Source organism: Brachyhypopomus gauderio, chromosome 19 (genome assembly GCF_052324685.1).
Source record: "Brachyhypopomus gauderio isolate BG-103 chromosome 19, BGAUD_0.2, whole genome shotgun sequence".
In the NCBI taxonomy this organism is placed as follows: Eukaryota; Metazoa; Chordata; class Actinopteri; order Gymnotiformes; family Hypopomidae; genus Brachyhypopomus; species Brachyhypopomus gauderio.
The window spans coordinates 12,093,744-12,146,243 of NC_135229.1; the positions used below are offsets into that span (position 1 = coordinate 12,093,744).

Sequence of the window (52,500 nt, forward strand, 5' to 3'; positions counted from 1 at the left end):
TTAAAGTTGAATTTTAAAATCTCAAAAAAAGGACTAAATTTTGTCAATCTCAAAATCTCAAAAAAAAGGACTAAATTTTGTCAAATACAAATACAAATACAAATAAGCTTAATTTCAGTATAAATTTTTAACAAGTTAATTGCAAAAGAGACTGTGTGGTCTCAGTACTACCACTATTAAATTAATAAGCCATGTTCATTTTATTCATTTGTTATAGTCTAAACGCCTCCGATAAACTCGATTCAGTTAATTTAGAAGCGGCTATTTAGAATGTATCTTTTTTATATTCAATTTATATTTATATAGTTTGTTTATTTATTTATTCATACATGGCTACGCACCAGTGATTTGTTCTTTATGCTCATGTAACGATTAAATTGTCTTATATAAATGTATAATTTTGATTAAAAATGCAATTATCACTTTGCGCCCTTATCAGTTAATACATGAGACGCGTCCAGGCAGCAGGATGTAATTCTGACCTGCGAACACTGATGAGTTCTTTCCCTTTGCATTTAGAAACGTTGTGTTTAATTAAAAAAAAAAGAGGAATCGCCCTCCTATCGTTGTTATCGATAAGACACACTGGAGCGTTTGCTCAGTTAATGACTCAGGTTAAGCCTTATTAGCGCTCTCTGGGTGGAGCCCGGTGTGGGGGACGTGTAGGAATCACCTCCGCCACTTCAGCTCATTCACACTCGGGATAGTCATCCTCGTGCACGCCCTGCCCACGGCGCGAGATCGTCCTCGTGCAGGTCCCAGAGGCGCGAGCAGACCGGATAGAAGCGCGAGCGCTGCCAAACATTTATGGAAGTGCGAGCAGGTAAGAACTAAACTGGCTCCTCGAGCGCTTTTTTTTCTCCCCCCTTTGCGCCTCTCAAACAGGATGTGCGAATATCTGTCCGTAAAAGAAAAGATGACTTGTATCGTTTGGTCTCCTCCTCTCCACACTGGTCAGTTGTTTGGATCGATGGTGAACCCCTGATAACGGGGAGTCGGAAAGTTCAACATGTGTCCGACTTTCCCCCTTTCAAACTGTTTAATCAATTCTGATACAGATAAAGAACTGCTGAACAAGTTCATCTTGAAAGAGAGAGAGAGAGAGAGAGAGAGAGAGAGAGAGAGAGAGAGGATGAGGCGAGAGAGAGAGAGAGAGAGAGAGAGAGAGAGAGGACAGAAGGTCACAGAGAAGGAGATGTTCTGTGTCACTGCAGTGGCCCAACTCGGAATATTCACAATACAATAATATTCGACGAAGAAACTGCGATTTATCATCGAGTAATCGTAACCTAAATAACAATTTAACTGTTAGTCTACCCCGCTAGACTCTTCTCTTTTCTCTTTTTTTCATACTCTTTAATATAATAACTCTAAAACTCTTACGTCGCTGTCCGGGGTTTGACGTGTTTGACACCGCGTTATCACCTGAGGTTCGCGCGAGCGTGCGCGCGTCTCTGCGCGCGACGCAGCTCTGGGTCAGACAGCGTGTTACCTGCACCTAGAATTATCATCATTTTAGACTCGATTTAGACTCGAGTCTAATGCTCTCCTCAACTTGACAAGGACGTTATTTCACCAAACCACGCAGATGCGATTTCCTAAAGTAAAGTAATTTACAAACTATAGATCAAACTATATAAATATATATATATATATATATATATATATATATATATATATATATATTATATATATATATATATATATATATATATATAGTTTGATCTATAGTTTGTTGATAACTCGCGAGACATAGTCTCCACAGCTTGTTTACGTGTGAAAGCTCACTGGGACTAGTAAACATGTACTTGATTTTGAGCTGTACTTGATTTTGAGCTGTAGCATCAGTGCTCCTTCTAACCTTCTAACATCAGACACTGTTTTAGATTTCCTCTCAATTTATGCTGCGGTGTAATGAACTTGTGCAGATGGAATAAACTCGGCTTTCTACTGTCTTGTTCGGACCCGTGACATACGGGTGAAGTATTGTCCGCTAAAATATTAGAGCTTTGTGTAAATGTGAAAACACCACTGAAGTCGGATCGTTTGTGCTTCAAAGTGAGTAAAAGTAAAAGTTTACTGTGTGTGGGTTCGAGCAGACGGTGGTCCGAACCTTTCCTAGGTTACACGCTCGTGGTTCGGTGGTATCGATCCTCTTCCTCCCCGAGTTGGACACCGTCCACAGATGGCAGGGGTGGGTTGGGCACCCCCCCCCCTCCCAGACGATGCCACAAATCGGAGGGGGCACGCGCTGCAGAGCGCGAGCCGCTTTGCCGAACTTTCTTCACACGTGCGCACGCGCGCGCGCACACACACATTTCATTACCGACTCAACCATTGTGGATTAACTTTCCCAGAACAAAGACCATTTTCCCCGCTCATCCGTTTGCACACACACACACACACACACACACATGCACGCAGACGCGCACGCACGCACGCTCGAACGCAGTGCCAAAGGAAAACGGAATTAGCGCTGTGTAATGCTCGTTTTCAGTCTTCCATTACAGCATGAAGTTTCTCCAGCCTGACACCGGACTTGATACACACTCTTCCCACACCACTGTCCGTGCAGCCCAGGTGTTTATCCACCACGGGGCCCCAGAGAATCACATACTCAGGACCATCTGAAGTTTTTATTGAGATAAAGTTCAGTGGTGTATGTACAAAGAAGGGAAGTGTAGTCTGGGTGTGTCCAGCGCTGTGTGTGTGAGTGTGTGTGTGTGTGTGTGTGTGGGGGGGGGGGGGGGGGTTAAAAATTGAAATGCAAAGAATAGCTTGATATATCTGAATAGCATCTCGAGGTGCCAGAAACACTTTGATCTCAGGATGACCCTAAACAGATGTAGGCAATTGGCCTGAACTGGACAAAAATTCATGATTTGAGGACATATTCTTAATTTCCACACTGGAAACCTATCACTGATAACCCTTTTACTGAGCCAAAGGCAGTCTCTCTCTCTCTTTGTCTCTCTCTCCCTCACCTGTGGCCCAGGAGGTTATAGCAGCAGCCCAGCCGTGAGTTTGATGGCGGCCCTCTGCTAAACCAACGGACCTGCAGGGGCCCTCCGGGGCCCCTTTGTTTAGCTGATCTAGGGCCCTGCAGGCATGCAGGCCACATTAAACCAACTACAGGAGTTAAAAAAAAGAAGCCCCCATTTGAATTTGACTTCAGAGCCAGGAGACCCCTCCCTACCCCTCCACACAGCCCACTCTTTCCTTTATGAGAGAGAGAGAGAGAGAGAGAGAGAGAGAGAGAGAGAGAGAGAGAGAGAGAGGGGTATTATAATGGCAGGAGTTGGTGATGGTGGTACCGGCTCCCTGTCCCACCACACCAGACCGCATGGCAATTTCGAAGAGGAAGCGAACCGTTTGTCTCGCCATCGTTCTCGGATCTTTCTTGCCGTCTCTTCCTCCTGCGGCTGGTTACCGCGCCGGGGCCCGGGGCCCGGTACTGTTCTGCTGTGACGCAGGCCCAGCTGGAGACCAGATTTGGCCCGTGGGCTGCGAGCTGGGTCTGCTCCGGGGGAAGAGGCAGGCCTGGGGGGGGGAGGGAGGGGGCGGTACCGTCGCCTGGAACTCTCGGGTCGTCCGCTGCCAGGAAGTTGTAGGAAGCAAGTGATGTGGTCACATCTTTTGTCACCAGCAGAGTCGGTGTGTGTGTGTGTGTGTTCTTGCGTGCATGTCTCTGATTCTGTATACTGGGGCTGGTCCAGATTGTGCTGTTTCATCTCTCTCTACCTCCTCACCTCCATTCCTAGGGGGCATGTTTTCCGTTTCTTCTCCCCGTTCTCCGGCGCACCACTTCGCCCACGCTCCCATACTGGGTCGCTGGGCGGCAGCAGACTGTGGACGGGCCCCTGCGGGACTTTCCAGAGAGTCTTGCTGTGGCTGGCAGTCCGAGACCATGTGTGTGTGTCCCGTATGGGGTGGCAGCACTCATCGTGCATACAAATCTCAGCTTTGACTCACAGGGCACAAATGGCACAAAAGCTTTAACAGAGAGTGGTGCCCCCTAGAGGTCACTAAGGTTGCATGGGGGGGGGGGGGGGGGGGGGGGGGTTCATCCATCAGCCCCAGCGCTTAGTAAACAGCAACAGGTTATTGAGTCACTGCTGTAGGACATCCTTCCTGCCCAGGAAGAGAGGCAGAATAAAGAGGATCAACACCCCCTCCACCCCCCCTCCCCTCCTCAAACAACCTCCTATCTCTGGGGATCTTTGTCAGTCCAGTCTGAGATCACCTCACTCTCTCTTGTATGATAAGAAGCACTAAGATCTTGTCCCTGTTTGTATCTCAGGGAAACTGAGCAGGAATTAATTGATTGAGTTGGCCGGGCACATTCAGGAAAGAGACTGAAACTGCAAAGATTAGTTTAGTGTGCGTGGTCGAACGTGTGATATATCTGAAGCAGGAGAGAACTGGAAGGGTGGAGACATCTAGAGAGAAGGCGGGGACGGAGGGAGGTGGGCGGAGACAGGGAGGCGGAGCAAGGGAAGCCTTCAACAAGTTACAAACATGCTCGGAGTCCGTCAAACTCAAGGCAGTCGCAGAAGAACACGCTCACCATCTGGACTAGCAGTGGGACGGGGAGAGGATTAGAGATCTGCACCTGTCCCACACACACTCTCTCTCCAACACACACACACACTCACGGGGGAGACTAGGAGTCTCTATGTGTGGCTGGAATCAAAGTCTGTCGGTGAGTGAAACTGCTTGGCTTCGTTCTGGTGGTTCTGGTCTGTTTTTGCTCTCTCAGAAGAGAGAACGTTGTGGTGTTGTACAACTTGGTTTTACTGACGGCTGGATTATCGTTAGTCTCTTGGGATGGTTTGGTCACAAAATTTGTTCTAGTTTCTGACAGTCAGTTGCTTCTGTATTTAATTTGTAATAGCTTTAGTTGTATAATAATCATTAAGGCAAATTTGACTTTTTCTTTTAGTACTTTCAGTATTTTTAAATTTAAAGAGAGAAACATGTTTGGTTTATAAAAAATGTATATATTAATGTATAAAATAAGTTATTTAGTTCTGAAATTGAAAAGTCAAACTTTGTGAATTTAATATGTAAATGTAGCTTACATTTGAAAGATATTCATTGTTTATATATATATATATATATATATATAAACAAAAACATGCTAAACGTGAACGATAAAATATGTGGGAGAATTTAAATAATTTACATTTTGAATTCAAAACCCTTTAAAAGTCAGAAAGAAAAATACGGTTGCCCAGTTTAGTCGATGTTCAGTTTCTCGGTTTCAATATTAGTTTTGATCTTGCAGCTGTTCTACAGAATTACAGCAAGCTGCAGTATTCTGTCATCTCTTTACTAGTATCATGGAAACAGCTTATAGACAAATACACGCATTCAGTGTTAAAAGTCAGGCATTTCACTTTTAACACACACACACACACACACACATACACAGACAAATATATATACATCAGCTAAATTTCTTACTATATTGACCATCAATTTAAGGCATCAATTAAATTAAGTGTAAAGCTTTAATCATATATGTATACACATGCACTGCAATATTATATATGATTTTATTTAGTATTTTACTATATATATATATATATATATATATATATATATATATATATATATATATATATATATACACACACACACAATTTTATTAATTGTTATTTTATTATTTATTAATAATTATTATTGTATATTGAATAATTGGAGGAATAAGCTGATCTTTGTAATGAAGCATGCTGGTAATGGGACAGAAGTTCAGTGGAATGTGGACCGGTGGTTCCTGTCCTCTTTGGCTCAGGCTGTGTGTGGGACCCACTTGGGTGGGAAGCGTTTGAAGGTTATTTGTGCTTCTGTTGCCCCCCTATGGAAAAAGCTGTGATTCTTTCCCTTTTGTTCTCCTACACACACACACACACACACACACACACACACACACACACACACACACACACACACACACACAGGCAGAGTCATTCCTTGGAATGGTTTATGGAGTCCACTGCTCTACAACTCCGATTCCAATTTTAGCTCCATTCAAACGCAGACAACACTTCCTTCCTCCACCTTCCTCCACCTCTCTCTCCACCCAGGGGAGAGACGGAGAGAGAGAGAGAGAGAGTAGGAAGCAGGAGTGGAGAAGGGGGAGGATGGAGAGAGCGAGCGAAAGCTGGCGGAGGTGTAGACAGACAAAACATAGGTGGGGGTGGAGGGTGGAGGGTGGGGTTGGGGGCCGTGACGGTCCGGCTGTCAGGAGACAGTCCTGCCGTCCTGTCGCTCCACTTGAGTGTGACGTCTCGAGATCACGCGGGACCTCACGCTGTTGACTGTTGTGCTATTCTCTCTGTTTACCTCCTGTGTCAGTTTCTATTTCATTGGCCTTCCGTTACCAATGAATAATAAATAAATGAACTTTTCCTATGAGTGAATAATTTTCCAGGGTGTCTTTTAATTTCCTAGTTGCCTTATGTTATGTGGATCTGATTTAAAAGCACATGTTTTAAGGTCACGTGAATATGTATTTCAGAATGGTGCTCACTGCTTCTTCTGTGTCTGTCTCTCTGTGTCCACCTGTCTGTCTCTCTCTGTCTGTCTGTCTGTCTGTCTGTCAGGCTGCCTCTCAGCATAGCTCTGTCATGTTGACCACTGAGGGGGTGTCTCCTGCTGCCGTGCGGCTGGAGACAAAGACATGCGTGGAGGACGCAGACATGTCCAAGTGGACGGAGACGGAGTTCGAGGAGAACTGCACGTACATCGTGAAGGACCACATGTGGGAGGGGCCTCTGGACACGCCGCCCACGTCCCGCGCCCAGGCGTCCCTGCCCAGGAACCTGGAGTTCAGACACGGACTCGAGTCTAAAGAGGTACGACAGGGTAGACGGACGCCCCCTCTTCCCCCCCGCCCCACACACCTGGCCCGGTCCAGCCCGGAGTGAGAACCCACAGAACCGCGCTCGGGTTTGGGACGCCGGCAGTATTCAGCAGACACTCGGCTCATGAAAAGCCCCGTGATCGAACGGACCTGCTGCTAACTCAGCGGCGACCAGAGAAAGTAAAAATTATCGTTCTTGAGGGAAACGAAAACTCTTGGTGACGGGAAGGAGAGAGGGAGGGAGAGAGGGAGGGAGGGAGAGAGAAACAAAAGGGAGAGGAAGACAGATGTTTGTGATTCATGTTTGCTACATGCCTACATGTAATCTAAACCGAGCTTATCGGCAGAGCTTCGGAACATGTCAGCAAAAAACTAAACAAACAACAGAAACACAATTGAGAGTGTGCGAGTTACCTCACGCAGCTCGGAGACGTCGCTCAAAGGCTCAAGACACCAAGCGATAGCGGGCCAAGCCAACAGCCTTCAATCTCCCCGCAACATCAAACAGCCCCTCTCATGTCTGTCATGGCGACAGGGCAATCCCCACCCTCGATTGGCTGGGGGATATGAGGGGGTGGGGACATGGGTACGAGGTGGGCGGGCCTTTGAACACGACTCCCACGTCGAGCTTCGAAACCGTCCCCGAGAACTGTGGCATTGATTTTCTCATCAGGCCGTCTGTCTTTTGCCTTATCATTTGAGCCCCCCTGTTAGGGAAGATTAATTTATTTCCTGATGAAAACAGGCAGGAACAGTTAACCCTGCCCTTAAGGATAGACAGAGAGGATCAAAAGGAACCTGAGGATGCACAGATTTGGTGTGGGGGGGACGAAACACGCCACATCGGCAAAATAGTGACGCTGCAGCCGTCTGTTAATTGGCTGTCAAAGAGCAGCTACTAATCTCCGAGCAGGTCTGAGCACCGCCGCTGGCCCCCATGTGCGGGGGGGATTTCCTACCTCTTTATCCGGCCGTCTGTTTGCATTTCTGGGTGTACGCTGAAGACACCTGGGGGGGGGGGGGGGGGGGTTAGTCGTGAGTGGATCTCGGCTGAGCAGGTAAGACTGAAGTCTGCTCAGCGTATTAAAAACAATGCAAAGCACAACAAGGAGAAAAAATGAAAAAAGTCCAGACAGTCTCCACCTTGGGGGGGTTTCTGCTGCAGCGTGTCTCTACGGAGGACGCGGTGGAGCGATGGTGGGAGTGTATTCACCACCACTACATCTCCTGCCCTGTTTGATGTGGTGTGGAGGCTCCGTAATGATTGCAGGGGGGGCGGGGTGCGCTAGCTAATGAGAGGTGAGCAGGCTGAAACGACCCGTGTCTCTCCACCCGTCCCTCCACCCGTCCCTCCATCTCTCGCTCGGGCCTGCGTGCATGCGAGGATGTGACCTTCTTGACCTCCGTCTTCCTGGTTGTGTCAGTAAAGGGTCGTGGGGCTCATGGCCTGAATGGTCCAGGTATATTCACCTGGATTAGCAGTAACTCTCTCTCCCTCTCTCTCTTTCTCTCTCCGGTACACTTACTCCACAACTTATTACAAACGATCACAAGCTAGTATCTGGTCTGAAGTGTGTCCCAACTCTCTTCCCGTACAGGTGGTGGGGGTGGTGAGCCGAGAATACATCCCCAAGGGCACGCGCTTCGGCCCCCTGGTGGGAGAGAGCTACACGCCCGACACCGTGCCCAAGGACGCCAACAGGAAGTACTTCTGGAGGGTGAGTCGTCAGAAGCTTCGTTTTCTGTAACGGCTGCGCAAAAGAGGTCAAAGAGAAACAAAACAGCAGCTCGTCGTCTGTTCCACTGACTTACTTCCTGTGTGACATCACAGACGCTTATGTGACTGCTTAGAGAAAGAGAGAGAGAGAGAGAGAGGGAGAAAATGCAGCGTAAGGCTCTAGTGATTTCTGTAGCACATAGGCCGCGTGGGCTTTGCTGACTGGGACAGTGAAGACAGACTGATCTTGCGTGTTTTGACTGTGTCTCTTTTAAGTACTGCGAGCTGGTGCCGCGTGACGTGTGTGTGTGTGTGTGTGTGTGTGTGTGTGTGTGTGTGTGGCGTATGTCTGTGGAAGGAGCTCGCCAGCCAGGTCACGCACAGGTGACGGTCCCCGGGCCGTTATCACGACGAGCGGACCCGTCCGGCCCGTCGTCCTCACGAGGAACGCGCTGAGTCACAGGACCCGATTCGTGAAAGTGACATTTTTATTTTTTTTGGCGTCTCGTGTTTTGGTTTTTTTTTTCTTCTTTTCGTAAGAACCTGCGGTGGTGGTTTCCGAGATCCCCTGGTGGAACGGCGCAGTGAAAGGCCAAGCGTGCTGTTCGCCGCTCTTTCCTCTATTACAGGAGATGAGCGTAGATCAGAGAGGAGGGTTGCGTGGGGGGGGTGGAGGTGGTGGTGGGGGGGGGGGGTGTAGCGGAAGAGCCGTGCTACCGTCACCCAGGGGGAACCTCGCACAGGGCTCGTGATGTCATGAGAGCATTCCTGGAAATGGCCAGGTTAGTGTGAACCAGCCTCTCTAATTTCAGAGCTGCCCCCAAAACAGCCTGTTCCACTTCGCAGGGGCGTGTGTGTGTGTGTGTGTGTTTGTGTGTTTGTGTGTACGCATATGAGTAAGAGTGGGGCAGACTGGAGACTGACAAAGAAAAAGAACAGTAATGGAGCGAAGACTCGGTAGATGAGTGTGCTGATGTGGGGAGACTGTTGACTCAGCGCTGAAGCTTATAAAGACATAGACTGTAGGATCTTGTTCTCGTCTGTGGTACTAGTGGGCAGACAGCAGGTTCTGGGGACCACAGCGAGACCCGTGAGCCCATAGTCAGATAGCAAGGTTCATTTCCCTTTGTCGAAAGCATGAGAAACACACCAGGTGAAGAAACCAACAAACCGATCAGCCGGAGGTCCGACGGGACCGCGCGACCCGCTAACCCCGACCCGCTAACCCCGACCCGCTAACCCGCCGCCCGTTCCTACCCACGCAGATTTACGTCGACGGTGAGCTCCACCACTTTGTGGACGGCCTGGACGAGGACCGGAGCAACTGGATGCGCTACGTGAACCCGGCCCGCTCCCAGGACGAGCAGAACCTGGCCGCCTGCCAGAACAGCATGAGCGTCTACTTCTACACGGTGAAGGCCATCCCGGCCGGGCAGGAGCTGCTGGTGTGGTACTGCCCCGACTTCGCCCGCCGACTACACTACCCGCCCTCGGGCGACCTGATGATGCAGAAACTCAGTGAGTGCAAAGTTCGGTCGGCCCACGTGTGTGTGTGTGTGTGTGTGTGTGTGTGTGTGTGTGTGTGTGTGTGTGTGTGTGTGTGAGACCTGGGGAGGTTTGTCTTTTCCTTCCTACTTAAGTCGAGGGGAAGCTTGTTGTTTTGGACGGAGTCTGTGATTATCATACCAGCAGAACACACTCTTCTCTCTTTCATCTACTCTTAGATCAGAATGCCTCTCTCTCTCTCTCTCTCTCTCTCTCTCCATTATGTTTCTGTTCAGATGTAGTAATGTTTAAGCCTAATTACACAGGATAGGAGGTACAACTCGACAGCCATTTGCACTTAAACATACACTCCCTACATGAAAGTGCTCTCGACACACTCAATCTGCCATTGTTGGACACGGTAATAAAAGTCTCAAAGTTAAACCTTTGTGTTGGTTAGAGAGAAAGTTAAGAGGGAGACAGTGAGACTGTCACAGAGAGAGAGAGAGAGAGAGAGAGAGAGAGAGAGTCACAGAGTCACAAGGAGACAATACACAGGTGTGGCGAGAACAGAGCAGCCTGAGTGACTCCACGGCCCAGAGATATGCGCATCACTTCAGGCTATGGAACACTCTAGCTGTCCACCCCCTCCATACACACACACACACACACACACACACACGCTGTAATTAGGCCATCTGACCCACGGCTGACACCAGAACTGTTCTACCTGCCACCGGGGCGGGTCCACTGCCTCCTCTCCTCCGGCTCACGGCAGCACCAGAGACAGTCATAGCACGAACAGCCACCCTGCGCGTGACTAATGGAAGGAGACGAGATGACTGGCGGTTCCTCCCACACGGCGGCCACGGAGCTTCTGACGGCCCCCGGGCCTCCTGAACCGGACCTCTCCCTCCTCCCGAGGACGAGCGGCACTCCCGGACGCTGCCGACGTCTCCCGGGGCCCACGGGCTTACCGCCGTGTTTCGTGACCCCGTACGCGCGCGTGCGGGGGGGGCCTGGTGTGTGTCCGGGGGGGGGTTGGAGGGGGGGAGGGGCGTGAAGAGCTCTTTGGCAGGGCTCCTTAATTTATTTGGCACTTTAAAAGAGAAACGGAGGGTGGGAGGGGGAGAGAGAGAGAGAGAAAAAACCTGCTCCATTGACTACTTGAACTTCCTGGCGGCTGGGCCGCGCTGACAGATTGATATCTGCGAGTTCGTTGGCTATTTGTTTTGCAGGAGCTCTCTGGGGAGGAACAGGACTGGCGCTATCTACGGAAGGGACGGGGGGGGGGGGGCGGAGGGGGAGGACGGCTAACCTCTAACTGTGTTTACACGTTGCTATAGGAGGAGAAGGATGGGGGTTTGAGGGACAGGGAGATCTTATGGAGGAGATCTTTCCAACCACACACACACACACACACACACACACACACACACACACACACACACACACATACACATACACACACACACGTGTTCTCTCGCATGCAGACCCCACACCAGTCAGGTTCTCAGCCCTAGGTGAACTCTTTGCAAAGGGCACAGGAAAGGAAGCAGGAAGTGGTTTTGATCGTTTGCACTATCTTCTTAAGTTCTTTCTCTTATGAGGAAAGGCACAGGAAAGGAGATCTTCAGATCTTCAGAAGAGCATGTGAGGCATTGGAGAGCTTCTCTGGCTCTCTTCACGGTTCTTCCCTCTCCCACAGTTTACTGGCGTCTGCGTCTCAAGCCGATCTCCGTGTTCAAGAAAGTTCTTTTTTGAGGAGGTCTCCTGCAACTGTCGGGGCCGAGTTCTGTTCAGCGAGGGATCCGAAAGGTGGCTCCGAGTTCGCGTGGCGTGGAGCCGCCCTGAAGATGTGCACTCAGTGGAGTCGCTGGGCTTTGTGGGTGCCTATTAGTGGGAAACCCTCAATCACCCACCGTCACATCCATTAGATGGTATCAGCCCTCAGCAGAAGCCGCCCCTCTCCTCCACACTGACCTGGGATCTGCCGTCATGCCCCACATCCTGTCTGCGGCCCCCAGCTCGGGACAATCTGTCAAGCTGTCGTCCCCTAATTGAACCGCCAGGCTGCTTTGTGTCCCGGACCCGCTTTGCTCGGGAAGATCTGTGCGCCGGGTAACAATGGGTGTCCTGTTGGGAGGACGGGACGTGGAACCCACCTCGGGGTCGTAGCGATCGGGTGAAGCGCGTCTTCTCGGACGGAGAGAGCGGTAGAGGAGAGGTGTGTCCTGGAGCCCGTGGTGGATGTTGGGTCAGTAGTTTGGTCTCCACAAGAAAAGGGTGGAGTCTGTGTGTCCAACAGAGCAGGATGATGTGCTGATGTGTCCTAAAAAGCAGAGTCTGATGTGCTGTTGTGCTGTGTGTCCTACAAACCAGAGTCTGATGTGCTGTTGTTCTGTGTGTCCTACAGAGCAGAGTCTGATGGAGGTAAAGCAGCAGGAGTTGGAGGAGAAACCCGTGGTGAAAAGGGAACACACCGTCTCAGAGATCCTGAAGGACACGTGGCGGGAACCCACCCGGCCTCTCCCCACGCGCCCACGGTGTCCCATCAGCCCCGACCGGCCCCTCTACCCCCGCGTCATCTACCCCATCCGCCCACAGCCACACCCCCCGCTCCGAGAAGACTTCCTGAAGCCCGGTCTGGGCGTCTGTTTCTCCACCCGCTCGCCGGGGCTCCCGTCGGCCACGCCCAGCCCGTCCGTGCAGAGCAGCCCAGAGACCAGCCCGGGGAGCAGCCCCGCCCAGGGCGACCCCCGCGACGCCCTGCCCGCCCTGCCATTGACTCTCCACGGCAGCAGCTTGGGCCACTACCCCAGCTACCCCCCACAAGTGCCCCTCTCCCCATTCTACTCCAGCCCGCATTACCTTCTCACCCCCTACTCCATGAGCAGGGCACCTCAGGTCTTCTCCCACATGTACCCTTTCTGTAACGTAGTGCCCCCCCACATGCCACTGCAGTCCGCCATGCTGCCCCCGGAGGGAGGCCGGCACTTCCTGCTCCCGCCCCCCAGCAGTGCCTTCTCCAGAGCCACCACCCCGAAAGACAGGCCCGCCCACGGGCACCCCCACGCCCCCGTCAGCGGCTCGCCCACCGCGGCCTCCGCCGCCTCCGTCGACCAGCTGCCCGCCAACCCTACCTCAGCCCAGCCCTGCGGCCCCCGGTCGGAGGACGAGGCCGTCAACCTCAGCAAGATGAAGCGCGGGCCGGCCGGCTACAAGACGCTGGGCTACCCGCTCAAGAAGCAGAACGGGAAGATCAAGTACGAGTGCAACGTGTGCAGCAAGACGTTCGGACAGCTCTCCAACCTCAAGGTGAAGCTCTTCTCCGCTCACACACACACACACACACACACACACACACACACACACACACACAGGTGTGTGAACAAGGCCCTGTTTCTGTCCTCAGGTGCACCTGCGTGTCCACAGCGGCGAGCGGCCTTTTAAATGTCAGACCTGCAACAAGGGCTTCACACAGCTGGCCCACCTACAGAAGCACTACTTGGTCCACACCGGTGAGAAGCCCCACGAGTGCCAGGTGAGCCCCCCCTCCCCTCTCACTCAAACCCCCCCCCCCCATGAGCACGAGTGTTAGCCCCGCCCCCCTCTAAAGCCCCTCCCTCCCTACCTCCACAGGTGTGCCACAAACGCTTCAGCAGCACCAGCAACCTCAAGACGCACCTGCGGCTGCACTCGGGCGAGAAGCCCTACCAGTGCAAGCTGTGCCCGGCCAAGTTCACGCAGTTCGTCCACCTGAAGCTGCACAAGCGTCTGCACACGCGCGAGCGCCCCCACCGCTGCCCCCACTGCCACCGCAGCTACATCCACCTCTGCAGCCTCCGCCTCCACCTCAAGGGCTACTGCCCGGCCTCCGCCACGCCCCGACGCTCACGCGACGAGCTGGAGCGCGTCAACGAGGAGATCGAGCGCTTCGACGTCAGCGACAACGCCGACCGGCTGGAGGAGACGGACGGCGTCGACGTGGAGCGGCTGGCGGAGAAGCAGATCTTCGGCCTGATCTGCCGCGACATGGACCTCAAGGCCTTGTACCGCAACGGCGAATTCCTCCACCCGCCGGCCCTCCGCCCCGCCACGTACGGCCTGTACGAGCCGTCCGCCGAGACCTCCGTCATCAAGATCCTGCCCGTCAAGGTGAAGCAGGAGGCGGTGGAGGCGATGGAGCCCTAGCCCCTCCCCCTCACGCGCTCGCAGCCACTCAAGAGACACGCCGCCCGCCCGCCTCGGCGGCCGCGGACGGCCACAGGTGTAAATAATCCTCGCGAGGATGCACGCTCAGGTCTCCGACATCAGGGACTTCCCGTACTCAGGGCTAGGAGACAGCGTTCCAGGCCGTTAGCGGCCCAATGTGTCCTACACTTTAACGACAATCGTCCACCAGTTATTTCAGAGTAACGTTGTTTGTCTGAGGTTTGTAATTGTTATTCTTTAATAATATTTGGTTTAGTATGCAACCACTAATTTATTGTCCAATTTGTTATCTTCCAAAAGCAATATTTTTTGAAATAATGTTTACGATGACTGGGTAATTCATTGTAATTGTTCTGTTTCTGTCCTCTTTGTTTTTTGGCCATTCTTGTGTTTTTCGCACTCCTGCATTAGTTATTTGTTTGGCTTCTTCATGATGATGTTCAACAGGAAAAAGGAGCTCCGTCGCCTTCAGGGTTTTACTTCTTAACTGTAGACTGCTTTTCAAAACAGTTCAGGTAGCTTTTTTTTTTTGTGGAAGGCTTTCGTAGAACAACCGCAGTGGAATTTTGAAGACGCCACCATGGCTTTGGGTCAAAGTTTGGGTGGGGGGTTGGGTGTGGGCGGTGGGGCGGTGGGCGTGGGGTTCGATTTGACTTCAGGTGGCTCTCCCATATGCCTTCTCTTAACCTAAATTGAGAACTCCTCAACGTAACCGAAAGGGCATTTTTGTAGTTTTCAACAAGTTACCTCAAAGATTGTGTGTGTGTGTGTGTGTGTGTGTGTGTGTATATAGGCTATGTGTGTGTTCAGAAGGACGTTGGAGGCATATATGATATTTATTGCTTTTCTACTTGAAGAAGAAAATAAAAAACAACAACCCAAAGGTTGTGGGCGAAGGCTCAGTGTGGGTCCCCAAGAAGAAGAGTCTGCTCGCATGTAGCACACAGGCTATGAAGCTCAGTCCTTCTTTATTCTTTCACTAATCGTTTATGTTTTTAAGAGCAACACTGATAGCACAAGGGGAGAGATGGGAACAAAACAGGAAGTGGAAATGCTAGTTACCAAAGTTCCCTCACATAGCAGCGCGTGTCTGTGGCAAAGCAACGTCCGGCTCTCCCAAGTCCGGCTGTCCCGGGTCCTGTCGATTGGTTGTTGCTGTTGTTTGGCCCTTTTCGCCCTCACGGATGGCACAAACCAAAGCGTCTTGGTCCTTATCATGCACTGGTTTCCTCTTTATTTTTATGTTTTAGTTTATCTTTTTTTTTTAACTCTCGTTTAGACCAGGCCCTCTCCGTCTGATCTTTAAGACGACCTCCTGAGGTTCCTAACTGTAGCATCTCTTCGTTTCTTTCACCCGAAGTATGACCAAAGTCTTCCCTGTGTTTTCAGCTTTAAAGTCAACATAAATAAGGACAAAACAAACCAAAAAACAAAAAGTCTTCTGTCTCTATGTTTACAGACTGGTTTACATAGTTATTTAAGTGCAACCTGTTTAAATGTAAATTATGATATAAATGTTCACTGACTGAACGGTATGTCTGTGTGCTTTCTTGCATCATTTTAGATGTATAAATAAATTGACAACTTCCCAAATATCGTTTTTTGACCACGTCAGAACAGCCACATCTCTGCCCCCTCCGATTTGAAAATCACTGAAATGACTGAACGGTTCATGGAATTCATAATCTGACTCAACAATCTCGATTTTCGTTTGATCCGGTGCCCCTGTCTCTTTCCAATATCTTATTATTACTGCTGAGGAAACAGGGGCTTTAGATATTCTCACACAAGGTTCCACTGTCTTCATAATTGCAGCCAAAAATAAAGTTAGATCGAAGGCCCACAATTTCAGAGTGGGTGAAATGGGGGCGTGTCAGAGAAGAGCTGAATTGTAGTCAGCTTTGGTGACTAACATCACCCTCAACAGTTGAGGAATCTGACCCCAGCTCAGTAATCCTACTCGAAGATCCTGAAAGTGAACACCATCCCAGAAAAGCAATTTGGGCTTACAGAAAAGAACAACCAGCTAATTAGGCGTGAGTGGCTCATATGACTCCAGGTAAACGCGCTTGTGTGAGCTATTTATGTAACGCTAATGAAATTCCGTGGGAGTCTGTGTGAGACATGCAAGTGTGCACACCTTCAGTCTTGAGTTCAGGTCCTAATCCAGGTCTTAATCCAAGTCTTAATCCAGGCCCTGGCACAAAGTCCGTCATGAAATCAATCGACTGCTGCCTGTTCCTCCGATTCGTATGTTCACCAGTCATGTCCGCTGTTTGAACAGAACCGCCACCAGCCGGGCCACCCCGCCTTCTTAGCACACACACACACACACACACACACACACACACACACACGTTTAATAGAGCGCTTGTTTTCCACAGAGTTTCCGTAACGCTGCCGCTGCAAATGGCACTTACAGTAAACACACTTTTCTGCCAAAGAATTTTTTAAACAGTGAATGACACAGCACCAGCACAGATGACTCAACCAGGCCCCTGGGGGCCCTCCTGTGATGCTTCTGCCATGTGTCCCTATCGGCTTGGAATTGTGGCCTTTCTGCATCAAAGAAGAAACAGATGGGGACCAGGCCCAGACAACCCGAGTGGGGGCAGAGAGACAGACTTCAGGACAACATCCCTCTCAACAAAGGACTGACCTTTACAGTTACGAGCTATTACAAGCCTGCCGAGGACCGCGGATCAGAACAAACGCAAATCGGACACGCAGTCCCCAGAATAGAGAAGAGGGCGAACAGATTGCCACGATGCCCTGGTGTTTCTATTTAATCGACCGTGTTGCCGTTAAAAGAGCCATGACAAAACATCTGGCCAAAAACATGACGCCGCCGTGGCTCTGGCCCGAGTTAAAGTCCAGCTACACGCCTTCTCCACCCCCCACGCCGCCCTGGGTCTCTGGTCCTGCCCAACACGATGACTAGGGCAGATCGCGGTGCGTGATTAGCGCTTCCGATCAACATTCCAGTGAGATTTTATGGACCACGTGTGAGCGATTGAATGCGACGTTCTTCACTTCCTGCTTCACGCCACTGACTCAGTGAAACTGTCGGCGCTTGACGAGAACCGCCTGCTCCGTCAAATCAATTCAGTTCTTTCTAAATAAGGCAATATGGCAATTGAGACCTCAAGGCGTGATTTACAGTAAAGAAGACATCATCCATGCCACAGACGGGTTAAGAGGTCACTGGAGGACTGTAACACCCGGCTGAACTACTACACGATCCGTCTGTTGGAGGATTTTGCAGATCTCGCGTGGTTTATGTATCATTATGCTGGTATCGCATCACACCGACCAATAAAATGTTTTCGCGACTCGTCAAAACATGGCACAGTTTTACGTTTAGCTCAGGAATAACTCGACAGATGGCCGCTCAAGTCGGACGGGCCGGTCGGTTTCACCTGGCTGGTGTATTCTTTATCTTCTGTTTCCTTGTATGCCAACAGTTCCATTATTTCTTTGTACAACAAATTACAGCCTTCCTTTCTGCACAGGCAGCCAAGAGCCACAAACCACAGATTCAGTCTGCTCCAAACACGCACACGCGTACACACTCGCTCTTTCTCAAACACTATTATTCCAGCTGTGCAAAGAATGGCCGGCCGTCTCGTCGAGCGCGACGGAGGAACCGCTCCAGGAACGATAGAGCGAGCTTAAACAGAGAGAGACACATTTCAGCGCTGGGAGTCAAGGAGGGGCCCAGATTCAGGCTCCTCCGTCTGCCCTCTCCCCTGACTGATCACAGTGTCTCAGAGCCCCTCAGCACCTGCCCATTAGGGGCCTGGGCTAATGACAGGTTAGCTCGGACCAAGCGGGGAGATGGGGTGGGGGGGGGTTTGTTGGAAATGAGAAGGCACCTCAGTGGGGAGAAGGGAGAGTTTTGTTGTTTGTTCTAAGTCGCCCACCCCCCTTCTCGCTGCTGTGATCCAGGTGTGCTCGTGGGGGAAGGGCTGGTATAGGGGAAAGTTCTCTCTCGACACCTCATATAAGTTTAACAGGCAACGGCAGGGTCGCGCACTTCAAACCCCTCGCGGGACCAGCAGGACCGACCGAGCAGACAGGGCAAAGGCAGCAAACGTCAGGGTCTCTCCGAGGGCAGCAAGCGGGGTAAAAGCGCACAACCCCGTGGGGGCGGGAGGGCGATCCGATCCCCTTAATCATCACAGGAACTTCAAAAGGACGCTTCCCAGGATCGAGTGAAGAGTCAGACGTCTTCGCCAACGGTTCCCGCTTGGGCAGGAGCGGCAGCGAGAGGAAGGACGTCGTGACACGCGCTTGTGACACGCCGCAGAACGGACAGGCCACGTACGAGGGGGATAAGCGGAGAGGAAGAGGAGGAGGAGGAGAAGGGTGCCTCTGATCTTTTTAGTGACTGCTTTACGGGAATGAGAGAGCAGCGACAGGACGGCTGTGCTTAATGAACTCATGAAGAGGGCCTCAGCTAGCTTTGATGTCCACTCCACTCAAAAACCCCTCCTTACACACACACACACACACACACTTCTCCTCTCTCCTACCATAGTGGAGAGCAAACAGCCATTGTGTTTGCTCTCAGAACAACAATACAAAGGCAAATACTTCAGAAATAAATATTTTGCTCTTTTCCAGCGAGGTGAAGTGGGAGAAGTGTTACCTCACAGCTAGTGTTCTCCATGCACACACACACACACACACAAGCTCCCTCTGGGTCCCAGGTCACGGAGTTCTGCAGGTCAGGCTAAAGGCTCTGTTCATGTGCGTCCACCCACCCTGTGATGGACTGGCTCCGACCTCCAATAACCCCGAACTGTATTACGAGATTTAGAAGATTATTGAACAAATATGCAGTTCCAGGTTTCTTGGAAGTCGTTTCTGCTGATGACTACACTGTTTTAACACTGATCGTGCACGAGGACACCTGGGGTTATGTTGGACTACAAACACTACACTCTGGAGGATACAGCACCTCCATTAAACACTCTAAAAAACATCCCAGGACTCAAAGGTTTGTTCTAACTACACAATCGTTGACCCAATTGTCACATTTACACTAACTAATAAAGTTGCATGGAGACTTAGGGGTCTTTTGGGAGTTTAAAACAGCGGTCATTTCCAACCCAAAAATCAAACGTCATGTCAAAAGAATGAAAGACAATGCTTCATAATTACAAAATATTGTTTTATTCTTTTGTTACACATTTTTGTAAGTGTAGGAAAAGGCAGAAAGGCAAGCCACTGCATGAAAAATCTTTCACAGAAGGGAAGAGAAACCGAAATCAGCGAGTGGAAAGCTTTCTCGAAGAGCGGAGTGCTGAGGTTCATTACAGCACTCTCATTTCTGGAGACAGAGAAAGGAGGAGGGAGAAACAGACCTGGAACCCACGCTGCAAAACTCGGAAAACAACACACGCACAGTCGCAAAATTCCCCCCAGTAAACAATCCCAGGATGCTTGTTCCGGGCAATGTGAAGCCCTCGAGGCAGACTGCTGAAGACTGCCCCCAAGGCGGCGGAGGGTGTACGCGTCCGGCCAGGCACACTCAGTCGTTCCTATAAGCGAATAATCACTCTCAGATGATGATTCCTTCTCTTCCAATCCACTCCCCCTCCAAACAAACGAACGCAAACAAACATTTAGAGTCTGAGCAGTCACTAGCGCAGGGAGTCTGGCTGGACGCTGAGAACACAGGGCCCAGGAGAACACAGGGTCCAGGATCAGATAGCTTCTCGGTATCCCAGCCCGGGACATGCCGGATTTCTGACACGGTGACCTCCCACTGCATAGAAACCAGATGAACTATAGCAAAGTAGAAAAACGATTCAGGACATCTGGGGGCTGACATCTTTCATATCGAGCATGATTACGAAAACCCAAACAAACAAACAAAAAAAAACTTATCGTAAATAAAGAGACAGGCAACTGACAGAACCCCCACAATACATTACTGCAAGTTAATGTTAGGGTTAAACGTTAACGAATTAATCAATCGTTTAGGTAAATAGGACGATCTGGATCACATCCTGTTAGAACAGAGTCCTCATGGTTCACACAGGACAGCCAATAAGATTCGAGAGTCGTCTCCACGGTCACCAGGAGAGCTTGGCCGCGGCCATATGGAGCTCTGGCCTTTTTTCATGGAATGACAACGTGTTTCACAGACGAGACAGGACTGCCCCAGCATGCCTGCCAACCCCCCTGGACCCGCTGTGTGGGTAAGTGCCCCCGGCAACCCGCCCCACCGCAGCCAAACTCCTGGCACGGACCACGGCAGTTTAGCGGTCTCATTTAACGACAAACAGGGCTCAGAGAGATAATTAAGAGAGAGGCGCGAGATGATCTAAACACACAGGCGGAACATTACTCGCGACGAGAGGCCAAAATGGAGATACGCCGTGCGTCTGTGCTATAATACTGTAAACACCACGTGCCCATGAGAAGGTACCATGAAGCCAGAGTCAGGACAAGAAGGCAGAATGAGGGGGAGAGAGGTTAGGGATCAGAGATGCATTCCAGGGATGTAAATATCTTAACTGGTGAAACTTCGTACTCTGTAGTAGCTGCAGGTAAACTCAAAACGGTGCCTGAAAAGGAAAATCGGAATAAATTGTTCCCTTCGACAAATTGATCACAGACGGACATACCGATGACCTTTACGAGCTGGCAAGTGCGGTCACGGTTGTCGGCGAGCTACTATGTTACATAACAAATGTTCAGTTAGTGTGAATATCGAAATCGACAGATATTTATTATTTACATCCCTATGGCATGCATGCTAAAAACCGTCAACGCTTTCTCCAGTCTGACAATTCAGAAAAGTCTCGAGTGCGAGGGGTGCGCTCCCCAGAGACCGGGCCACACGAGCGCTGGAACAAAAGTGAAAGACTTCTTCCAAGAAGTTTTCCCCGAGTCGAGACGAAGGACTCTGCGACCGTCCGGCTCCTGGTGCGGAGGGGCGGGGCTTGTGCCTCAGTCGCTTGGCGCCGGCACGATGCAGATGTGGAGGAAGTTGTCGGGGTGGCTCAGGTGTTCGCTCAGCCACTGGACCGGTGTCTCCAGGAGCGGCTCGATCCCATGAATCACCACCTGGTACCTCTTTGACTCGTCTAATGTGGGGAGACAGAGGGGAGACAGATGGAGACACACGGTGACGCTCGTGAGAACACATGAACTACGGGTGACTTTTAGTCGCCTGCCAGGCAGGGGAAGAGGCCCTACGTTCTAAGTGCATGTGAAAGACCTCCATCCATCATTCTGTCTATGGGACACTGAGGGACAGTCAGGACTGCACATGCTTACTGACAAGAACAAATGAGACTACTTTTACTGCAGTGTGTACTAAAGGATGTGTGCTCGAGTTTAACACTTTAAAAAAGCGGCCTCGGATACTAAAGCACCTCGTGGGAAAACCATTCCTTTGACGATACACTGGCGTTTTCCTCTGGCTTTGTCACCCTTACACATTCCTGGACAGGATTAAACAAATTAAAGTTTTTGCCATATTGAACGTGCCTGTTGCATTTGCAGTGCTGTGGCAGCCATCTTGTATGACATCATGAATAGCTCTTCTGTTCGCTGCAGGCAAGATCACAGCAGCCAACGGTGGCCCATCATCCTTTACTCATCGCTGAGCTCAGCGCGTGCTGGCCACTGTGCTGGAAAGTTGAGGGAAAGCGCTTGGGGCAGTTAACATTACCCCCGTTGACCCGTGGGGAGTTTGTGAGGTTAAGTAGCTAACCCCGGTGGGCGGGACGGGGGGGATTAAGAGGGCAAAATGCTGACTTAGCCACCAACATGCACACCCCTGTTCTGGAACCTGGAGCCAGAGAGGAGGTGCGTCCAATAAGAATACGGTTATTCCTCTGTGCTCTGGTGCAGCCAGTCAACATCCAGTGAAAAAGTGAGTCATTACCGCCCAGACAGAAATGGTGGCTTCATTATTAATGCTTTTGGCTGCGGGCCTGCAGGGGATCAGGGGTTAGCAGCGTGGCACGACACGCGAGAAAAGAGGGAGGGGCACGCATGGCCCATGTCAGCATCGCCAGAGCAAAGGCCACGCCCCTGTAGGTTTTGGCAGAGTGGGCGGAGTCCTGACGGCTCGGTATGACTAATCGCCCTGACCGTTTAGATCCCACCCCGAGCACAAAGCCGAAGAGACACGTAATAACAGGATAACCGTTACATGGGCGGTTTCACCGTTAAACAGGGCACGCAGCGCAGAAAGGTCAAAAGCGAGGCAAGCTAATGAAAAACTAAACAAAAACAAAAAAATAAAGTAAATATTTATTAGCATCCAAGATCATCTTTAGCAAAGTAACCGATTATCTGAGAAGGCTGAGGACACGCCCTGTCTTATCTGCAGAAGCGAGCTGTGGGTGTGTTGGTTTAGCAGTTCACAGGAGGTCTGGGATGAACACAGTGAAAGTTGAAGAAAGGTCTTCGTAACGGTCTGAGCGTGACCTCGGCCATGACACTCAGACACACCCACGCGCCCAACCACCGCCGGGTTTGCCCTGCCGTCAGCCTCCAGGCGGGGAGGTTGCGCAGGGGCCTGCGTGTCTGTTGGAGAAAGGGGGGGGTGAGCATCATCATCTCTCTCCTGGAGGCCGGGTGCATTCCCTCCTTCACTCTCGCTATGACGGGAGGGGGAATTTCGCCAGCCGATGCAGAAGAGAGCGGCAAGCGCGTGGAAGGTGAGCTCAGTCGCCCACGGGGCTGTGCGGGAGGCTGTGTGTGTGTGTCCTCCAGTGCGAGCGAGACCTCCTGGAAGAGATGGAGGCCTGCTTGCATGTTGCTCTGCTTTAGTTGGAGCAGGGAGACCATCAACGAGTCGGCTGTGAAGACAAGTCTACGTATGTCGAAGTCCAAAGGAACTCTGCCAAATTGGGAAAAAACAACCAACCAATCAAATCCCCCACAGCCCAGGAGGTAGAACCCCTTGCTTTGCTTACTCTGGGTTTTCTGCACTGAGAAATAAACAGCAGGCAGTTGATAAGCAGGTCAGATCTAATTACAGCATCAAAGCTCCGTTTCTACGCACCAGTCCTGCTCAAACGACCCGAAACTAGCAACCGAAATGAATGAAATGAAGCGAGAGGGCACGGAGCAGAGCGGGCGAGGTGCAGCGCCGACTCGACCAAACCAAAACAGGAAGTAGTCAAACCAGCCCTGAAAGCGTCGTGGCTTCTTGCCTTCTGTTTACCGCGCTGACGGAAGAGGCCGGCGGTGCCTCTATTCTCGCTCCGAGGGGCGCAACTCCGCCCGGCTGCGCTCGTGACTCCGCCCGCGGCTCCTCCCACGAATCCCGAGTTCCCGCTAGCGTGTACACGTTCGAATGACGGCGGAGCGGCGTTGACACTCAGGTCTTCTGGTGCGTGACGTCACTGTGCTCATCACTGGGCTCATATGTAGCCTAATTACAAAGTAAAGGTGATTTCACACCTTTCGCACCAGACCCCAGAGCTATCGACTAAATCACAGCATCTGTTAAACCCTTGTGTTTTCCTTACAAACACTGATTGGCCTGCATATCTTATACCTGATTCAACACAGCAACAAATGACCAAATCCTTCATGAAATAAATCAGATATATAAGAGCATGTATTGGGCTAAACTGGTAGGTTCCCTCCTCCCTCAGGGCGGGACTTGTGTACTGCGCTAGCCAATGAGGCGTACGAACACTACGGCTCTATGTGTAATACACACCGGTTAGGGTTTCTACATCTAAAGACAGTTGAGGAATCTCAATGGCTGCATGAGAACAACTGTCTACACTTTGTTACACTACCAACACTTTGGAAAACTTCAAAGTGCCTCAGATTCACCCTGTGAAAACATTTATCAGTCTACACACAGGCAGACTTCACCGAAAGGTCACGGTGACATTCAATTGATCTGCAAACGAAAGCCCCCTCTCCGCTCAAAACGTTTTCTCTTAAACCGTCTTCATTTGAAATAATTCCAGTGACCCTGAACCTAAGGGATGAACTCAACCGCTGCTTTTTCAGCCTGGAGTCGTGAGTAGTGAGAGTATTTAGGGAAGAAATAACTGTGGTCAGTTAAACCGCCGCTGCGAGGTCGGTTGGCTGGGCCCAAATACGTGACGGTTTCAGATCAAATCCGACTGGTGCCATCCGCCAATGCGGAGTCAGAGTAAAGCGTTCTGAACGGTGGGCGATTCTTGGAAAATGAACTCGACTTGAATTAAAACGAGAAGGGAGAAAGAAGAGGTGGGTTATAGTTTTTCAGTAAAAGCCACCAAATGTCAATCAGGCCGCGCCATCACCCCAGCACCCATTTACGCACAGGACGGAGACGGAAGCCACGACCGGTGGCCTGACGTGAAGCTCAAACACGGCCGACGTTTTAGCTACTCGGATCCGCGGCTGCTCGTTTTCGTCCGATTCCGCGGCCAGGAAAGTCGGGAGGAGCGCGAGAAACGAGAGACTGCAGCTCGGGACCCGGGAGAGCTGCTTACGAGCCACGAGGCCATCAGGAAACCCGACTCGGCAGTTCCAGAGAAGCCCGACGCGCTCGGGGCGGCTTCTGGGAGCGAGCCGTTCCACCGCGAGCCGTTCCACTGAGACGAGCGTCGAAAGCTCGAGCGGTGAGACGGAATGCCCCGGCCGCGCGTCGCACAAACACAGGCTGCGAGACCTCAGAGGACGAGCTCACAGCGAGAGCGCAGTAGCGATACTGAGCAGGGATGGGTGGGTGGCCAGCTGTAGGTTTCCCCGCTGACTACGTGGGTGGATGTAAAGGTTTGATGGGTGGGGGCTTTCTCAGCCATGTATCTATTCGAAATAATACCACCACAAACACTTGTAGAGGATGATTAAGCAAAAAAGAGAAAATAAGTTGTTTTTTTTTTTCTTCACCCTTCTCAGACTTCTAAAGCTGAGCGTGGGTATTTCTTAAAAAATGGGTTCACTGCTGTTTCGAAATCTCACAGGCTCAATGATAAGCGTGAAAAAGGGCGTAGGAGACGCGGCTCACGCTGATGCCTGTCTCAGCTTCTCCAGGTTAAGTGCTTACAGCCAATGAACACAGCATTCCTTTGTGTCTGAGACCAAATGCTAATTAAGAGGACATGTTGCTGTTAGCTCTGGTGGGCGAGAAGAGCAGTCTTGGCCCGAACTTGCTATTTTGTGTGTGTGTGTGTGTGTGTGTGTGTGTGTGCATGCATGCGGGAATCCCCGGCTAAATAAATCCAGTGTGTTATGTAGTAAGTCATCCCTGAGGTTCTGTCTACATTGAACTCTTTCCCTGAAACGTCTGTAAGTGTGTAGGAGAAGTTCCACGGGTCTGGCTGCTCGTCACCAGAGCAAAACCCCCAACCCCACCACGGCACAGTCGTCCTGGGCGTCTACACCCAGCACACAGTGCTGAGATCTTGGGGAAAGGCTATGAGGCATAGTTGGAAGCAAACAATACTGTGTGTGTGTGTGTGTGTGTGTGTGTGTGTGTGTGTGTGTGTGTGTGTGTGTGTGTGTGGTATGTGTGGGTGTGCGCACGCAGCACTTTCACCTGAGCACCACCACTGGGCCCCTCATGTGTGTGTGTGTGTGTGTGTGTGCGCGTGTGTGACACTCATACACTCTCCCACCATGCAGGCTGCTCCACCTGCGGGTGCTGTGTTCCACACTTCCATTGTGTCCTTATCTGACTTCCTCCGAGGAGATACCCAGACAGCTCCTGTTTAGGCTGTGAAGCTTCATCATGCCACCCCCACCCCGTCCACCACATCCCCTCTCCCTCCACCCCCCATTCCTCCTCTTAGTCACGCATATCTTTAATCTCCAGATTAAATCTGGGAGGCCGTCAAACACGACGATGGCTTCTTCGGCATCCGGCTAAACAGAACTCCCTCAGCAAAATAAGCTTTACCTGCCATCAAACACCTGTATGTGTGCGTGTGTGTGAGTGTGTGTGTGTGTGTGTGTGTGTGTGTGTGTGTTTAATGGTGAAGACCTACCATCCTGACATATGGCAGCAGGGAACATCTCCTTCAGGAGGTCCTCCAGGGTGAGCGCCTGGCCCTCAGCAGACACGGGCCGAAACAGCCTCTGGATGAACGGCGTCTCGCTCAGAGTCTACGGCGGAGGGACATGAAGCCACGGCACACTTAGGAAACAGTGCAGGGGCCGCACGGGGGACTGTGTGTCTGATCAGGTACGAAGCTGCAGTGTGGGGACATTCGGAGAGTCCCCAGAACCCTCCACACACCAGTGGTGTTCGGTTCCTGCCTCTCTAGCGCTCCACATTTCAAAATGACAAGACAGTCATCACGCACTTCAAAAGAAGTCACCCACGTCAGCCAAGCAACTTTAAACATGCTATAAATAATAATAAAAAAACTCCAAAGAAATTAAATTAATAAATAGAAAAACAACTTCCTGTCTTGGGTTTAGATCCCAGCACCAGCTGTTTAACTTCCAAGTCAGTGAATCCATTTGTTTGCACCAGATTGACGTGTTGCTCTCAGTGGGCTTCCAGGGAAAAGGAACACCAAAGGAATACTAAACCAAACACCAAGTCGTTCGGGGGAAAGTGATAAGCTATTAATAAGCAGATTCCCGTAGCCGTGCAGAATCTGAGTGGGAAAGTGGGGAAGCCCACAGTGACTAAACACCACCCCACACCGCCCAACAACGCCCCTGTGGTGGATGTTGGTCGGTAGGTTGGAGGCTGTGTGTTGGATACCAAACCATCTTTTAAGCCCACCCTTAAAGATCCTAACTGTCTCATTGTGGTAGTAATGACACTGGAAGAAGAAAAAAAAACACACACAAGGTGGAAAAAAAACTAAACGCATTCTGGCATTAGTGCAGCTTTAACTTTTTGTTTTTTTACTTTTAAGCATGAATATTGGAGAACAGTTGTAACCAAAGGCTTCCACCACCAAACATACAGCAGGCGGGACCCTACAAAACCCTGATAGAGATCCTACCACATGGTTTGATGTGAAAACGCTTGCAAACAACAGGAGAGGTGGCCAGTGAACACACAGAGTTACAGGGACAAATAGCTACCCCGAAAAAAGACTTGAACTTGTGACAGTTGTGCCAAACTATTGACCTCAGATTGGCTACCGGGTGCCAATACCCACGAAACGGAGACGCTAGGTTGTAAATAGCCTCGGCCGGCGTGCGACGCTTCTATTGATCCTCGTGAGGCGGCAGGGTGTCGGGTGCTGGCTGCCCTCCAACGTTACTCCTCCCTCGCATGCGGTCAGCGGCCGAGGATGTCTGATCAGCCCCGATCGGGGCCCTGGGTGACAAACACCGGCCGTCGAACAATAGAGGGTCAGTCTCGGAGCTGCGAAAAGGAAACCGGCGACACGGGCGGCTTGGGTGTCGGGCCGGTACTCGACACCGTCAGGCTCCAGGAAGGGAAGGTGGCCGCGCGAGCCGCGCTGCACGATCGGCTTACCAGAAAAGCTGAGTCACCGCGGGGCACGCATCGCCTCGCGCGTGATCGCGCCACAGCCCCGCGCGGAGAGAGTGTGATAAGTGACAGCTACTTCCATGCATTTTTAACGGGCTGGTGTGAATTATTCAGACCGGCTCCATTGAAAAGGCCCATCAATACCGATGAGAAGCGCGATACTCTGGACGCCGACACTTTCTTTTCAACTCGCCTGACACCCAAGCTGGCAGTGAACCACATGGCAAGGAGGCATCGTTAGCCTTTCTCCGAAACCCGGGAGCAGTGAAAAGACACAGGGCGTGTCCCAAACCGTCCCCGTCTCTTATGCCAACTACCTGGGGATTCAGCGATGGTATCCCATGATGCACCTCAAAACCTTACAGTTGGGTGCAGAGCATTTGCAGGTGCCCAAAAATGTATCTGGTAACGTGGGAGACAAACGGACCCAGACGTTTTGCGTAACGGGAATTTCGGAATTCACACGTTAAAAACATAAGACGTAAGAATCGATGGTGAACTGCAAGTTTTGGGTCCAACTAATCTGCCTTAGTTTATAAAATTTTAATTAATAATTAGTTTTCTAATTAACTATAAAATTGAGCTTCTAAAAATACAAACAAAATCAAGAATGAAATCTTGACCTTAGAATAATTTAAAAAAATCCTTCCGAGCTGTTTCTCATCATCTACTTTATTATACGTTTCAAAGAATTCGCCTAAATAGATCAGATGATTTCCACTTGAAACGTTTGACATCACAATCGAAAACTGTATTGAAACTGTATATGTGTATCCTTACACCCCCCAACACACCTCCACCCACCCAGAGCCACGTACCACTCCACGCTTCTCTAGAACCCTGAAATAGACCCAGCAAAAAGATTTTAAAAGATCAAAGTGGTTAACAAAGGCTTACAATTACCGTCCTACTATATCTCAGTAAGAGACCCTGTTCTATACCCTGAAACAAAAGCGTCCTCAGACACTGTTGATTCATGTGCTTCCAAACACACCGTCCATCACATCTTAAACGAGAACCAGCGTCACCATCCTGACCACGTGCTTAAAGACAACCACCATTCTTCTTCTGGTTTCCATGCTCATACAATAATACCGTAAACCAGAATGAATGCTTTTCCATTCAATTAAAAAACCTGTATATTATATATATATATATATATATATATATATATATATAACAATTATACTAAGGTAGTCTAAATAGGCGTGAGTAAATAAATACTTAAGCGTCCACTTAACCGGCTTCCTCTCTTTATATGATGTGCTCTGCTTTACTGATGTGTGTTCAATATGTCCAGTAATCTGTCCATCTTAAACAGATGATTGACATGCGCTGTGTCTAGTAATAGCCGTCCATGAGAGTCGTATGTGCACTTTAAAAGTCTTAAACTGCATTAAACAAATTCAGTTTTCGCAGAGCCCCTAACTGGAGTACAACTGAATTAACTCACCATTTTCTTTAGTCTACCCAATAAACTAAAAAGAGGTGTGATATTAAAACTGGATTAAGATTGATCAGCACTGCCAATATTACACAGAGGGCTTCTCCACAACAGACGTTAACCAGACAATAAAACAGAACGTCTGCTACAGCGCCATCTACTGGCACATTGTATACTGCAGCCAGTTGTGAATCATTGGGTAGAGGCCTGCAGGACAAGTTCCTAATACCTGGTATATCCTGAAAGGGATGTAGCGAAATCCACCTTCTTCAGTGGGATATTCCATCAGTTTACGGTTCATGGCCCAGAACTGGTCAAACTTATCTGCAGAAAAAAAAAAAAGCATGGCCACATGTGTACACACACATACACACACACAAACACACACAAACCTCACTCATTTGGGGATGCATTTTGTTTGCTTCTCTCAAGCTTCAGTAAACGAAACTAAACCATAGAAATCGTTTGACTCATGTTTAAAATAAATTTGGTGTCTCATAATATAGCTAACCTGTATACCAACTTGTGTGTTCTAATACACGCTGCTGGTATTAAAACACAGTGCCACCCCCCTGTTGTAATTACAGGGGACATCAAAGCCCGTGACTCCAGACATGGGGAGTTGGCACGTTTGCCTTTTGTTCGTGTTCATCTGATAAATGCAGGAGTGAGATCAGTGACGGCGGCTCGCGCGGTCCCGGGAGATCTGTGGTAGAGCGCTAATACACACCTGCTGCTACCTTTCAGCTCACCTAACACCCCCCCCCCCCCCCCCCCCTCCCACTGCGCTCTCCCACACACACACACACACACACACACACACACACACACACACACACACACACACACACACTCCACAGAGCTGTGAGCATCTTCTGAAACTCTGTAGTCAAACCGCTTTCCCTACACACCTTTTCGTTTTTTACCCTCGATTCAGTGCCGAGAGTGTTTTGTTTTGTTTGTTTGCTTTCTCGAGCCTTGCTTTAGCACTTTCGGTCCTACCCTGGGGTTTCACCTGCGCCTGCACCTTCTGGTTTCACTCTTCTCACTCTTTAACGTTTTTTACACTAAAGCTTGTGGTTCCTGCTTCAACCACGCTGGTCCAGCAGTTGCACGGCCATCCGTGCCGTGAACGTCAGCGTGCTAGACACGGACGCCGAGACGTGTGGTTCGGCCCCGATAGAGCAGCTGATCGCCCTTGAAGCTGGAGCAGATGATCGCCCCTGAAGCTAGGTGCTCCTCACCGTTCTGCAGGCCCATCCACAGCTGCTTGTGGTCTTTCTTCTGCATGTCGTTGATGACCTGGCCCTTGTGTTTAAGTGCGTCTGCTTCCTTAATGCTGCTCATGAAATGGGCTTCGATCACAGAGCTGGAGGGACAGTGGAGCAGGTCACGTTCTGGAAAATGCTGCAAAACAAACCACACGGGTATTACACTCCAGCCGTGGCCTGGGTGACGGACAGGTAATGACAACAGGTAAAGTAACGCAAGTACTGTGTGTACCTTAAAGTGCACAGTGACGCTCCATGGGAGAGCTGTATTTGAGGCATGCAGGTCAAACAACACTCCAATTGGGTAGTGCCTTCAAACAAGTGAGAAAGAAAGAAAGAATTGAAAGACGCCGTTTTAGAATGAAGCTTCTTCCAGGAGCCAGTGGTATTCTTCTATAAAGTCTGCACTGCCACCTTGTGTTCAAGAAGGATTTACACAAACAAAAACATCACTCATGTATTACTTCATGCCGTGTGTGTGTGTGTGTGTGTGTGTGTGTGTGTTGATGACGAAAACCATGTTAAGGTCTTTAAGAAGTTCTATCTGAAGTGCCTTCTTTTGACATGGTTTATGCTGAATAACCATGAACTCCCATGAGTGCTACATCACCACTAAGACCTTGCACGTTTCTGGGCTAATATGCCAACATCCACCTCATCGAGTACAGGACCTCCCAGCTCCTAACTTTAGAGATAAAGTCCTCTTTTGGTATTTTGCTATTGGCTTAGTGTGGATGCACTGGTGAGTTCTAGAGGGACACAACGGAAAAGAAGCAAAGAAAGCAGGTCAAGCTTGCAAGCCAAGAAGCTCTAATGAAGTCAATCACGTACCATTTGAGAGGGGTCCCCTCGTATTCGAACCACACCTCCTCCACGGCTTCGGCTCTCACCACCTTCAAAAAGTGTTTCTTAACCTTGTCGGTCACGAGCGTCAGATAACTGACCCTCGGAAGGAGCAGCTGGAAAAAGCAATGCAGAAAAGACCAGAGAACATTGGTCAGCCTCATTTGCTGGGACAGAGCAACCCAAAACATCAGCCAGATATTGCCTGCTATAGACAGCTGGAACAGAACAAATCCAAACGTTGGTAACAGGGAGTCAACGTCTGCATTGTTCATCAATACAGCTACAGCAATGATGGGCTCAACATTTTGTTTGTAGAAGGATGTAACATGTAAGTGTCTTTCCCATGACAACAACATTTCATCCTGTGGGAGCATCTTGACCAATCAGATGTGTGTTCTCTCAGATCGAATTTTCAATACATTCGAATTTTACAGCAAATTAATCAAATATTCTTTATTTCATAAATCCCTACAATAAATGAAATGTAGCAGGAAAGAGTCTATGTGGTTTATCTATAATTTTGTATTCTAGCAATCTGAATCATTTTTAATAGCTTGTTGGCTTGTCTATGTGTAAATTACACCTCTTGCCCCCACTCATTGAGAGTGTTTATGACTCACATAAAATGGTTCTGCCTCTCTTTCCGTGACTTCGTCCGGGTACAGTGTGAAGCATGTGGGTATCCGTCCAAACCAAACATCTCGAAGAACGTCCTTGTCATCTGCCATTATGCTGACCCTCTACGTGACACATAGGACACTTCCAGTTTTTCCTCTGTTAAAAATGAAAGCACTGTTAGCTTTATTAGATAACTAAATGGCAACATTAGCTACTTTTAATGACACTTCAATTGAATTCCTGAGGGTTTAATGACTGCACACACCTGCTACAGTCTTCTTGAAGAAACACAACAGGAAAGACAAACAGTCAATATTATTATTCATTCAGCTAACATGATTTATGACACTCTTACTATTACTTTTACTTTAATTTTTTACCAATAATAAAACTAGATTAGCTAACAAACTTGTGAGCCCAGGAACCGTTTTGAGAAGGTTGAGGAGGCCCCGTTTGAACTCTGCTGACTAGTTTAAAAGTTGAGTTTGGGTAATAAACACACCTACTCGTGTAATGAAATTTGGAGACATTTGACATAATTATTATTTTATTTATTGTTTTTTTTTTACTTGTTGTCTATCTTTGGTAACGAATATCAACTAGCTAGCTTGATTCTAGGTAGTTATCTAGTTGTTTTACAAGTTAGCACTAACGTCCAAGTTCCTAATATTCCCCAATAAAATGATACTCGAAGCACTTCACCGTCCAGCGCTACTGTATCCATGCAGACGGCCACCCAGCCGGTTACTAACGCGTTATTCCGGTTGGACCACAGCAGTAGTCCGTGTCATTGACGATGGGAGTTCAGTAATGTGTTGGCTAGGCTAGGCTAGCTAATGCTACATCACAGCTAACTTGGAAGCTAACGCTAGCTACCAGCGAGTCCCGTCACGCTACGAAAAGCCTCCAGTTTGGATTGATTTTTTTTTCGGGTTCAAATCACAAGTCTCGTTGTTCTCCATTTCGACAGGTGACAAATTAAAAGGTAACGTAGCTAACGGAACAGGTTTGAGTGTCAGTTAGCTTAGCGCAGCTAGCCTAGCATAGCACAGCTAGCCTAGCATAGCACAGCTAGACTAGCATAGCACAGCTAGCCTAGCCTAGCATAGCATAGCATAGCACAGCTAGCATAGCATAGCACAGCTAGCCTGCTCTCCTACCTCCACTCCTTCCCTGCTGAATCACCAGTTTGCAGCCTCGGCGCTCCTCACATACAGGTGAGCTCATAAAACAACCCAGTCTGTAGTAGATATCTGTTATCTACGGTAACGACAGATGCCCTATAACGTCAATGTAAAACATATATACCTACGAAACTGCTGCTAGGAATCACGGGACGTCAGAGAGCAAGTGGAAAACAGCGCAACTACAACAATTAGCTGGTTAGCTAGCTGTGTTCTTCTTCTTCTTCTTCTTCTTCTTCTTCTTCTTCGTGTTCTTCTTCTTCTTGTTTCGATATCTCCGCTGCCACCTAGTTCTCTGACTAAAACAGCAGGGCAATTTTTCGTAGGTTTGGGAAACTTTTCCTCAAATTTACATGAAATTTCATTATCCCTTAGTAATATTATTAACCGTTATATTAAAATATAAACAAACATTTAAATACATCTTACTACTCTGCATAGGTTATTTGTAATACATAATAATACATATAGCATATTTCCTGCACTGGCCTCTATTTTTAAACTAATTTATCTATGAGGTCAATGATCATTCAGTGAAAATGCCTATAAAGTTCCTGTCACATATACTAGCCTCCAAATCTAATATAAGAGTATCATACCTCTGTTGTGTGATAGGAGTCCATGCAATTACACATACACTAGATGTCGCCTCCAGCTGATAGTTCATTCATACAGATATTCTGACAAGGCAATAATACGGCATTGACTTTTTTCTTTATTTTAGGTAAAGGAAACAAGAAGACATTTTTTGTTGCATTCAAAAAGAAACATGCCAACTGCTGCGGAGTTTCTCTGGCTTGTCAGTGGGTGTTGTGCACCCAACTATGTAAAGAAGCCTCCAGAAAGTTTAACCTATGTGAAAAAACGATGTTATCGTGTTATGTTTAATAAATACGTTATACACAATATCTTGTCATTTTCTTGTTAAAAGTACAAACAGTACACACAACTAAACAGGCCATTTCCATGAAGTCATGTAGCGCATCTTCAAGTGTAAACAGGTACAAGTTTGGGTTTAAGAACTCAAAGAAATCGCGTTAATAATAACGTTCACATATACCCTGCTTTTCACAAAGTAAAAGTAAAACAAAGCACAGCCGTTGACAGGCGTTGCCGTCTTATGTGGACTATTTGGTTATTGTGTCGAAGGTTTTTATTTGCATCCAACACTAACCGTCCATGGCAGATATTATATCTATGCCATATAGACATCGCCATAGCCTGCTCTGACACCCAAATAGTTCTCATCTCCTAACAGGTTTCTCATCTCCTCCCATGTTTCTCATCTCCTCCTATGTTTCTCATCTCCTCACAGGTTCCTCATCTCCTCCTATGTTTCTCATCTCCTCACAGGTTTCTCATCTCCTTACAGGTTCCTCATCTCCTCACAGGTTTCTCATCTCACAGGTTTCTCATCTCCTCCCATGTTTCTCATCTCCCATGTTTCTCTTCTCACAGGTTTCTTATCTCCTCTCATGTTTTCAGGTTTCTGAAGAGGAGCAGAGCGTAACGTAAACCTACACGATACTTCTGGTTTCTTTTACATTTAAAACATCGCCTAATTTCAACTGAGACTCCATATTAGATTCTCTAGGATAAGACCTGATATAAATTTCCAGTACCATAAAGGGCCATTTTGGAGATTGAAGTGAATCACCAGAACAGTAAGGCTATTAAAAGTAGTTGCAGGGTATTAGAAGTCCTCCCGGTCCAGTGTACTGGAGAGCGGTTCGGTGTGACTTCAGCTGATGGAGAGGATGATGGATGAAGTTTGCAGTCTTGACACGCCACCAAAACCGCTACCGTGACTCAGGTTTATCGCTTGTGAAGCAGGAAACGTATTTTTCTACAGCAACTTTAGCCTAGTAATGTGTGAATTCAAACTGTTTCTCCGAAACACACTTAAAAAAACAATTTGTTGGATTTACTTAATACAGTTATGTCAACAATTACCACCTAACTGAGTTGTGTTGGATATAATTAAATGTATTAACCTTCAAGTAACTATCTTTTGTAAAACCAAGATGACTGTATTAAGTAAAACCAACAGCAGAAACAAAAATAGGAGGGCGGGGACAAGAACAAGAGGGCGTGACAAACCAAAAAGGGGCGTGGAAAGGTCCACGTTAACAAATCAGCAAGCAAATGAAAAATCCACAGGAGATGGGTGGGATTATATTGACTGGAGGCACCATCCATCCATCCCACCATCTACATCTGCTTATCCAGGTCCGGGTCGCGGGGGCAGTGCCCTAAGCAAGTATTTATATTATAAATACGTTTAAATATTAAATGTTTAAAATATGTAAAGGCCATTCCAACAGGCATTTAATCCAGATTAATTAGAGCTTAACATAAACAACAAAAGGGACGTGAGAAAACAGTGAAATCCAAACAGCAGTTAGAAGTTCAAATGAGAGGAAACACAAATTACGAAACTGCTCAGAATGACTCCGCTAAGATGAGTCAGGATGTTCAGAGAGGATGATGTAAGTCAGGCTTAAATAAACAGACTGGTGAAACAGCTGGAGAAACAGGGAAGTTGCACTAACTTTCACATGATGGTTAGCGTTAAATAATGCTTTAGTATGCATATTTACAGCATATAAAGGAATGTGTTACAACAGGATATGAGTATGTATAAATAATCAAAATCTTTACAAATGTATTTTATTTTGATGATATATTTAACAATTTTTTCACATGTGTGTTTTTCTGTGACCATTTGAAAGGGCTCTATCCACTGAAGAAGACATCCTTAGAAAACACAATTTGAATTTAAAGCTGAAAAGCCAATATATGTTTGAGGAAACAGCAAAGCAAGGCCATGCCACACTGATTAATGACCTCTACACAGAGGTCTACATCACCGAAGGTGAGAACAGAGAGGTCAACAAGGACCACAAAGTTAAACTCATCGAGAAAACATAGATGGGATCAGGGATGAATGGCAAAACAATCAAATGCAGTGATATATTTAAGAGCATACTACGTCAACAAACCAACATCAGAACTGTGTTGACAAAGGGAGTTGCGGGCATCAGAAAAACAGTCTCTGTGCAGAAATTTATTCTGGACTGGGCTGAACAGCCAATAAGGACATACACCTCATTTGTCCTCTTCCTTTCCATGAGCTGAATTTACTGAAGGACAGGAAACTCACTTGTGATTTGAACCCAACAAAATCCAAACTGGAGGCTTTTCATAGCGTTTGAAACGGAAGGATATAGAGTCTTGTTTGTCTTTGATGGTCTGGATGAGTGACAAATTCCACTACATTTCCAAAAAAGAGAGATGTTATTAAAAAAGTCAGCCTCCGTGGACAAATTATTGACGAACCTCATCGAGGGAAACCTGCTTCCTTTTGCTTTTGTCTGGATTACGTCCAGACCGACGGCTGCTGCTCAGATTCCTTCTGAATTTGTTGACCGAGTTGCAGAGGTACGAGGATTTAGTGACACACAGAAGGAGCAGTACTTCCATAAGACAATCAATAACCAGACCCTAGCAGTGAGAATAATCGCGCACGTCAAGTTATCGAGAAGCATGTACATAATGTGTCATATACCAGTTTTTTGCTGGCTTTCAGCCGCAGGTTCTTGAGAGAACGCTGGATGATAACAGTGATCAGACCCCTAGCACACTAACTCGGATGTACACACACTTTCTCAATGTTCAGACAACCATCAAAAATGTAAAGTACCAAAGGACAAAAGAGCAAGACAGAGAAATGATTTTGAAACTGGCCTTTCTGCAGCTGACTGAAGGTAATCTGATCTTCTACGAGGTAGATCTGAAAAAAATGTGGGATTGATGTCAGAAGTGTCCGTGTATTCTGGAGTGTTCACCCAGATCTTTAAAGAAGAGTTTGGCTTATCCCACAGAAAAGTGTTCAGTTTTGTGCATTTGAGCATTCAGGAACACCTTGCAGCTTTGTATGTGTTCTTTGTCTTTAGCACGCGAGAACAGCTATCAGATCCCACCTGTGAGCTCGGAGGTCTGCTCAGATCTTCGTCAGTTTGTGAGTTCCTCAAAGCGTGGTGGATCTGGCCTTGAAGAGTCAGAACGGCCATTTTGACCTTTTCCTCCGCTTCCTTCTTGGTCTGTCGCTGGAGTCCAGACGGACTCTGTTGCAGAGCCTGTTTGCACAGTCAGGATGTATCCTGCCGAGTAATGAGGAAACAGTCCAGTACATTAAAGAGAAGATCAGAGAGGATCCTTCTTCGGACAGAAGAATCAGTCTGTTCTACTGTCTTCTTGAACTGAATCATCATTCTGTTGTTGAGAACGTGGGAAAGGGCTCAGGAATGCTGTCTGTTTTTATGCTCAAACCGGAACTGTGGTCAACTCTGGCCTTCAAGTTTCAGACCTCAGAAGAAGAGCTGGACCATTTTGATTTGAAAACATACAAACACCAGCGAATTCCTTGACAGAACTCCTAGATCCAGACAAGGTTCCTCTCAACGATGCTGCCAGTTGTCGAAACAGCCCGATCACCAGAGTAGATCACAGTAATCCCTGCACTACTCACTGAGATAAGAACCACTAGGCATCTTGTATTTACATTTATTAATCAACAGATAGGAAGAATGAGGAAGATAAGAATGTATCTCAAATGATCAAGAACAATCACAACTAAACATTACTCTGGAGCGTCTGCATCTGCAAGAACCAAACCTAAATAATTAACAGTGTCTTTATAAACAATTGTACCGTTTGTGCTTACATATAATCTATTTTATCATTTGTGATTACATATAATCTATGTGATTACATATAATCATCATATGTTTTTCCCACCCAGGTTGAAGGGCTGTGGCCTCACCAAGAGAGGCCGTGAAGCACTTGCTCTGGCTTTCATTGAAAACCGATCAGAACTCAGAGAGCTGAACCTCAGAGAAAACAGGCTAAAGGATTCAGGAATGAAGCTGCTATGTGCTGGACTGGCAAGTCCATACTGCAAACTGGAATAAGTATTTTAAGTATTTTAATAAGTAAATAAGTATTTAAGTATTTCAATAAGTAAGGAACTGGAGTAAGTATTTTAAAAACATTACCCAACCATGTACTGTTGTTAAACTGAATTAACAGTACACACAGCAGGAGGGGGATTTCTAGGTTGAAGACTGCAACATCAACCCTTTGTGCAAGGGGATGTCGATAAAGTTTTGGCAAAGTGCAATATGACTTATGCGCAAGTACATTACAAGTCAGATTACAGGAGAAGGATAAAGTAGCAGCAAGCTTATGCTGCTAGTCATTGTTGACATTTTATCTTGGTTATTCCGACAGCTAAAGGCAGCAGGTAAGTGTCACTGTTTCAATTTGACGGAAGGACCTTCTGGATTTCAAAAACTGTGGTCCTGGAAAACTGAAGGTTGCGTTCTTACAGTAACCACCTACTAATGTCTCATTTGGATATGTGCTCTCGCTTATGTGTGACTGAACATCATTGATTATAATTATAATATAATTATATTATAATTTTTAAGTCGATATTTAGCTTAAATAGATATTACCAAAATAGAGAATTGAACTTGAATGATGAGAACACTTGTCTGAATGCGGTCTCATTGTGCTGGTGTTGTGCTGTGGTCTACTGTTTCTACAGTAGGTTGCGATACTGTTATCTGGGCGTGGGAAGCTGTGAAGCTCTGGCATCTGCCCTCACCGCGGCAGCGTCCAGTCTGAAGGAGCTCAATCTGAGAAATAACAAACAAAAAAGATTGTGGATCTGGGGATCGTTACGTTGTTCAACGGACTGAAGAATCAGAACTGTAGGCTTGAGAAGCTTCTGTAAGTGTTTTATATAGTAACATATGTAGCAAGTAAAGCGTTGACCTGGGGGAAAGGAGAATCCTCCTGGAACTATTAGATCAGCATTGTCCATTATCAGATTAATCTTCTACATATTAGAATCATATTAATCTCAATTTTTTTGTTGTTGTTATATTGATTTCATGTGTAAAGCATGGGGAAAATGTAATCTTCAATCAGTGTAAACATGTTAACTAAGTGATTTATTACACTGAAAATACCTTTTCTCCAAAACATGTAGTCATAATTCACCTGTAAATATATTTTCCCCCTTCCTAATGTTTAAAATGTTCAAATGTTTGAATATCTGAATGTTCCTTAATATTAAATATCATGTCATACATTCTCACTTATTTATAAGTATGAAGGGGTTGGAGTACACAAATGAATTTTTACAAATGAATTTAAAGTAAAAACCCCACAAACCCCAGCTTCACAATCAGGGTAAGAATTCATTCAATGATTGGAGTTAGGTGGTTTTAAATAAACAGGAGAATCACCACAAAGTTCCAGAGCACACAGGAGAAGGTCAGATCAGAACAGCAAAGTGCTCTACACAAATGGAATTATAGAGGCGTCAACACGGCACAAAGATGTATGCTGTATAACTATGTTTTAAATATGTCTGTACAGAAATTAGATTGCTGTATGCTTAATTTCTAACAGCAGTCCATTTTATCCCTGTTACCAGTGGCGATTGCTCTAAGACTGCAAGGGAAGCTCAGCTTCCCCTAAAATGTCAAAAAATAAGTGATCAAACATAAACTGTTGTGTGTACATGTCATTGACTAAATATGCGCTACAACACGCTCAACTTTTGTTCAGAATCAGCTTCTTATCACTGGTAACGACGCAGCTTTCCTCTCACTCATTCCCGCAGCTTCACGGTGCTTTAAACGACGTGGACGCTGAGCGTCTACAGAGTTCAATAGCGAAGCAAAGAGTGCAGCGAAACAAGACGAGCCATTGGATAAATGCTGGGCTTTGTCCCGCCCATCGGACGCTCAGCGTCTCTGGGGGTCTATGGGGCAGTGGGCCGGCCTCGGCTGGCCCGGACGCTCAGCTTCTGCATGATGATTGGATGATCTATCTGAGGCTGAATCCCTTTTTGATTGACAGCGAAATGAGCGAATCAGCGATCTTTTGGTGTAAACCTCCGCGGGAGCATTTAATTTTAATTTTAATTTTAATTTTAATTCTGTTCTGAGTTGAACCGGAGATTTTCCTAATTCTCTTAGCTGCATTTTCTTCGTTAATAACGACTAGCGACAAATCGAGCTTCTATTTCTGGTGGTTTTTGTTGTAGCTGCTTGTGTTTGGAGACTGACTTCTATCACTCAAGCCCAAATTGAGCTTCCCCTCCTTGAAAGACCAGCATCCGCCACTGCCTGTTACTAACGTAATGTAGTGAGAATGTACAGTTGTGATCAAATTTATTCAACCCCCAATGCTGCGAAGGGTTTTATGGAATTCAGTGCACATTTGTAATTGTGTTCATAATGAAATCTTACAAGGACTTGTTAAAGAACTAAATGCAACTAAGATAGCATCAATTTTTTTTGTCATAAAGTATTAAATGGCCTTTTTGTGATTTCTTCATTGACACAATTATTCAACCCCTTTACGACTACCACTCCTAAGAACAGAGGTTCATTCCAGTGTTTTCCATCAGGTATTGAAAACATCTGTGGATGTCAACGAGCAGCAATCAAGCATGATAAGCACCAATTAGGCAGATTTAAAAGGACTGTGATACTCAGCTCCTTCTAGACATCTACTGGTGTGTTTCCAAGCATGGTGAAGGCAAGAGAATGGTCCCAGAAGACAAGAGAAGAGGTTATTGCTCTTCACAAGAATGGCAATGGATATAAAAAGATTGCGAAGTTGTTAAATATTCCAAGAGACACTATCGGAAGTATCATTCGCAAGTTCAAGTTAAAGGGCACAGTGGAAACGTTACCTGGTCGTGGCAGAAAGAAGATCCTGACCGCGACTGCTGTGCGCTACCTGAAGCGTAATGTGGAGAAAAATCCCCGCGTGACTGCTAAGGAACTGAAAAAAGACCTGTCAGATGTGGGCACTGAAGTTTCAGCTCAGACAATAAGGCGCGCACTGCATAACGAAGACCTCCATGCCAGAACGCCCAGACGCACCCCCTTGCTGACTCCAAAGAACAAGAAAAGTCGACTGCAGTATGCCAAAAGTCATGTGGACAAGCCACAAAGGTTTTGGAACAGGTTTTGGAAACTAAATTAGAACTGTTTGGGACAATGGACCAGCGCTATTTTGGAGAAGGAAGAACCAGGCTTATGAACAAAAGAACACCTTGCCTACTGTGAAGCATGGCGGGGGGTCAATTATGCTTTGGGGCTGTTTTGCTTCTAATGGTACAGGAAAGCTTCAACGTGTGCAGGGTACCATGAATTCCCTTCAGTACCAGGAGATCTTGGAGGAAAATGTGATGGAGTCAGTCACAAACCTGCGGCTTGGGAGACGTTGGACCTTCCAACAGGACAATGATCCGAAGCACACATCCAAGTCCACTAGAGCATGGTTGAACATGAAAGGCTGGAACATTCTAGAGTGGCCATCGCAATCACCAGACTTAAATCCAATTGAGAACCTCTGGTGGGACCTAAAGAAGGCAGTTGCAGTGCGCAAGCCTAAGAATGTGACTGAACTGGAGGCTTTTGCCCATGAAGAATGGGCTAAGATACCCATAGGTCGCTGCAAGACACTTGTGTCAAGCTATGCTTCACGCTTGAAAGCTGTCATAACTGGAAAAGGATGTTGTACTAAGTACTAAAAAATAATGTCACTAGGGGGTTGAATAAAACTGATAATGCTGTGAGCACAGTAAAGACATTTGTGGTTATTCCATCATAAATATTATGTTATGTTTGTCTAATTTATAAGTGCCTCTTTGATATAATTGTAAATAAGATGACTGAAATGATCAAAATCAATGTCAAACTGGCCAAAACACTTTATTTCAGTGGGGGTTGAATAAATTTGATCACAACTGTATGTTGAGTCCTATAGATTCACAGCAAAGACATGAGTTACTAATTTAGCTTTAGCCACGTAGACTAAATTAATGTCCACTAGATGGCGTCCCAATCATACAATTGGTCTTCAGAAACCCTGCACGTTTTAAGAGCAGGGTTCAATATATAAACGTGTCATGAAAAATTATAATTGTACAGTGGAAGCGAGGCTGAAGATTATTATACATGATCCACCTCCATATATAATAACTACTGGGCTTTTACATTTTTTACTTTATTATTATTATTTATTTTATTAAGTAACTACCCTGAATATAATGAAGAGAAAAAACATGGAGCTTCAGGAAAAGGCAGAAAGGCCGATGGGTTCCTTAAGGGTGAGAAGTGTATTCACAGTGTGAACGAGCGGTTCACTTATCACACTGTAACTTTGCTGATAATAACCATTATAATAAATGTAAGTCAGTGCCCCTCATGTTTGAAGTTCATCTAGTCGCCAGTCATTTGGCCACACACATTTATTCTGCTCACAGAACTCTTTACGGTCCTCCTGACTTGTCGTGTGTCAGAAGTGTGTTTGTATCCACTGGTTTCACTTTTGGCTCACATTGAAATCGAATGCTTTGTACAAATCTGCACACCTATATTTGACGTTGAGTGAGAGACAGTGTGAGACACTTTAGACTGATGGAGTCATGTCTGTCACCTCTCCCTGGGCATGCATGCTCCCTGTCTTACTAAAACTTTTCCCACTATGAAATGCCAACATGGTTACAACCTGATTCATAATGCGATGGCCATGGCCCCAAACTACAGCTGCAATGTCCATCGGTCACTGTCTCACATTTCAGTCGTGCAGAAAGTGTGTGTGTGTGTGTGTGTGTGTGTGTGTGTGTGTGTGTGTGTGTGTGTGTGTGAGTGTGTGTTTAAGCAGCTTGAAATGTGGTCTCATTCAAAAACAGAGAGGCCAAACTGGAAAGACAGAATTTGACCGGACGGAGTGGTTGTCTAAGGTGAACCGTCCTTGGGTTTTGTGTGCACGGTTTTGTGCGACTGTGCACTACCCCCCCCCCCCCCCCCCACCACCTCCCAGACGTCTGCGTGTACGGCAGACTGCGATTGTAATTTCAATTTAAAACACATGAGGGGAAATCCTGCCTCCTTAATGTTGCGGCCCGGCCCCCGGGAAACGTGCGGTCCGGCTGAAGGTTGTGCTGGGTCCAGGAACGATCGGGCTTCGCCTGGCGTTACGCAACCGCACCCCCCCCCCCCCCCCCACCCCAACACCACCCCAACACCACCCCTCCCACTCCCATCCAAGGTGTCTGCGGAAACCTTGAGAGGCCTGGAAACACCATGTCAACATCTGAGAGCAAGACAAGAGGCTCACGTCTCCCTCTGTTAATTCACTACTTAAACGGACAGGAATGTGAGACTACAGGCGTTTATTACTCTTTTGGAATCCAGCGTGGAAGGACTGAGACACGTTGTGACTGCCTCCGTGTTACGAGGCTTCCTATAGACTCCAGTGAAGCACGTGCGCAGTAGTGGCACTATGACGCCATAGTGTAATGACGTCATGTCACGACTGCAAGCGTCTGCACGCTCAGACTTTGGTGCGCTAACTCTTAAGAGTAAAGATGAGCTCATGGCTTGACCGCTGACCCCCCAGGTTCTGGCTCTCAGCCTCCACTACTCCGAAAGACGCCCCTGCCGACGCACGGATCAATAGACGAGATGCCTAATGTTCTTCGCCGGTGCTGGAAAGGATAGAGCAGCGTGCTTTTAGAGCGTGCTGCAATGCGCGTTGCCGGGGCCGCGCGGAGCCCACTTTGCCCGGTCCAGGCGCGCGGGCGAGGCGCGTGTGCGGTGGTGTCGCGTCCTCGTGATCGGAGCGAGGGTCCCGGAGAGGTGAACGACGTCAGAGGCGCTCGCGACGCAAGCACGCGGCCCGCGTTCGTTCTTGCGCGTCTCTCGTGAGCTTTTGAGCCGATGCTCGCGCTGACCGCACACGCACGAGCGCGGCGAGTTTCTGTTAAGGTAATAAACAGCTGCTGATGCGTGAAACGAACCCGTACTAAACGTTTCCTAAGATAGATGCAAAGAAAATATAATGATGCATTTAAAATGTTGACGAGAACAGAACAGACATCAAGAGAAACTGGTCTATGAAACGTAGACCCAGATGTGTTGGGCTACCGACGGGATCCGAACGATTCCGAACTAACGGACGCACGGAGAGGAAAAGTCTGACCATAATGTAGTTGTGGAGTCAGTCTGGGGTCTGTCCCGGTGGAAAAACCTAGTGTTCATCAGATGAAGGCAGCATTGTAAGATCCAGCGAGGTCTCTCTCTCTCTCTCTCTCTCTCTCTCTCTCTCTCCTTTCTTCCTGCCTGTCCATTACAGGCCGGGTGAGTGTATTTTGTCAGTGCGAATGACAGGCAGAAGAGAAAGGGTCATTACTTCAGCTCAAACCTCCTCCTCGCCTGCTAATCAATACAGAGGGATCATTAGAATGAATAGATGGACACTGGCTGGACTCTGTGCTGGCCCGGGGGGACGGGTAGGTGGGGGCGTGGAGGGGTAGATGGAGGCGGCGGTAAGCAGCTGAAAGGCTCCAGGAGAGGTCCGCAGCTCATATCTACCGCTCAGCGTCCCGCAGCCACGGCGACGGAGGGCGGTCAACCTGTGGCTGCTCCACGGCTGCTTTTAAACTATTAAGCCAGGAGTTCGCTGTAATCAAATCCTGGGGCTCGGCCGCCGTCTGCGCGAGACGGAGGCTCTTAGCGCCGTACGAGAGGAAGCACCTCTTCGATAGCGTCAGGTTTTGTCCAAGTAAAGTGAGAAATGCATCAGGCAGAAGAGTTTTCGTTGTTGAGACTGAGGTGCTTTGTGAGTTTATTTGGGGCGATTCCTACTTGGTTTGGATCAAACTTCAAAATCACCAACCCGACCCGACATCCTCACCAAAAATAAAAAGCCACATTGGTAATAATGAGTGGATTTAGACAGATAGATCATTTAACATCAAACAAATGACTTAACTATAAATGAGCTAACTAGTCCAGTCATTGTTTGACACGGTTCCTTCGGAGGCCTGAATCCTCCCCACGTACTGACAAACGCCAGACTGAACACGACAGTACCAGATGGAAAAAATTACCATCCAAGACATCTGGATGACTTTGCATTTAAAAATGTCTGTTAATGTGTCTTTTAAACGTGATTTGTGCGAGTGACTTCGTGGAAAGATCCAAGGATCATCTGTCGAACTAGCATGAAGCAGCTCTTTCGTATGCCAGGTAGTCTAGATGGTCTCCAGGACCTAGCAGATGGGTCTGAGCCACACCCACAGGACATGTGGCGACGCACACGTGCTCGCAAAGGCGACAAAATTAACGAACAAACGAGCGCAAAGGGGAAAGATCGTACATGTTGAGTTGTTGATCAGCTAACATGGTAGGCGAACCATTTCCCAGTTACTGTCGGGTCACCTGCGAGTCCAAGAAATGTGTGGATGCTGTGCCCATTAAAGCCCATTAAAATGTGTGGCTGTAGTAATGGTTGTATGGAGGATTATTTAACCGTATTTTATGCACCTACTATTGGTAAGTACTTAATGCTAAGTACACATCTGTCCTCTGTACACTGTATCCAATGAACTGGGGGGGAAATGTTGCTTAAAAGCAGGATGTCCATGAGAGAGGAGACTGGAATTAGGGCTCAACTCCGCCAGGGAGCGAGACACACTCCCATTAGTGAACGTCAGAATATAAAGGGCCGACTGAAAAAAAAGTCTGGTACCTGTGAGCTACTTTAGCTAATAAAGCGCTCACGTACTGCCTGCTTGCTTCATTCGGTTCGGGTTCGGATGTGCAGCGACGTGGCCGTACGTGTTGCCCCCAAACGCACTTTTTTTTCGAAAGGGCTGTTTCAGAAAGAGAGAGCGCGTCGGAAACTGGGCGTCTGGAAAAAGAGGCGTGACCCGATATTGAACTGGGTGTTATTTTTGGAGCGCCACGGGAACGCAAGCCGGGTGCCGCACGGGCCTGCCTTCTGTCGCCATGGCGATGGCTGCTTTAGAACGCGGCTGGATGGAAAACAAAAAAAGTCTGCAGGACAGACGGGTGGTGCGCGGGACAGTCCCGTGGCACCGCGCCGACGGTTTTTCCCGTGACTGCCCCCTTGCTCCCTGCTGGTATGTCAAATATTTAAGCCCCCCCCCCTCCCTCCCCCAAATAAAACTGCTCAATTCCAAACACACGGAGACAGGCGTGCAGGTACCGACGGGTCACGTTCGTCTGTGCCTGTGTGTGCACGTCCAGTGAAGTGGGAGACACTCTGATCGGTACCGTGACCGAGCAAACGTGGAGCTTTTCAAGTCGACCCTTAGGTGAGGGGACAGAGAGGGGGCGGTGTGGAACCCCTCGCCAGTTAGGGGCAAAAACCCGCCACCATCACCATCACCTCGGAACGCAGACTTTTGTTCGGAGACGGGACTCCACTAGTTCACGCAAACAAAACGACTCGGAGAGGTCATCGGCTTAAACGAATCGCACCATGTAGAAAGCCTGTTATGAATGTACAGTGTAGATTTAATCAGCATACCAGAGTGAAGATGGCACCATAACGGAGGCATGAATACGAACCATCTCCAAATGCTTTTTACAACACTGACACTTCACTGCAGGTCACACCACAACATCCTCTGCATTTACTTACAAATAGTGCAAAGAGACATACATATCTTTTAAATAACGTTTTTTTATTCGTTTCGGTAGCAGAAAGCATACTGTATACATAAAATACCCTTGAGATTTCTATAAATATTTAATAGTAGAGAAGATACAAGATTTAGGTTACTGTGTGCCTAAACTGGGAAAAAAAAGATTTAAAAAAGTCAAAAGAATACAATCAGTCTGTTTAGCAGAGCCAACGCAGAATAAGGCACAAGGAAAGGTGTGTTAGACACATGATCATGCGTTCATATACAATAGGAAGGAAGAATGCCAAAGTACCCATGACACAACAATGAACAAAAACGTCAGATATTAAGTGCATGCGTTAGAAAGACATTTTTTTTCACTCAGCCACAGAGGAGAAGATCAGACAAGATCTTTAACAAGATCATACAAGATCAGACAAGGTCAGGCCTCTTAGTTGGTCGTGTACATGAGATTTATTCATATATTTGTTATTTTCACTAGTTCGTTTTGTTCTGTTAGACCAGTGGTTCTCCTTGTGATGGGCATCTGAATCTCCGCATGTGTTTTCTTATTCTCATAACCAGATGATCAAACGCACATTATTCGTCAGGTAATAGATTCACCCTTGGTGGGCTGTGTCAGGTGTTCTGATGTGGCAGAAACACACACGTCAAAAAACAAAATGAAGCCAAACCCCACACACTCCAGGGTACAGGTGTGGAACCGTGACCTGTCTCTCTGACGCCATTGGTCTGACGCCAGAGCCGGAGTGGCTAATCGGGAGATTCGGGAGGATTCCCGATGGGCCGGCTCATGTCAGTCTCTAGTTTGGGCCGATTGGGATGGAAAAATAATTTTGGGCCGGATTTGGGCATGAAACTCCCGGGCTGAAAAAAGTGTCCCACTCCGGCCCTGTCTGACGCCATTGGTCATGTCCTACACAAGACTAAAACCCACTGATTACCTGGTAGAATCCTTTGGTGTCATTGTGCCATTTATTGCTTGTCTTCGTCTGCTAAAACCCTACGCCAACCCCCAACTGTGATTTCAGGTATTGCTGTGTGCTTAATGAAGGATATGAGCTATTTTTTTTGGTTATTCTATAATGATTTTGTGCTTGTGCAATTTCCCCTGGGAAAAGATCCGGATTACATTTCGCCACGTGAGAGAAATCCTAGTTTGGCTAATAAAACAATAATAATAAATAAAAAACTTTTATTAAAATGATTTAATTTGCCCAGAGCAATGTGCATATGCCAGTGTGCTGGGGCTGAATTCATGGGTTAGCTATTCTTCTTTCATAAGTGCTTTATTGAAACGTGGAACCTTTTATGTCCTGGTCAAAGTTCTTCATCCACTAATACACTGTGCATCAGTCAGTGGTGGAGGGCTATGATGGAGGTGGGGAGGTAGAGCTGAATCCCTCTGGTAGAGACTACGCACAAGACGAGGAACAACGGCATGATAATTAAGACATATGTACAGCATATTAAACATACATATTTATATAAAGATCACTACAGACATCTTTATATGTATATGGTTTAAAAAAAACAACACCCATGGTCTAAACACAGGTCTATGTAGTTCACACATTCATATACACTTCCAGCCTTTTCTAGTTACTGTAAACAAACACGTGAATGACTTTGAAGCGATAGCATGGAGAAGTGTGCGGGAACGAGAGGGTTGCATCCTGGTTTGAGCGTGCAGCAAGGCACTGCTGTGTCTGTCCCGCGCGGCGACCTGGGGCGGGACGGTTCGGCTACTAAACGCTACTCTGACCCAATCCGACAGCCTTGGTCCTGAACGCCAGTATACACGTCAAGAACAGAAGAGACTGAAAACGTCTTCACGAAATCTTGGTCCACGGAAGAGCAGTTGTATTTAAGGCAAGACCAAAAAATAAAAATAAAATAAAAACGGAACAAAGCACAACAGAAACACACACACAAAAAAAAAACTTAAAACAAACAACGATAAAAAACCAAAACAGTCATCGATGGTGCTTTTGATTCATCTCATGGAATTTAAGGCCTTTCACGTGAAACATTCAGTCAACTGGAGTTTAGCTGGAATAGTCAACTTTAAACACCAGGAGTCCAGGAACAGGATGTGGGAGGAGGGTGTGGTGCTTCTATGGGAAGACATCTTGGTCCCTTCTTTAGTGAGGAGTCTGGAGAGGCATCTACGAGTGGTGAAGATCTGCTCCATGACAGGTGATGCTTGACAAGTCATTCCGGATGATCTCGTTGACTGGGAACAGAAGATCACACCGATTCATTTTTACAATCAATTCATGATGGACATCGTTAGCCGTGAATTATGTAATCATTAATGGTATGGGCCAACAACCGACACTGACAGATTAAAAAAACAGTATGTTTAAAAAAATTTGTCTTTGTAAGTGTGAACAGAGCACAGAGATGTACAGTATGAGTTCAGACAGTGAATATACAGTCTGTTGTGTTACAGTATAAATAAAGATATGAGATTCAAACAAACATCCATCTTACAAAATGACCTCTGTTATTTACTGAGAGGCTAAAGCAGGAAGTTAAACATTAAGGCTGAATATGTGTTGCTGGACTCTAATGCTGCTACTGTACATCTGTGACAAAAGTTTCCACAAGCACCAGGCAGCTCAGACCACTCAACTCATTTAATATACATAAATAAATGAAATGATGTGAAACAAAATGAGACAATCAGACAAATGGCTACTCAAGTGGGGCGGAGCTGAAGTGGAGGGCGTGGCTAAAGTTGGAGGGCGTGGCGGAGGGTTGGCTGTTCCCAATGTCTCCTGCCAGTGTGGGTCTCATTCTCTGAGCCAGACTTCTTTAGTGTTAATCAGCTACGCTGTTTGGCTGCAGTAGGAGAGTGGGCTCACTGGACTGGTCGGGCCAAGAGGACAACTGCCCCGAGGAATCTGCCCCCTGGCCCCTGCCCCCCTGCCCCCCTGCCCCCCTGCCCCCTGCCCCCCTGCCCCCTGCCCCCCTGCCCCCCTGCCCCCTCGCCTCCTGCCTAATTGCCCTGTCATTGCTTTCGGCCCCACACGTTAGTACCAGCGAGACGAAACCACGAGACGAACACACACACACACACACACACACACACACACACACACACACACACACACACACACACACACACACACAACACTCTTACGTCAACACATGCAAGTCCCAGTAGAACCGGAGGCAGTGTTGTGTTGTCCGTGGCGATGCTCGGGGTAAACCCCCCTCATCCCTTAACCCCACAAAAACAGGCTCGCGATCACGTAAGTCGGAGTGTGCCGCTGGGGGCGGAGCCTGCTGGGGGCGGGGCCTGCAGGAGGCGGAGCCTGCAGCGTGACGGGCGGTGACGGCAGCGCTTCCAGAAGCAACGTGTTCGCGTCCTTCTTGTTCTTGTCAGTGGCAACAACAGCCGGGCTTTCTCCGAAACGTTCACACCTACACGCCGACCACAGCCCCGTGCCTTCGGCTTTATCAACTAATAGTTTCCATTTTCAAACCATCAACTTTTCCACTGAAACAAAATGTATCAGAGCTGGAAAAAGATAAGAGAGAGACAGAGAGAGAGAGAGAGAGAGAGAGAGAGAAAGCGAGAAAAAGCGAGAGAAAGCGAGATTTATGCTAGTGAGGTGTCCAGAGACCACTAATCATGCCCCGCTGACATTCAAAAAACCACTGCAACAGGATGTTGTCAACTGTTAAACCTCAAAGCTACATGCAAAGCTAATTATAACTCTCTACTAATATCGTCTAGGTGACTGCCAGTTCAGCAAGACACCCAGGCATAGAACAAAGGAAAGAAAAAAACCCAGAAAGGATTGTCATGGCAAGATAAGACATGGTGGCTGGATGTTAAGGTGTTATAGATGCTGAAAAAAGTAGTCAGAGGTCAAACAGAGGTTTTGCCCTGCTTAGTTCAGTACTATGTAACAATTTGTCACATTAAAAAGTAATAAAATTACAGGTTTGTTCTCATAATACACCTAATTAAGCAAGCTTCAGGCAGAAGAAGCCAGTGCTATCTCTCTGATCCCACTTACAGAGATTAAACGTGCCTCTTCCTGAGGTGATAGAGCTCAGGATATAAAACGGTTTATTATAGAAATTCTGAATTGCTTCTGTGTATGAGAACTGTTTAAATGACCCACAATGTGGATGGTCTTGTTAGTGAAGGCCTGGTACATGTTGGTAGGCCATGACACTGTTTGCTCCCGAGGATGGTTGATGATGGCGGAGCTGATTGGTTTCAGACAGCTGATGCACTGATGTCTGATTAAATAATGATTATCATTGGAAGAAAACAAAGAAATGGAAAAAATCAAAAAGCAAAAATTATTCTTTTGAAGATAAATTCCCATAACTGAACGGAACAGGTGCATCTGCACTTATCATTCGGGTTTGCACACCATATAAATCCACACCCACACACACACACACACACACACACACACACACACACACACACACACACACACTCACACTCACACTCACACTCACACTCACACTCACACCCACACTCACACACACACACACACCCACACACACACCCACACCCACACCCACACACACACACACACACACACACTCACACTCACACTCACACTCACACCCACACTCACACACACACCCACACCCACACCCACACCCACACCCACACACACACCCACACCCACACACACACCCACACACACACCCACACACCCCCACACACACACACACACACACACACACACACACACACACACACACACACACACACACACACACACACCAGCAAGTGTGGCTGCAGGTGGAGGAGAGAACACAGAAGGTCTGGTTTATTAAAACATGCATCCACCCTACAGCGATCCAGCCTGTGACACTGTGACTGCCAATGTGACTCACACACACACACACACACACACACACACACACACACACACACACACACACACACACACACATGCACGATTACATGTGCACACACACATGCACAAATACACCCCCCCCCACAAAAATAATACACACATGCGCGCACACACACACACACACACACACACACACACACACACACACGCATGCACGATTACATGTGCACACACACATGCACAAATACACCCCCCCCCACAAAAATAATACACACATGCGCGCACACACACACACACACACACACACACACACACACACACACACACACACACACACACACATGCACGATTACATGTGCACACACACATGCACAAATACACCCCCCCCCACAAAAATAATACACACATGCGCGCACACACACACACACACACACACACACACACACACACACACACACACACACACACACACACACACACACACACACCGGTGTACAGGGTACACGACCAGCCCCTCCCTGCTGGTCGAATGGTGAAGTGAACCTGTGCCTGCCCAAACCATCGTTTAATCTCGCCGCCCAGGCAGGGTGTGGCGTTGGCTGCTTGCCCCTCTAAAAATACACCGCACGGGAATTCCGCCGTAGCTCCGAGCGGCCGGCGCTGACCTCGCTTTACTGCCACGCCAGCGATGCACCGTCAATACTGATGTCATTTTCCTTTCTTTCCACCACTGATAATTCATCACTCGTTGGGGCCGTGGAATCAAAATTTAAGACAAAAAAAAAAAACCCACTGGAAAAGTGAAGTAATAAAGATAACAGCAGCACGAGCTGTTAGCAAACAGGAAGCGCCCGTCTGCAACACCAGATCTGTGACTCCCCCTGCACACTGATCTACGCAGTCAAGAGAGTTTGGAAGTACTATCACTACCCTGCAAGAGTTCACAAAGAACTGATCCACAGTACACAGACATCTGACACTGTTACTAGCTGGTAGGTATGAAGAAGATGAAGCAGTG

At 47.7% G+C, this 52,500-nt stretch overlaps 3 protein-coding genes and 3 long non-coding RNA genes across 10 annotated transcripts in view; 2 read left to right on the forward strand and 4 right to left on the reverse strand.

Moving 5' to 3' along the window:
- The first annotated feature begins 4,518 nt into the window (after positions 1–4,518).
- prdm1a (PR domain containing 1a, with ZNF domain) lies at positions 4,519–14,862 on the forward strand. Its single transcript, XM_076981645.1, has 7 exons — positions 4,519–4,702; positions 6,609–6,860; positions 8,467–8,586; positions 9,851–10,103; positions 12,487–13,388; positions 13,486–13,614; positions 13,713–14,862. The coding sequence occupies exons 1-7, from the start codon at positions 4,676–4,678 to the stop codon at positions 14,262–14,264; spliced, it is 2,235 nt and encodes a 744-aa protein (XP_076837760.1). The 5' UTR covers positions 4,519–4,675; the 3' UTR covers positions 14,265–14,862.
- On the reverse strand, positions 5,887–7,871 carry LOC143482994 (uncharacterized). Its single transcript, XR_013122353.1, has 2 exons — positions 7,828–7,871; positions 5,887–7,575 (listed from the first exon to the last, which is right to left on the reverse strand). It is a non-coding gene; the product is annotated as an uncharacterized LOC143482994 (long non-coding RNA).
- A 697-nt stretch (positions 14,863–15,559) lies between the features above and the next one.
- Positions 15,560–16,706, reverse strand: LOC143482995 (uncharacterized). The gene is made up of 2 exons (XR_013122354.1): positions 16,426–16,706; positions 15,560–15,674 (listed from the first exon to the last, which is right to left on the reverse strand). It is a non-coding gene; the product is annotated as an uncharacterized LOC143482995 (long non-coding RNA).
- Positions 16,707–19,440: 2,734 nt separating this feature from the next.
- atg5 (ATG5 autophagy related 5 homolog (S. cerevisiae)) lies at positions 19,441–33,365 on the reverse strand. Of its 5 annotated transcripts, none has more exons than XM_076981309.1 (8): positions 33,214–33,365; positions 31,908–32,061; positions 31,273–31,400; positions 30,674–30,752; positions 30,415–30,577; positions 29,400–29,494; positions 26,255–26,372; positions 19,441–21,385 (listed from the first exon to the last, which is right to left on the reverse strand). In XM_076981309.1, exons 2-8 carry the CDS (start codon positions 32,013–32,015, stop codon positions 21,249–21,251), a joined length of 828 nt encoding a protein of 275 aa, XP_076837424.1. In that variant the 5' UTR covers positions 32,016–32,061; positions 33,214–33,365; the 3' UTR covers positions 19,441–21,248. The 5 variants fall into 5 exon arrangements, with proteins under 5 accessions (XP_076837424.1, XP_076837426.1, XP_076837425.1 ...); XM_076981311.1 differs by having other exon boundaries at positions 33,218–33,316; XM_076981310.1 differs by lacking the exon at positions 33,214–33,365 and adding an exon at positions 33,066–33,207.
- A 2,239-nt stretch (positions 33,366–35,604) lies between these two features.
- LOC143483227 (uncharacterized) lies at positions 35,605–39,082 on the forward strand. Its single transcript, XR_013122445.1, has 3 exons — positions 35,605–35,723; positions 35,822–35,964; positions 37,894–39,082. It is a non-coding gene; the product is annotated as an uncharacterized LOC143483227 (long non-coding RNA).
- A 7,579-nt stretch (positions 39,083–46,661) lies between these two features.
- Positions 46,662–52,500, reverse strand: part of LOC143483026 (nuclear factor of activated T-cells, cytoplasmic 1-like) — a 58,482-nt gene continuing 52,643 nt past the window's right edge. Inside the window, 1 exon segment of the mRNA XM_076981693.1 lies at positions 46,662–48,877. Coding sequence (XP_076837808.1) covers positions 48,810–48,877 — 68 coding nt within the window. The 3' untranslated portion in view covers positions 46,662–48,809.

What these genes read in the sequence shown, in the direction of transcription:
- atg5 (XM_076981309.1), bottom strand. Translation starts at nt 32,015, where the DNA reads ATGGCAGATGACAAGGACGTTCTTCGAGATGTTTGGTTTGGACGGATA. An exon ending in GCGTCACTGTGCACTTTAAG is followed by an intron (nt 30,578 to 30,673) that starts GTACACACAGTA and finishes TTTGTTTTGCAG; the next exon opens with CATTTTCCAGAACGTGACCT. An exon ending in TGCTGCCATATGTCAGGATG is followed by an intron (nt 21,386 to 26,254) that starts GTAGGTCTTCAC and finishes TCCCCACATTAG; the next exon opens with ACGAGTCAAAGAGGTACCAG.
- prdm1a (XM_076981645.1), top strand. Translation starts at nt 4,676, where the DNA reads ATGTGTGGCTGGAATCAAAGTCTGTCG. An exon ending in CCTGATGATGCAGAAACTCA is followed by an intron (nt 10,104 to 12,486) that starts GTGAGTGCAAAG and finishes TGTGTCCTACAG; the next exon opens with AGCAGAGTCTGATGGAGGTA. An exon ending in GACAGCTCTCCAACCTCAAG is followed by an intron (nt 13,389 to 13,485) that starts GTGAAGCTCTTC and finishes TTCTGTCCTCAG; the next exon opens with GTGCACCTGCGTGTCCACAG.